Source organism: Papio anubis, chromosome 9 (assembly GCF_008728515.1).
Source record: "Papio anubis isolate 15944 chromosome 9, Panubis1.0, whole genome shotgun sequence".
Taxonomy (NCBI): domain Eukaryota; kingdom Metazoa; phylum Chordata; class Mammalia; order Primates; family Cercopithecidae; genus Papio; species Papio anubis.
The window spans coordinates 10725991-10798079 of record NC_044984.1 but is presented as its reverse complement, the minus strand read 5'-3'; the positions used below and the strand labels follow the sequence as shown (position 1 = coordinate 10798079).

The following is a 72089-nucleotide window of genomic DNA, read 5'->3' as shown; positions in this document are numbered from 1 at the left end:
GGTTGGAAAATTTCCCTCACAACTGACATTGCTGAACAGAAATGATGGAGAGGTAAATCAAGGAAATATATTGCAAATTGATGAATAAGAATATGACCTGATTTGCATGCTAGCAAATGAGAATTCAGCTTTCACTTCAACATCAGTATGAAAAATTTTATCTTATAACAAGGACCTAGTATTTGAATAGAAGTTAATTTGAGCTGTTTTGGAAATTATCATATTTTCCATTAAGACAGACTTGAACTCATTCAGTAGCATGCCCTAGTGCTTTCCTGCTTGATATTAGTCAGAGAATTTAAAAGGAACAAGAACATTACTACACAACCAGAAATCAGGTGCACATAGAAATTAAGGGCAGGACCTTAAAGAGAATCTTGCCCATTGACATTAGGCCTGCCTTAAAAAATTTCGGACATGGTATGTTTACCATTAATCATTTTCTTTTTCCAAAACAGTATTGGTCGAATTCGTATTTTCCCATGGGCACCTTCATTATATTTATAGACTATTTTGATATTTTAGCCTATTATTTTCTTTGAATCCTTTTAAGGAGTTGTTAAACAAAGTTGAAATTTGCCTTACAGTATGCTGTTAACTAACCATATTTCTTAAAGTCATTTGACATAATGTTTGATTAAAGGAAATATGTCTAGCATAATTATACCTTTTCATAACAAAAGAGTATTTAAAACTTTAAGAAAAATATTAGAAAAACTATTAAAGGAATATGAATAAATACATGAAATATATAATTCATTATTAATAAATGAATAAATGTGTGTGAAAATCATGGTCATAGAATTTAAAAATAGAAACAATTTTTGAATTAAGGATACATTCTGAATTATAATAGAAAAAGGCTTCAAAAATGTTAGGTTTAATAATGTTTCACATAAATATAAAAGTGTAAAAATTAGCCTGTTGTTACTTATTTTGGAAAGCGTATGAACTAATGGGAATTTTCATACACTGCTCCTAGAATGGTAAATCACAGCAATTACTTTGTATGAGTATGGCTTTATCTGGTTAAGATGATGGATCACATCCGAAGACCCAGTATTTGCACTCTTCTGAGAATACATATACATACACATGCATATCACTGTGTTTTAATAACTAAAGTTGAGAAGTCTGTTGAATGTCCATCAGTGATAAAATGAATAAATAAATTATGGCATACTTTTGCAATATAATACTATACAACAATCAAAATGAACTGTCGGAAACATGTGCTTGGAGTAGCCAAAAGAAATCAGCACTTGGTCAGAAAATTTCTCAGCAAGGCACCTTTACATTGGCGGAGGGGTGCTGCTTGCACCTGTTACAATCCCAAGAGCACACCTGACAAAGGAGGGAAGGAGTTTTTAATCCTAACACAGTTCCTGTTTCTGTGTCCTTCGTCTATTGGTTGGAGTTGGACTGCACAATCTAAGCTGATCCCGAATGGCTTAGACTTAAACTTTTCCAAATAGGGTAAATGCATGATTTTCAAAAAGAAGGAGGGGTGAGAGGTAGGATTCATTTACATTTACAACTTATGGCTGGAAAGCTGAGTCTTTGAAGAGGAACTTAGTTGTCCCAATAGAACTAACTAGAGTGACATATTTACAAAGAATATAAATAAAAGCAAAAATGAATAAATTTGAGCTACATAGATATGAGAGGAATTAAGTTTGAAAAAGGGTTCAGTATAATTCCATTTATATAAAGTTTACAAAAATATATTTTTAATAAATTGCAATTTATTACATTGGTGGCAAAATTCTAAAGTGAGACATATGAGTGATTATCATAACATTGGGATAGTAGGGATGGAGGAAACAAAAGGGAAATGATATCAACAAGAAGGCATATGTGAGGAGTGCCTGGATTGCTGGTGAATTCTGCTGTATTGCCAAGATGCTGTAACATGACTCTTAATGCTATATATTTTTTCTTTACTGTACCTTTAAGCCTTATTACTTTATATATGTATGTTATGTTTCACAATAATGAAAATGTTTAAAAAGTAGAAACATATACTAAATAAATGAATATAAAATAGACTGAAAAAAACATATTCTTATAGACATCATTGCAATTAGAGTTTTTTTCTGAATAAAGAAGCATAGAGCATTATGATAGTAAGAAATCCAAGATAAAGTTTTTAACTTTTCTTTAAATTAATTTTATAAAGAAGAGATAGGCAGGAAAATTATCTCCACATTCTCAATGTTATTCTTACTTTGAAACATCAGATTTTGAGCGTGTTTTACTAGACACCTTTTTTCCTTATTTACAATTTAATTATTTATGATAACAACATTGCAATGTGGCAGAAATTAGTGAATTTCCAATAAATTATAGTAGTATAAATATTAAATATATACAACAATTTAAAAAAAATTTATCCCTAAATGAAATAATTATACACATATTTTTGAAATTCAAAGATTATAATACTGTGCATGTATGTGCATGTGTACACATGTGTGAGGAAAAATATTTTGATGCTACAAATTTTTTTAATATTAGAGAAAAATTAGTTGAAAGATAATTTTATTAAGGCATAAAACATATTTAGTGTAACTACTTTGACTGCTATAATAAAATCACCCAGATTTTGTGACAGAAGCTAAGAATGTAAATAAGCAGTCGAGAGAATTTAATTTGTTAATGATGCTATTAAAAGATGAAGCTTGTACACTCTATAATTGCACAGAGTATTTGTGTAAGTTCATATGAAAATGGAACAAAACTAAACAGCCAAAAAGAGAGTATTCTTTGCTGGAGGTTATTTTTGCCATAATTTTTAGAATGTGCTGAGAGAAAAAAATAGCAAGTAAATCATTGAAATATGTTGGCTTTATGTTATTCTTGATGAAATACTATGTGAGGGTATTTGTCTAGGCTTGATTCTGAGAATAATATAAGAATGATGCCAAGCACAGTGGCTCATGCATAAAATCACAGCAATCTAGGAGGCCAAGGCAGTGGATCACCTGAGGTCAAGAGTTCCAGATTAGCCTGGCCAACATAGTGAAACCTTGTCTCTACTAAAAACACAAAAATTAACTGGGTGAGGTGGGGGGCACCTGTAAACCCAGCTACCTGGGAGGTTGAGGCAGGATAATTGATTGAACCAGGGAGGCAGAGGTTGCAGTGAGCCGAGACTGCACCCTTGCACTACAGCCTGGGTAACAAGAGAGAAATTCCGTCTCGGGGAAAAAAAAAAAATCATAAATCCAAGAGGAAGAATAAGAGTGTTCTCCCAGCACCCTTAACTCCAGTACTTTGAAAAGATGACCCTAATCACATTTATTAAATAACATTCTCTCTTCTAGCTGACATCATCATCATTATTATCATCATCTACATTTACATCTGTCTTATTAAATGATTTATTTCTGAAATGTTTACATACATAATTTGGGTAACGTCTGTGTAATTTCTGAGAGATATTCTGGGAAAGTTATATTAGTAAACAGCAAAGTTCTTGTCAAGCTGAATACATTTAGATTTAGAAAGTTAAGTGTAGTGTAGTTTAAAGTACACTGCTTAACAAACAATTATAGATGGTATTAAACTAATCCAAGGAACACTATAAAAAGATTTTGATTTTAGTATAAATAGAATTGCTTAATAACAAAAATAAATAAACCATTTCATGATCAAGCTCTTATTTATAAAGAAAGGATTTTAGGGTTAAATAAATCAGAGAGAAGTAATCCCTCCCCAAAATCTTCTCTATTTCATTTAGGTAATGATGGAGTTCAAAGGCACAGAGCCCCATTTCTACAACACAAGCAAAGTGAAAATTAATTCGTGGAATACAACAATGTGGCTGTGGTTGATGAACTATATTTTACCTATTGCAAATATTTATCATTATTTGATATACATATGGGCAGCTTATTTTTTGAGCTACTATGAATAATGCTTCAATGAGCTTTCTTTCACATCATTTGCTACATATACCTCAGTGTAGAATTACAGGGTCCTTGATTATGATGTTCAAATTCTCCTCACAGACATAAAAAAGCCCAATACATAGTTTGACTAAATTTATTCCTGTCACCTTTATCTCCAGTCTCTTTATTGCTATTTGCATATATCTTATCAATTATAAATTTAATCCAATAAGACAATATTGTTTTACATAGTCAGCATTTATTTAGAATTACACACTTATTTTTCATTGTCATTAATTTTTATTTCTCCTTGCATGTTCAACCTTGTATTTTCAGTCATTTTTATTTTATCTGAAAAATATCATTTTCAGTTTCTGTTTATGAAGGTCTATTACTCTTTGGAAATGCACTGAAGACATGATTCCATTGAATTCCTGCTGCCATATTTTCTGTTAGAATCAGGTGGTATTTAGAATGCAGTTCTTTTCAACATACTCTATCTTCTACCTCTAGCTACTTTTCATATTTGCTATTGGTCTTTGGTGTCCTGCATTATTTTATGTTTATTTGGTTTAAGTTATCATGCTTGAAGTTTGAGATTACTAAAAATATATGGAGGGATACATTTTATCACTTTTGGAAAAATCCTTGTAACATTTCCCTTGCTCTATTTTCTCTCTTCTAATCTTACAGAACTCCAGAAGTATGTTAGGTGTTCTTACTGTAGCATCAATGTGTTACCCTCTAGCTTTGTATATTTCCATTTGTTTCACACTATGCTTCATTCTGTGAGCTATATTCCATTTCACTAATTCTCTATTCTACTGCATCTAACTGGCTAACTCTGTCTGTTGGATTCTCAATACTGATAATTCATTTTTTCAGTCTTATTGTTTTAGTGTTCAGAATAATCTTTTATTCTCTTTCCATAAATCATTTTCTACAGGGAAACTGAACAAACTACTCTTAACTCCATGATCTTTTTTTTTTTTTTAGACGGAGTCTCGTTCTGTCACCCATGATGGAGTGCAATGGCGCAGTCCCCGCTCACTGCCAGCTCCACCTCTTGGGTTCATGCCATTCTCCTTCCTCAGTCTCCCGAGTAGCTGAGACTACAGGTGCCCGCCACCATGCCCTGGTAATTTTTTTGTATTTTTAGTAGAGACGGGATTTCATTGTGTTAGCCAGGATGATCTCGATCTCTTGACCTCATGTTCCACCTATGTTGGCCTCCCAAAGTGCTGAGATTACAGGCATGAGTCACCATGCCTGGCCAACATCATGTTCTTTTTAAAAATGTTTTTGATGTTTTTGACTTTTTGTTTTTTGTTTTAGTATGTTAGAAATGTAATCATAAAATGGAAAAATCTAGAGAAGTGAAAAGAAATGAATCACATGTACATGCAACTATGGGATTAAATTTCAGATACACAATGTTGATCCAGGAAGCCATGAATAAGTACATATAGGATTGCACCAATACACAGTTCAAAGCAGGCCAAATCAAGCTATTGAGTTTAGGGTCACATACCTAGTTGGTAAAGTATAAAGAAAATTTAAAAAAAGATAATCATAAATTATGGGTGTTGCCTATCACAAGAGGTGTGAAGAAAGGTGTAGGGGATTGGAAATTGGCATTGAGGTAAACCTAGGCTCTTAGCAATGCTCCATGTCTTGCCTCACATGATGGTTACATGAGTGTTTATGACACATTGCTGCGTTATTCATTTTTGTTTTGGCCTATTTCTAAGTGTGCTGTGTAGTTATAATATAAAAATTATTAATTAGAAGAAATGTTTTTTCTTCTAATAGGTATTAATAGAGGTAATAACTACAAACTGATTAGATCCACCTGGGGATGGACAAGAACCGAAGCTCTAGGTAGCATCTGACCTTCAAGCATTCCCACTGCAGGCTGGATGTGACGGCTCATGCCTGTAGTCCTAGTACTTTGGGAGGCCAAGGTAGGAGGCCAATTGGGAGGATCCGTTGAGAGCAGGAGTTCTCTTTAAAACATAGGGAAACTCCGTCACTACAAAAATTAAAAAATTAGCTGATGTGGTGGTGCATGCCTATAGTTCCAAATACTTGGGAAGCTGAGGCAGAAGGATTGCTTCAGCCCAGGCATTCAAGGCTGCAGTGGGCTATGATCCTGTCACTATAATCCAGCTTGGGTAAAAGAAGGAGCCTCTGTCTGTGAAGAAATAAAAAGAAGAAGTGAAAGTTCTTACTTGTGTCTTAAATATCAAGTAAAACAGGTTCAAATCAATAATTAACAATCTTTGATTCCTGCCTATAGCAAACAGGTATAATTGAAAGTAGTTACACAATAGTATATTAACTCCTAAGAAAACTAGCCAAAGACAGTTTTATTATCATCTCCTTTTTTTGTTGTTTATTTGAGACGGAGTCTAGCTCTGTCTCTCAGGCTGGAGTGCAGTGGTCTCGACTAATTACAACTTCCACCTCCTGGGTTCACATGATTCTCTTGCTGCAGCCACCTGAGTAGCTGGGATTATAGGTGTACACCACCACACCTGGCTAATTTTTGCATTTTTAGTGGATACAGTGTTTCACCATGTTGGCCATGCTGATCTTGAACTCCTAACCTCAGGTGATCCACCTGCCTCAGTCTCCCAAATTGCTGGGATAACAGGTGTGAGTCACTGTAGCTGGCCGATCATCTGCTTTTTATAGGTGATTATACTGAGATAGGGAGTAGTTGGAAAATGGAGTCTCACATCATAGCTATACCAAGCTGGGAATCTGGTTGCCTGTCCTGGCAGTCTGACTCCAAGATCCCCTCTTAGAAACCATTATACTATAAAACTGTAAAGAAATAAAATCCAACATTGGAGACTGATTTTAACATCTATTCATCTAAGCCATTAAGTAAATAAAAATGAATTAAATAGAGGAAAATAAAACTGAATATTCTTACACAAAGAAGTGTAGATTCTTCAATGGAAAACATGTTTTTTATGTGTCCAAGAAATAGTACCACGTTTTCTTTATCCAGTCTATTATCGATGAACATTTGGGTTGGTTGCAAGTCTTTGCTATTGTGAATAGTGCTGCAATAAACATACGTGTGCATGTGTCTTTATAGTAGCATGATTTATAATCCTTTGCATATGTAGCCAGTATTGGAATCACTGGGTTAAATGGTATTTCTGGTTCTAGATCCTTGAGGAATCACCACACTGTCTTCCACAATGGTTGAACTAATTTACACTCCCACCAACAGTATAAAAGAGTTCCTATGTCTCCACATCCTCTCCAGCATCTGTTGTTTCCTGACTTTTTAATGATTGCCATTCTAACTGGCATGAGATGGTATCTCATCATGGTTTTCATTTGCATTTCTCTGATCACCAGTGATGATAGCATTTTTTCATGTGTCTATTGGCTGCATAAACGTCTTCTTTTGAGAAGTATCTGTTCATATCCTTTGCCCACTTTTTGATGGGGTTGTCTGTTTTTTTCTTGTAAATTTGTTTAAGTTCTTTGTAGATTCTGGACATTAGCCCTTTGTCAGATGTGTAGATTACAAAAATTTTCTCCCGTTCTGTAGGTTGCCTGTTCACTCTGATGGTAGTTTCTTATGCCGTGCAGAAGTTCTTTAGTTTAATTAGACCCAATTCATCAATTTTGGCTTTTGCTGCCATTGCTTTTGGTGTTTTAGTCATGAAGGCCTTGCCTATGCCTATGTCTTGAACTTTCATATCACTGAGTTTTTATAGCTACAGGTGAGCAGTCTCTCAAATTTCCATAAGTGATAAAATGTATAAATCAATTATGGCATACGTGCACAATAGAATACTATACAGCAATCAAAATGAACCAACTAGAGAGACATGTTTACAAAGAATATAAATAAATAGGAAAATGAACATATTTGAACAACATGGATACGAGAGGAATTATGAAAATTGAAAAAAGATTCAGTATAATTCCATTCATATAAAGTTTACAAAAATATATTTTTAATAAGTAGCAATTTATTACATTGGTGGCAAAATTCTAAAGTGAGACATAAGAGTGATTATCATAGCAATTGGGATAGTAGGGACAGAGGAAACAAAAGGGAAATGATATCAATAGGAAGGCATATATGAGGAGTGTCTGGATTGTTAGCAAATTCCACTTTAGGACTAAGATGTGGTAACATGACTCTTAATGCTATAATTTTTTTATTTACTATACATTTAGGTATTATTACTTTATAAATATGTTTCACAATCATGAAAATACTTATAAAGCAAAAACAATAATGAATATAAAATAGGCTGAAAAAACCTCATACATATCATGATAATTAGAGTTTTGCTGAAGAAAGAATAGAGCATTATGATAGTAAGAAATACAAGATAAAATTTTAAACTTTTCTTTCATTTAAAAAGGAAAGGGATAAGCAGGAAGTCTACCTCCACATTCTTAATGTTATTCTTACTATGAAACATCAGATTTTGAGCATCTGTATTATACTAGACACCATTTTTTCTTATTTCCAATTTAATTATTTATGATAACAACATTTCAAAGTGGCAGAAATTAGTGAATTTCCAATAAATTATAGTAATATAGATATTAAATATACAGGACAATTTTTCTAAATTTATCTCTAAATGAAATAATTATCCACATATTTTTACCAAAGATTATACCACACATGTGTACATATGTGTGAGGAAAAACATTTTGATACTACAAATTTTTTGAATATTAGAGAAGAATTAGTAGAAAGATAATTTTGTTAAGGCATAAAGCATATTTAGTGTAAGTACTTTGACTGCTATAATAAAATCACCCAGATTTTGTGACATTAGCTGAGAATGAAAGTAAGCAGTAGGCCGGGCGCGGTGGCTCAAGCCTGTTATCCCAGCACTTTGGGAGGCCGAGATGGGTGGATCACGAGGTCAGGAGATCGAGACCATCCTGGCTAACACAGTGAAACCCCATCTCTACTAAAAAAAATACAAAAAAACTAGCCGGGCGACGTGGCGGGCGCCTGTAGTCCCAGCTACTCGGGAGGCTGAGGCAGGAGAATGGTGTAAACCCGGGAGGCAGAGCTTGCAGTGAGCTGAGATCCGGCCACTGCACTCCAGCCTGGGGGACAGAGCCAGACTCCGTCTCAAAAAAAAAAAGAAAAAAAAAAAAAGAAAGTAAGCAGTAGACAGAATTTCACTTGTTAATAATGCTATTAAAAGATAAAATGAAGCTTTTACACTCTATCTTTGCACAGAGTATTTGTATAAGTTCATATGAAAGTGGAACAAAATTAGACAGCCAAAAAGAGAGTATGTTTTGCTAGAGGTCACTTTTGGTACAATTTTTAGAATGTGGTAAAAGAAAAAAGTATCTCATAAATCATTAGAAATATGTTGGTTTTATGTTACTCTTGATGAAATACTATGTGAGGGTATTTGTCTAGGCCTGATTCTGAGAATAATACAAGAATCATGCTGGGCACAGTGGCTCATGCCTATAATCCCAGCACTTTGGAAGTTGAGGCTGGTGGATCACCTGAGGTCAGGAGTTCCAGACCAGCCTGGCCAACATAGTGAAACCTACCGTCTACTAAAAATACAAAAATTAGCCAGGCATGGTGGTCGACACCTGTAATCCCAGCTACTTGGGAGGCTGAGGTAGGTGGATCATGAGATCAGGAGATTGAGATCATCCTGGCTAACGTGGTGAAACCCTGTCTCTACTAAAAATACAAAAAATTAGCCAGGCATGGTGGCAGGAGCCTGTAGTCCCAGCTACTTGGGAGGCTGAGGCAGGAGAATGGCATGAACCCAGGAGGCAGAGTTTGCAGTGAGCCGAGATTGTGCCACTGCACTCCAGCCTGGGTGATACAGCGAGACTCCATCCAAAAAAAGAAAGAAAGAAAGAAAAGAAAAGAAAATATAATTTTGGCCTTTTATTTCTCTTATCTTAGTTGTAGCAGAAGGATATCATGCTTTTCTGAGACTTCTGTCTTCTACTCAAAAATGGAAGTTCTCAGTCAGGTGCTGTTGTTCATGCCTGTATCCAAGCACACTGGGAGATCAAGATGAGGAGACCACATGAGAACAGGAGTTGAAGGCCAGACTGGGCAACATAGGGAGACTCTGTCTCTACAAAAAAATTTTAAAAATTATCTGGGTGTTGTGGTGCATGCCTGTAGACCCAGCTACTCCAGAAGCTAAGGTGTGAGGACCCCTTGAGCCCAAAAGTTTGAGGCTGCAGTGAGCTGTGGTCAAGCCACTGCACTCCAGCCAGGGTGTCAGAGCAAGACCTTGTCTTCCTTGCCCTCATCCATAAAAGAGGAAGTTCTCGCTGGTATCTTTTATGTATCAAGTAACACATGATCGTATGAAAAACTAATAATTCTTGGTTCCTGCTAGTACTAGACAGGTCAAATTGAAAGCAGTTATACAAATAGTATACTAACTCCTCATAAAGACTACCAAAAGAGAATATTATTATCATCTGAGTTTTACAGATAATTATACTGAGGCAGAGAGTAGTTGTGAAATGAAGTCTCTGAGCATAACTATATGAAGCAGAAAATCTGGTTTCCTGTCTTGGCAGTCTGACTCCAAAATCCTCCCTTAGAACAATTATACTAAAAAATGGAAAAGAAATAAAATCCAAGATTGGAGACTGAGTTTAACATCTATTCCTCTTAAACCATTAAATAATCAAAAATAAATTAGAGAAAAATAAAACCAAATATTCATATGCAAAGAAATACAGACTGTTCAATGAAAAACATGTGTTTTAAAAGTACCCCACAATATTTATACAATTGTTGAGAATTTTAACTAAAAAATTAACATTTAAAAATTAACTAAAGAGAAAAACTTAGTCAAAGCCCTCAGCATGAGAGATAAGTTTGATAAATATTGAAAATGGGTTGAACAGCCCAAATGGGAAAATTGGGCTACTTCTATCTGGATGATCTCCCTGAAATTAATTTTCCATTTTAGAAATTATAGGACAACAATTCCTTCCATCCATGAGGGCATGAGTATGTGTGTATGTGTGTATGTTTGCATTAATGAGCTTGTTAACAATAAGTTATACAAAAGTATTAGTAGCAACCAAGTTTTAAGAATTATTGTCCTTTCTGAGGTTCCCAAGAAAACCTTGAATCCTTTTGGTAGGAAAAGTTGGGATTCACTCTACATGTTACTGGTGTTGAAAAATTAAGTCTACTTTGGTGATGATCCTAGTTATGCCCAAGCTCCCTTTACCGGGTTATGCAACCAATGTTTCACCTATGTACTGGGTTGTAAAATTTCTCTAGCAACTGAAGTTGCTGAACACAAATTATGGAGAGGTTAAACAAGGAAAAAATTGCAGAACAACATGCCAATCCTTGGCATGCTAGTAGATGAGAATTCACCTTTCACTTTAACACCAATATGGAAAATTTTAATTTACAGCAAGGACATTCTGTTTGAATAGGAGTTAATTTGAGCTGTCTTGGAAATTATCATGTTTTCCATAAAGGCAGCATTGATTTCATCCATTAACATATTGAGATGCTTTCCTGTTTGACATCGGTCACAGAATTTAAAAGGAACAAGAACGTTACTGCACATTCAGGAATCAGGTACACATAGAAGTTAAGGTCAGGACCTTAAAGAGAATCTTGACCAATGATATCTGTCCTGCCTTTAAAAAAATTCAGATATAATAAATTTACTACCAATCATTTTTTAACTAACAATAATAATATATTTATATTTTACTATAGATGCCTACTTTAAACTTGTAGACTATTTTTGTATTTCAACATTTTTTTCTTTGAGTCCTTTTAAGAGTTGTTAAACAATCCTGAAATTTCCCTGACAGTATGCTATTAACTAATTATATTTTTTCAAAGTCATTTGACATAATGATTGATTAAAGGAAGCATCTCCAGTATAATTACACTTGCTTATAACAAAAGAGTATTTGAAACTAGAAGAAAAAAGGTTAGACAAATTTATAATGAAATATAAATAAATATGTATAATATATAAGGCATTATTAATAAGTATATATGAAATAACAGTCATAGAATGAAAAAATATTAATGTAATTTTTTGAAGTAAAAATACATTCTGAATAAGAATAGAAAAGGACTTGGAAACTATTGGTTAATAATATTTTATACAAATATGAAAGTGTAAATATTAGCCTGACATTACTTATTTTGGAAAGGATATGAAAAAATGGGAATTTTCATACGCTAATCCTAGAATTATAAATCTGTGCCATCATTTCGACCGAGTATGGCATTATCTGATTAAGATTAAGGATAACATCCTAAGACCCAGTATTTACACTCTTATCAGAATTCATATCCATACACATACATATCACTGAGTTTCAATAGCTAAAGTTGAGAAGTCCTTGGAATGTCTATCATTCCTCCAAATGGATAAACCAATTGCATCATACTTATACAATGGAATACTATACAGTGATCAAAATTAACAAACAAGACTCACAGTTTACAACAGAATAATACAACAAAGGAAATGAACAAATTTGAGCTACATAGATAATAATACAGATGTGAGAGGAATTATCAAGATGGAAAAATACATTTAGTATAATCTAATTTACATAAAGATTGAAAAACATTAATTTTAATAATTGTAATTTATTACATTGGTGATAAAACTCCACAGTGAAACATATGAGTGATCATCATAACAATTGGAATAGTCAGGAGGGAGGAAATTATCAGCAAGAAGACATATATTAGGATTATCTAGATTGCTGGCAAATTCTATTTTCTGACAAAGGTGTGGTAACATCGATGTTAACGTTACAATTTTTTCTCTTTCTGTTTATTGGGTAGTATTACTCTCCATATGTATGTTATGCTCCACAATAAAAAATGTTAAAAAAGCAGAAACCTAAAGTACATTTCTAAATGTAAAATTAGGGTGATACAGCATATTCTCATAGATACCATTGTAATTAGATTTTTTGCTGAATAAAGGAGAATAGAGCATTATGGTACTAAGAAATCCAAGGTAAAATTTAAAACTTTTCATTTTTTATTTTGAGACAGGGTCTCACTCTGTTGCCCAGGCTGGAGTGCACAAGCAAAATCTTGGCTCAATGCAACCTTCGCCACCTGGGCTCAAGTGATTCTCCCACCTCAGCCTCCAGAGTAGCAAGGACAACAGGTGTGCACTACCACACCCTGTAGGGAGACCCCTGAAACTATTGCTGTGGAATAAAAGATGAAATGCTCCTGATTATTGTAAATACAAACTTCATGCAGGATTGTGTAAAGGCAATGCCAGGTTGGACTGCCAGAAGGAGCTAACGGCATGTGATGTGCGTCCCCCTGCAGAGAGCCTACGAATGGGCGTACAGTCAGGGAGGTTTCACATCACCAAGATTCCTATCCCAGAAAAGCAGATGCTCATAGCTCTGGGAATGGAATGCAACCCTTGTGGAAAGCTTATAAACGGATGCATGGGGGGCGCCTGTCCATTTGAATAAGATATGGCTATAAACTCTTTCATCTTGCGCGGCTCTTCCAGGTCTCTTTGGGGTTAAGGCATTCTCCCTTCTGAGAATTTCTGGTCTAACCAGTTGTCTGACTTCACATCCTATTTCTATGAATTGTTTCTCACCAGCTTTTGCTGCAACTGTTACCGCTGATTAATATCTTGCTAATCATAGGTTATGGAAAGATTGTGTTCCTGTTTTAAGACTCTGTTAGAAATTAAACTTCACGTCCTGCTTCTATGAATTGTTTGTAACCAACTTTTGCTGTAACTGTTATTGCTGTTCCTGTTTTAAGGCTCTGTTAGAAATTACTGATGCACACACTATATTGTAAATTCTTATCACTGTATACTGTACTTCTGCATATAGATGTTATGTTAAAGAATTACTTCATCCCCATGTGACCTTCTCACCTCATAATCAAATGACACTGAATCCCTCACTAACCTACCCCCACCCTCACTAAACTTATTAATAAATGCTGGCATATCCAGAGCATTGTTGGCACTGCGGGACCAGAAGGCGGTGACCCCTCTGGACCCAGCTTTCACTATCTTGTGTGTGTCTATTATTTCTCGACTTGACGATCCACCTGGGAACAGAGAGAGAGCCCTGTTGCATTGCGGGCTGCTGGCCAGATCCCTCAATAACACCCTGCTAATTTTTTCTATTTTTTCTAGAGACAGGGTTTTGCCATGTTGCCCATGCTGGGCTTGAACTCTTGTACTCAGGCAATCCTCCTGCCTCAGCCTCCCAAACTGCTGGGATTACAGATGTAAGCCACCACACCTGGCCCAAAACTTTCCTTAAGTTAATTTTAAAAAAAGGAGACATAAGCAAGAACTGTAAATCCACCTTCTTAAGGCTAATATGAATTTGAAACATCAAAATTTGAATATTTATTATTGATAGACACTTTTTTCTTATTTACAATTAAATTACTTATGATACACATTTGAAAGTGTCAGAAATTCATAAATTTCCAATTAATTATTGTAAGATGGATATTAAATATATTAAATTAAATATATCCAAAATGTGTCTCTAAATGAAATATTTATATTCATATTGTTAGCATTCTAATTTCACAATACTATTCATGTGTACACCTGCATGTTGGGTAAAATATCTTGTTACTATAAATTTTTTGGCTCTATGTTGAGAAAAAAATCATAGAAAGGCAAATTTGTTAAGGAATCAAACATATTAGCATGATCTTTGAGTATGTTTGTGCATGTATAATGCTACTTTGACTGCTATAGTAAAATAATCCAAATGTAGTCACCATAGCTAAGAATCTGAAAAAGCATTTGCAAGAATTTGGGTTGCTAATGATGCTATTGAAAGATTTTAATACCATGCATGTGTACACATGTGTGAAAAAATATTTTGATACTACACATTTTTTGAATATTAGAGAAAAATTCATAGAAAGATAATTTTGTTAAGGCTTCAAACATATGTAGTGTAACTACTTAGACTGCTTTAATAAAATCACCCAGATATTGTGACCATAACTGACAATGTAAATAAGCAGTTTTGAGAATTTAACTTGTTAGTGATGCTATTAAAAGGTGAAATGAAGCTTATACACTCTATAATTGCACAGAGTATTTGTGTCAGTTCATATGAAAGTAGAACAAAATTAAACAGCCAAAAAGAGAGTATTCTTTACTAGAGGTCACTTTTGGCATAATTTTTAGAATGTGGTAAAAGAAAAGAAATAGCAAGTAAATCATTGGAAATATGTTGTTTCTATGTTATTCCTGATGAAATGCTATGTGAGGGTATTTGTCTAGGCCTGATTCTGGGAATAATATATGAATCATGCCAGGCAAAGTGGCTCATGCCTGTAATCCCAGCACTCTAGGAGGCCAAGGCTGGTGGATCATCTGAGGTCAGGAGTTCCAGACCAGCCTTGCCAACATAGTGAAATTCCATCTCTACAGAAAATTTAAAAAAAATTGCTGGGTGTGGTGGCAGCCACCTGTAATCCCAGCTACTTGGAGGCTGAGGCAGGAGAATTGTTTGAACTAGGGAGGCAGAGGTTGCAGTGGGCCGAGATTGTGCCATTGCACTCCAACCTGGGTGACAAGAGAGAAATTCTGTCTTAAAAAAAAAAATGTGAATCTATGAGGAAGAATAATAGTGTTCTCCCACCACCATTAACTGTAGTGCTTTGAAAAGAAGACCAAAATCACATTTATTATATAACATTCTACCTTTTAGCTGACATCATCATTATTATCATCATCTACATTTACATCTATCTTATTAAATGATTTATTTCTGAAATATTTACACACATAATTTGGGTAAAGTCTATGTAATTTCTAAGAGATATCATTGTAAGAAAGTTATATTAGTAAACAACAAAGTTCAAGTCAGGCCGAATACATTTAGATTTAGAAAGTTAAGTGTAGTGTAGTTTAAAATACATTGCTTAAGGAAACAATTACCGATTATATTAAACTAATCCAAGTAACATTACAAAAAGATTTTTATTTTAGTATAAATAAAATTGCTTAATATGAAAAATAAATAAACCATTTCACAATCAAGCTCTTATTTATAAAGAAAGGATTTTAGGGCTAAATAAATCAAAGAGAAGTAATCCCTCCCCCACATCTTCTCTATTTCATTAGGTAATGATGGAGTTCAAAGGCAGAGAGCCCCATTTCTACAACATAAGCAAAGTGAAAATTAATTCACTGACTGCAACAATGTAGCTGTGGTTGGTGAAATATATTTTATCTATTGCAATGATATTTTGAGATTGAGTGCTGCTCATTGAGTTTGCCTGTGAGCAGAATTTGTGGTGAGGACCCAGCAACAGACAAGCTAGTATCCAAAAAAAGCTACTTACGTCAACTTAATTTCCAATTTCTTTCAAATTGAAGGTAAATTCCAGAACAACATTTCTATTCTATTCTCTGACCAAAGTGTTGGGAAACAAAGAAAATTGTTACCATTTTCATTTCTAACATACTAAAACAAAACACAAAAAACCCCAAAAGTCAAAAGCACTTTTAAAAAGAACATGCTGTTAACAGTAGTTTGTTCAGTTTCCCCATAGAAAATGATTTATGGAAGGAGAAGAAAAGATTATTCCGAACACTAAAAGAATAAGACTGAAAAAAATGAATTATCAATATTGAGAATCCAATAGACAGAGTTAACCAGTTAGATGCAGTAGAAGAGATAATAAGTGAATTGGAAGATAGCTACAAAGAATGAAGCACAGAGAGTGAGATGGCAATATACAAAGCTAGAGGGTAACACATTGATGCTACAGTCAGAACACCTAACATACTTCTGGAGTTCTGTAAGATAAGAGGAGAGAAAATAGAGCAAGAGAAATGTTGCAAGGATTTTTCTAAAAGTGATAAAATGTATGCCTCCAATTATTTTTTGTAATCTCAAATGTCAGGCTTGATAACTAAAATCAAGTTAACATAAAATAATACAGGACAGCAAAGATCAATAGAAAATCTGAAAAGTAGCTAGAGGTAGAAGATAATGTTGAAAAGAACTGCATTCTAAATACAACCTGATTTTAACAGAAAATATGGAAGCAGGAATTCAATGGAATCATGGGAATCATGTCTTCAGTGTATTTCCAAAGAATAGTAGACCTTCAAAAACAGAGTTTGAAAGTAATATTTGTCAGATAAAATAAAATTACTGAAAATACAAAGTTAAACAGGCAAGGAGCAATAAAAATTAATGACAATGAAAAATGTGTAATTCTAAATAAATATTGACTGAGTAAAACAATACTGTCTTCTTGGATTGAATGTATAATTGATAAGATATATGCAAATAGGAATAAGGAGACTGGAGATAAAAGTGACAGGAATAAATTTAGTCAAACTATGTTTTGGGCTTTTTTATGTCTGTAAGGAGAATGTGAACATCATAATCAAGGACCCTGTAATTGCACACCCAGGTATATTATATGCAAAAGAATTGTAGCAAATGATATGTGAAAGAATGCTCACTGTAGCATTATTCATAATAGCTCAGAAATAAGCTGCCCAAATATATATCAAATAAGGATGGATAAATAATTACAGTAAAATCATAAAATGAAAAATTATACAGAAGCAAAAAGAAATGGATCACATGTACATGCAACTATGGAGTTAAATTTTAGATACATAATATTGATTCCAGGAAGCCATGAATAAGAACATATAGGATAGCACCTACACACAGTTCAAAGCAGGACAAACCGAGCTATTGAGTTTAGGGTCATATTCCTTGTTAGTAAAGTATAAAGAAAATTTTTAAAAGATCATCATAAATTATGGATGTTGCTTATCACAGGAGATGTGAAGAAAGGTGTAGGGACTTGGAAAGTGGCATTGAGGTAAACTTAGGCTCTTAGCAATGTTCCATGTTTAGCCCTACATGATGGTTACATGAGTGTTTATGACACATTGCTATGTTTTCCTTTTGGCTAATTTCTAAATGTGCAGTCTAGTTATAATATAAATATTAATTAGAAGAAATGTTCCATTAAAATTATTATTACTCTGCTCATTATACACTGAAGGAAAAAATTCACTATTTGTATACATTTATGTATAACTCTAAGAAATTTTAAGTAGAAACTTTCTGATTTTAGTTACAACTTTCTAAAAGTTGACATGATGTTACCTGCCAACCGCAGATTTTTCAATAGGCTTTTCTTTTAGGCTTAATTATCCACTTCATGTGACAAAACTTTGACATTCTCAGTCTGTTTTTCCCTTGAATTCCGAATTCCTGACACAACAAGTGTGGATATGTTTCCCACACTCTTGGTTTAGCAGAATGCCTATATCAGTTACGTTTTTCTGCAAGAGAAAATCCTCCAAAACTGCTTTAGATGTTTGTACCTCACACATCTTCGGATTTCATTTTTCTAAGCTAGGTTTGGTGGATGGCTCTGGTTACTGGAGATGGGTCATGTACTGCATCTTGAAGCTAGTTCAGCTGATTTAGGCTAGAAAAGGCAGTGGCATTCTGACTCCATTAGTTTCTCATTCTTCTTCTGGGAACAGTGTACTAGCCAAATGATGTCCTCATGGTAAACGGAAAAGAGTGAGAAACTCCAGTATGGAAGCCGTCTTAAATCTCTGTGTAAAGTCTACTAATTTCCTGATGACTAAAGCAAATTACAGGAGGGAATGCGGAGTCCAAGGTCAAGGTAGTCACCCTGCCTGTGGTGGGAGGGTAGTGCAAGGTTATATGACAAAGTGTAGGGTACTTTGAAATATTTACAAAATTACTGAACATTTTAATTAAATAATTAATATTTAAACAAAACAGAGTTGAGTGTAATTATACCAAAGACCTAAGCATGAGAAACACGCTTGATAAATATTATTCATTGTCTGACAGCCGTGAGTGGGAAAATAGGACTAATTCCACCTGGGTGACCTCCTGGAAACTCGTTTTCCGTTTGGGGAATTATAAGAAAATAATTCTTTCCATCCCCTAAGGGTGTGAGTGTATGTGCGTCTATATGTTTATGAGTTTATTAATAATGGTGTCATATAAATTTATTGGTTATCAGAAACCAGATTTTAAGTTGTATTGGCCTCCCAGGGCTTTCCAAGATAACCTTAGATGATTTTGATAAAAGGTTTAGAATCTGGTATTTAAGTCTGGCATAAAAATAAATCCATATTGGTATGATCCTAGTTATGACCAAGCTCCTTTAATGATTTAGACATTTACTGTATGATATATGTATGTGGTTTTAAAATTTCCCTATGAAACGACTGAAGATGCTGTATACAAATTATGGAGAGGTTAAACAAGGCAAAAAATTGCAAAACAATGAAAAAGAATATGCCTTTATTTGCATACTGACACATGAAAATTCACTTTCCACTTCAACATCAGTATAAAAAATTCAGCATGTAGCAGGGACACATAGTATATTAAGAGGAGTGAATTTGAGCTGTTTTGAGAATAACAATATTTTCTATTTCTATAAAGACAGCTTTGAACTCATCCATTAGTATAAGCTGGTGCTTTCCTGTTGACATTAGTCACAGAATTTAAAGGCCCAATGTTATTGCACAGTTAGTAATCAAGTATTTATTGAAGTTAAAGTCTGGATATTAAAGGAATCAGAACCAGTGTTATTAAGCCTGCAATTTTTTTGGTCTAACATCTAACATTATGTATTTTCTGTTCATCATTTTATCAATTCTGTTAGTGTTTGCATTTGTTCTTGGAAATTTTGCCAATGGCTTCATAGCTCTAGTAAATGTCATTGACTGGGTTAAGACGTGAAAGATTTCCTTAGCTGACCAAATTCTCACTGCTCTCGTGATCTACAGAATTGGTTTACTCTGGGCCATATTATTATATTGGTATGCAACTCTGTTTAATTCGGCTTTATGTAGTTCAGAAGTAAGAATTTTTGCTTCTAATATCTCGGCAATAATCAACCATTTCAGCATCTGGCTTGCTGCTAGCCTCCGCATATTTTATTTGCTCAAGATTGCCAATTTCTCCAACCTTATTTTTCTCCACCTACAGAAGAGAATTAAGAGTGTTGTTCAGGTGATGCTGTTGGGGCCCTTGGTATTTTTGATTTGTAATCTTGCTGTGGTAACCACGGATGAGGGTGTGTGGACAAAAGAATATGAAGGAAATGTGACTTGGAAGATCAAATTGAAGAATGCAATACACCTTTCAAACTTGACTATAAGCACGCTAGCAAACCTCATACCCTTCACTCTGACCCTAATATGTTTTCTGCTGTTAATCTGTTCTCTGTGTAAACATCTCAAGAAGATGCAGCTCCATGGCAAAGAATCTCAAGATCTCAGCACCAAGGTCCCCATAAAATCTCTGCAAACTGTGATCTCCTTCCTCATGTTGTTCGCCATTTACTTTCTTTGTCTAATCACTTTAACCTGGAGTCCTTGGAAACAGCAGAGCAAACTTGTATTCCTGCTTTGCCAAACTCTTGCAATCATGTATCCTTCATTCCACTCATTCATCCTGATTATGGGAAATAGGAAACTAAAACAGATCTTTCTTTCAGTTTTGTGGCAGGTGACATGCTGAGTGAAAGGACAGAAACCCTCAACTCCATAGATTCACAAGGGGAGCATCATGTGTCTTCTAGCAGTAAACAAACCGACGGTGTGTGGAACATTTTATATTTCTATTGATTGTTCCATAGTGTATGTGTTTGAGCAATTTCAAAAAAAAAATACCTAGAAAAGTCTTACATATGTATATGGGTGTATATGTGTGCGTGTATAAATAACAACATTGACCATAAATTATGAAGCTGAGTATATTTCACATATATATTGTATGTATATTTTATTATAGCTCATTGTATAATATTTTCTTTGAAGAAATTATTATCTCTATTTATAATTAGGAACTTACAGCTTTTATGAGGAAATTAATGCTGTTTTCCATTGTAATTTGTACCACATGTATGTACTTAACTATCATTGGTGAACCCCTAATTTTTTGGATGGTAAAGACATGCAATTCTAAATCAATGATGAGAATGTATCTTTGGGGTAGGTTTTATTTCATTAGGAAATCTTATTTTATGTTTAGTAGAAAGCAAATTGTTAGCTAATGATGCACACAACAAAATTTGAGTGAGAAACATATGTAGAGTAAGTTTTGTACATGTATACCAAAAACAGTACGGAGGAATACTAGATTTAATACCAGTATGTGAAGAGCCTAGAATAAAAATCATTTTTGTAATAGGAGTGAAGAAACATGATGATGATCATTTCAGTGCTGTTATAATTTTTTTATGTGTAGTTAGAAAAGTCATTTCTTCCACTTTTTGAATTAAAGGATACCTTTTTTGAAGTTGACATCTGATGTAAAGTATTTCCATTTATTCTTCTTAGCCACCTCTGAGCCCCTGAATTTCCGATTTTCTCCTTTGTCCTCCATTCCTAATATTCCTCAAAAAAACTCAAATATTCTCTGTCTTATAAAGGCCCAACCAAAAGAGAGTATAGAAACTATACATGATAATTGAATGAAACTTTCTTCAAATGTTAAATGTTAAACTTTCTTTAAATGTTAAAAATATATGAAATCTATATATTGATTATAGGAAATGTATTAATGATTTGTTTTATTATAATTATTTAAATGGTGAAATAACACAAAGTGTGTTGACGTATCTATTGATACCAAGTATTATCATAAGAAGGAAATATACAGCCTTGTTGAACAACTAAATTCTGTGTGACTGTTAATTCTTGGTGTCATGACATTTTAACATTATTATGTAAAACTTAAAATAAGTCAACTCCACACCTGAGATATATATCTATATATCTATATACACACACATACACACACACACACATTTTGTTTATCATACATCTTCCCTAGTACAATGTAATCACCATAAAAAGAGAGGTCATATCTGTCTTGCTTTCTCTTGACTCCCAGGACCAAAAAGCCAGCACAAATCAGATCCACATATATATGTATCAGATCCACATCTGATATGTGTGTGTATGTGTGTATATATATATATTGTGTATATCTATCTATCTATATATACACACACACATTTTGTTTATCATACATCTTTCCCTCAGGAGACATTCAAGGAAATCTGAGAAAGCACGTTTGTGTATAATACAGTTCCCTCCTTGTGCCACTCAGATGTGCTGATGCCCTCCAATTGTGTCTGGATTTACAAGCATATGACTTGTGCAGTTGCATGGAATCTTGTGTTTGAGGGGCTTTTTGGTTGGATTAATGCTCTGCACTTGTATTTTTGCTTTTCAGACAGCGGATACTCCTCTGCTGAAGAGGGAATAGTTCTGCACTGATTCCCTAGGTATTTGCTTTCTCTTCTACAGGCTTGATGGAGACATGCACAGAATCTGTAATGCCCACAATGCACGCCTCTAGCAGCTTTGAATTCTGCTGGATCATCTGACACAATGGGCAGAGCAGGTTGGGCCAGAGCCTATATCTGCTGTAGAGATATCTCATGTTCTGGATTTCACTTGAAACCACTAGTCTTTGCATTCATTCTGTAACCCATCTCGTTTTGTCAGAGGCTAGGTAGGTTAAGTGAATAGGGACATAAAAAGACTTTATTAACATGTCGGAGCAATATCCTCTACTGTGGTGTTCGTGGACACCAAAACCCCAAGAGGCTCGATAAACACTGTGCTTCTCTTTTAGTCGCAGGAAGTACATATAAGGCAACAGGCCACTTACTTTAAAAAGGATGTTTCTGTTGGTCATAGTGGCTCATGCCTGTAATCCCAGCACTTTGGGAGACCAAGGTGGGCAGATCACTTGGGGCTGTGAGTTTGAGATCAGTCTGGGCAACATGGTGAAACCCCATCTTTACTTAAATTAAAAAAAAAAAAATTGCCAGGCATGGTAGCAAAAGCCTGTAAACACAGCTACTCAGGAAGTTGAAGGATTTGAACGGATTGAACCCAGGAGGCGAAGGTTGCAGTGAGCCAAGATCACTCCCGTGCATTCCAGCCTGGGTAACAGAGGGAGACTCTGTCTCAAAAATAAATAAGTAAATAAATAAATAAATAAATAAATGGATTTTTTTGGCATGTGGACCAGGAGTATGGGACTCCTAAAACAAAATCTGTGTTTCAGGTCTCTAAATATTGTCAGGTGTATCTCTCTCTTCTGGTGTTTTATTTCTATTTAATGTTCAAGTATTTTACTATAGGGAACGTTCCATTTCCTGGTTATTGCACCAATTACCATAACTTTATTAATAGAATAACATGATGTTTTGCAAAATGTAAATTAAAGTGAGAGCGGAAGTGACATTGCCTTGACATAAAACAGTGAAGCAGCGCTTTTATTCTTAACACACAGAGGCCAATTGTTATAATCTCCTGACCCACCCATGGGTGTAAAATAAGAAATATTCGCTAAATCAAGAGCCACATGCAAACTGCCAGCTCTGCTCTGCTCAGGGAAGATACCACATCCTAGAGAGCATTTGTAAATAGTGATTTAAATTTACGGAACTCTGACCTCATTTTATAATGTGTCTGATTTTGGTAGAGGTCAGTTAGGTTAGGCGGATAGGGATATAAAAAGACTACCGTCCCCTGTGACAAAACTTTCAAGTGTTTTGTCACGGTAGTGATCAATTCCATACCTTGGAGAATGTGATTATTACTTTTCAATCATTGTTGCAGTGGAGAATTTCACAGGTTTCCCCTTGGTCTTGCTCTAATAATGTCCCTTACTGTACAGGTCAGGAAGAAAGTGAGAATCCTGCCAGCTGCCATGTGTGTCCATTTCAATTACACCTTCAGGAAGAGGTAATAATGGAAAACTGATTAGATGCCCCTTGGGATGGACATGAGCCAAAACTCTAAGTAGCATCTGACCTTCAAAAACTCCCAGTGCAGGGTGGGTATGATGACTCATGCCTGCAATTCCCACACTTTGGGAGGCACAGTTGGGAATATCTCTTGACGCCAGGAGTTCCAGACCACCCTGGGCTACATGGTGAGAGCCTGTCTCTATAAAAACTGAAAAAAAAAAAAAAAAGAAAGAAAGAAAAGAAAAAGAAAAAACAACAACAAAACTTATTTTGGCATGGTGGTGCTCACCTGTAGTCCCAGTTACCCAGGAGGCTGAGGCAGGAGACTCCCTTGAACTTATAACCAATATGCAAGTCAGTTGCTGGCTGCATCCAGAGTCCAGTTAACAAGAGTGAGGCCTGGTACAAAAGTAATAAATTTATTCCAAACCTAGCTTGGGGAAGGGGCACGAGGAGTCCTGCCTTTAAGTGTACCACTTCACCTTTGGAGCAGAAAGCAGACACTTTTATAAGGTAAGGGGGGATACTGAGCAAGGGTAGAGGGTCCTCCTGCAAGCTTGGTGCCTTATCTACCATGCGGGGGGTCTGTCCTGCAGACCCTGACTCAATGACAGAGGAATAACATACACTGACACATATATTTGGCTTGTCAGCCCGGCCCAGCCTCCTGGCCACTTACAGACTCTCAGGAGAGTGCTGTCAGTCTTGGCCCAGACTTGCTGGCCTTTCTTGGCATTTGTTTAGCACACATTAAATGACAAAAGCTTTGAGTCAACACAATTAGAGGGTAATCACCCTGGTCACCTTTTCGCAGGAGAGCAATATTGCCTGTGAGTGATGAAAGGTTAGTTTTAGGACTGTCTCAGTAAACAAGCTCTTTAGATAAACTACTCTACATTCCTTTGTATCTGTGCCCTAAGTTCTCTGGCTCCTGCAAAGAGACTCTGGCTGCCTTCAGCCAAGCTATCTGAAGCTATGCAACAACTTCTTGGTCTTCCAAGAAGGTTTTTGTTTTATTTTATAATTTTCCCTACCATTCTGACTGAACCCCTACACTACCAGGTAGTTGAATTGGTGCCTTCTTTTGCAGAAATACATTACAAAAGTGGCCAAGTGGGTATGGTTTTCATATGCCCTCCTGTTGGATGAAAGTCCTCAGGCAATTCCTGGAGTGGAGCAGAGCCTGGAATTTCCAGCTCCACTTCCTGGAGGTAAAAGTTCTGTGGTGGGTGTGCTTTGGTTTGCAAATTGACTGTCAATTCTCAGGGGAGATCTGTCTTGCAGCACATAGTTAGAGAAATGTGCCCTGCAGGGAATGTCCAGTGAGTGGGGGTGAAAGGTTACATTGGCATTTATGAAGGGCTAAGCAGGATATAGAGAACAAAGGGAAGAAGGAGAGAAGAGAAGATAAAATAATAATAAAAAATAGTAACTCATACTCTTTTTCTTAGAAAAAAATGGGGCAATCTGTTACAAACCCGGGCTTTACTGAGTAAAATCATTACTCAAGGCTGTATTGAGTAATGATCATGCCACTGTACTACATACAGCCTGGGTGACGGATTGAGACTGAGTCTCTGAAAAAACCCAGATGCAAATAACACAAAAAACAAAAAAAAATTAAAAAGAATATCTCCCACTCTATCTCATAGACCACAGTGTCTTTTGGGTACAAAGACATTAGTGTTAGTTCAGGCTCTGCTGGGAGGGCCAATATCTGGTTTACTGGTGGCAATTTCATATGAGTCTGCAGCAACCTCAAGTCTTGCCTCCTCAGAAGAAGGAATTCAACTGAGGGGCGTAAGTCAGAAGAGACTGAAGGAAGTTTCTGAGGAGGAATGGAAGTTTATTAAAAAGAGAGCAGGAAAGAAAGGAAATCACACTTGGAGGAGACCACAGCGGGCACTTTCGAGGTCAAGTGCAGTGTTAGGCCTTTCGACTTGGGGTTTTATACGTTGGTATACCTCTGGGGTCTTGTGTTCCTTTTCCCACGATTCTTCCCTTAGGGTCTTGTGTTCCTTTTTCCATGAGTCAACCTCTTAGAGTGGGCTGCTCACATGCGTGGTGGCCTGCTAACACTGGAGAGGTGAGCATGCACAGTGTGTTTACCGGAGTTGTACACATGCTTGCCTGAGGCATTCTTCCCGCTTTTGGTGGAATGCCCACAGAAGGTCATATTCCACCATTTTCTCTCTCAACATGCATGCCTCAGCCTACTCACCCTGTTCCTGAGCTGCTGACTACCAATTTTAAGCACTTTTATTTATTGTGAAATTGTCTCTCCCTGGTGCCTGTGACCAATTATTATTTTTAGAGAGGCAGTGTGACAACTGCCAGGCCATCACCTGATGGCCACCTGACATTCCTGGTGGGTGGTGAGAACCGTCTTCTGCCCCGCTCATGCCTGACTATCTACCTACTGTAAGAGCCCTATACCTAAAAGTCTCAGATGGTGTGGGTGTGCGTCCTTTCCCTGGGTACTGTTATCTGGGAAATGGCTACAGGTCTTTGAGGAAGCACCATATGAATACACCCTGAATATCCTTGTAGTGAATTTTCAGCATCCTTTATCTAGGGGACTTAAGCTTCCCTTCAATTATTGAATTCTTGTTCTCGGAATTGGCTGTGTCCTGACAACTGGTTGAGGTTCTTTGATTTTCCACTTCAAAGGCTGACCTTAGGTATGAGCTTTTCAGCTCCGTTTTGCTCTTGGTTTATAAGTATTTATCAATTATGAAACCTCATCAACTACTGGCTTATGAACTCATTCCAATGAAGCTGGGTTTAAAATAATCCTTGTTTCACTATGATCACGATAGAAACACAATTTATGAGTAAACTTTTATTTCTAAAGAGAGTATTTTAGGACCAAATTTTCAAACAGAGGTAATATCTCAGATCTTCTGTCACATTTGAGTGAGTGATGATGGAGTTTGGAGGTTATATTTCTATAATGAAAACTATATTTACGGGTGGGGAATAAATGGTGGAATTCCTTAGAAGCACCAGTTCAGTTTTGTTTCCATGGAACTTAAAGTCCTTCAATCTTTGATACACTTGTAAGTACTGTTTTAATTTTTGATATTTTAAAGATTATTTTAAACGAAGAAGTCTTGATTTCTGCTAATAGAAATAGAGTAAAATTTAAATCACAGAATAGAATGGTGGAGCTGCGGTTGAGATACTATATTTTATTAATTGTAATGACATTTTCAGATCAAGTACTGCTCATTAAATTTCCCTGGGAGGAGAGTTTGTGGTGATGACCCAGCAACAGACAAGCTACTATCCAAAACAAAAAACAAAAAAAACAAAAAAACAAAAAACTACTAACATGAAATCAATTTCGAGTTTCTTCCAAGTTGCAGGAGAATGCCTAGACCATGATTTTAATCTCTTCTGTGAGCTAAGTATTACAAAAAGTAGAAAATCGTTGCCATTTTCATGTCCGGTGTACTAAAAATTTATAAAACTATTTTTTTTGAGAATTTGTGTTAGGAATACTTTGTTTAGTTTCTCCATTAAAAAATGATTTATACAAGGAGAACAAAAGTTTATTTCTACCGCTAAAAGAATGATAAAAAAAAGAGTAATCAATATTGGGAGTCCAATTCTCAATTGTTAAATATTGATATTTAACAACCAGTTAAATGTAAGAGAAGAAATAATGAGTGAATTGGAAGAAAGCTTCCTAGAATGAAGCACAAAGAGACCAAGAGATACAAAATATAAGGCTAGAGGGTCAGAGACATTGAGCTCAGTCAGAACGTGTAACATACTTCTGCAGTTCTGGAAGATTAGAAGAGAGAAAATGGGGCAGAAGCAATGTGGAGATTTTTTAAAAAGTGACAAAAAGTATCAGTTCATATATTTTAAGAACCATCAAGCTTCAGACAAGGTAACTAAAACCAAATTAACATAAAATGATAGGACATCAAATACCAATAGAAAATCTGAAAAGTAACTAGAGGAAGAGATAGATTACATTAAAGGAAATAACTGTCTAAATGACAGTCTGATTTTCAACAGACCAAAATCAAGCTAGAGTTCAATGGAATCATGTTTTCAGTGTTTTTCAAAAGTACAATAGACCTTGATAAACAGAAACTTAAAATGATTTTTTTCAGATAATAGAAAAATTGTTATTTTTAATATTATTGTATGTAGAATTGGAGTCTCACTCTGTTGTCCAGGCTGGAGTTCAGTGGTAGGATCATGGCTTACTGCAATCTGGAACTGCTCGGCTCAAACCATCCTCCCACCTCAGCCTTGTGAGTAGCTTCACGATGCCTGGCTAACTTTTTCATTCATTATAGAGGGAGTTTCGCTGTGTTGCACAGACTGGTCTTGAACTCCTGGGTGCTCCTGCCCCAGCCTTACAAAATATTGGGATTATGGGTGTGAGCGACCCCGCCTGGCCAGTAAAGGGACTTATTGAAAATATTAAGTTGAACATACAAGAAGGAATGCAAATTAATGAAAGTGGTAAATATATGCATAATTCTAAATGAATGTTTACTGTAAAAAATAATAATGTCTTGTTGGGGTAATTATGTAATTGACAAGGTATATGCAAATAGCAAAAAATAGACTGGAGGTCGAGGTGACAGGAATAACTTTACTTAAAATCTTTTTTGAGCTTTTCTATGTCTATGAGGAGATTTTGAACAATGACCCTGTAATTCTACCCAAAGGTATATATACAAAGAAATTGTATCAAATGATATATGAGAGAATGCTCTAGTAGAATTATTCATAACTGTTCAAAAAAAAGCTGGCCAAATATATACTAAGGATAGATCAATCATTACAGTAAATCCATACAACAGAACAACATAGAGAAGTGAAAAAAAATCACACATACATGCAACTATGTGACTAAATTTCAGAAACACAATGTTGAGTCCAAGAAGCCACAAACAAGAAGAGCATGAGGATTGCACCTACAGACAGTTCAAAGCAGGCCAGACCAAGCTATGCAGTTTAGGGTTGCACAACTAATTGGTAAAGTATAACGAAAATCAAGAAAACGATCATAATAAATTATGGATATTGCTTATCTCCAGAGATGTGAACAAGGGGTTACGGGCCTGGAAAGTGGCATGGAGGTGGACCTAGGCTGTTTTCGGTGTTCCTTGTTTTGCCCTGTATCATGGTTACTTGAGTGCTTATGATACACTGCAGTATTTCCCATTTTTGTTTTGGTCCATTTCTAAGTGTGTATTATAATTTTAATATAAAAATTTTTAATTAGGAGAAATATCTCATAGAAATTTACTATTACTCATCTCATTACATACTGAGGGAAAAAATAAACTATTTGTATACATTCTTAGACAACTCTAAGAGAGTTGAAGTAAGAACTTTCTTATTTAGTTGCAACATGAGGAAATTTGAGATGATGTTATCTGTCACCTCCAGATTTTTCCAAAGGATTTCTTCTAGCCTTAATTATCCACCTCACAGGAATAAACCTTTGCTATTCACCATCGATTTTTTCGTTTGGCTCCCGAATTCCTGACACAACAAGGTTGTTCATATTTCCCACACTCTTGGTTTAACAGAGTTCTTTTATCAGTTAATGTTTTACTGCAAGAGGAAAACCTCCAAAACTACATTAGATATTTATATGTCACAAGTTTTGGATTTCATTTTTCTTAGCTGGGTTTCGTGAATGTCTCTGGTGATTTGTGGTGGGCCAAATTCTGCATCTTGGAGGTCGTTAGAGTTTGGCCAATTTCATCTGGATCAGGTGGGGACAATCTGCCTTCATTAACTTCTCATTCTCCTTCCGGGAACAGTGTACTAGCCAGGTGATAGTCTCATGGTAAATGGAAAAAGGAATAATCTCTAGTATGGAAGCCATCTCAAATCTTTATGCAACGTGTAGTAATTTTCTGTTCATCAAAGTAAGTTAAATGATTGAACTCCAAGTTCAGGGGAAAGGTAGTCAGTCTTCCTGTGATGGGAGGATGCTGAAAGATTATATATCAAAGAGTCTGGTAGTCAGGAATATTTATAAAATTGCTGAATATTTTAATTAAATAATAAATATTTAAACATTAGACTTGAAAGAAACTTTACCAAAGGTCTAAGAATTAGAGATATGTTTGATAAATAAATATTGTTCATGGGCTGAAAACCCTGAGTGAGAAAATAGGACTAATTTCAGCTGGACAACCTCCTGGAAATGCATTTTTTATTTTGGAAATTACAAGAAAATAATTCATTCCATTCATAAGTGGTGTGCACATGTGTGTGTTTGTGCGTGTATTTATGAGCTTGTGAATAATGAAGTTACAGAAAAGTTTTAGCAGCAACCAGATCTTATGGAGTACTGGCCTGCCTGTGGTTCTCAAGTAAATCTTAGATACTTTTGATAAGAGAAGTTTGGATTCTGTGTATTTATATCTAGCATTTAAAAAAGACTGTATAGATGATGATCTTAGTTGTGACCAAGCTCCCTTTAAGAATTTAGGCATTTGCTATATGATCTCTGTATTGGGTTGTAAAACTTTCCTAACAGCTGAAGTTGCTAAAGACAAATGATGGAGAGGTTACACAAGAAAAAATTGCAAACACTGAAAGTGAATATGTCCTTGTTTGCATACTAGCAAATGAGAATTCAGGTTTCATGTCAACTTCAGTATGAATAATTCCAGTGTATAACAAGAACAGACAGTGAATGAATGAGTTAATTTGAGTCGTTTTGAAAATAAGAATGTTTTCCATAAAGAGAGCATTGAACTCATCCGTTAGCATGTCATGGTGATTTCTGGCTTTACACTGGTCACAACAGTTAAAAGTAAAGAGAATGTCACAGGAGATACACAAATCAGGTGCATATAGAATTTAAGGTCAGGATATTCAAGCAATCACATCCAGTGATATTACACTGGCATTTAAAAAATTTCTTTTTATCTGTTTAGACATGATAACTTTTCTGCCCATCACTTTTTCCATTCTAATAGTGGTTATATTTTTTATTGGAAATTTTGCTAATGGCTTCATAGCATTGATAAATTCTATTGAGTGGGTCAAGAGACAAAAGATCTCCTTTGCTGGCCAAATTCTCACTGCTCTGGCGGTCTCCAGAGTTGGTTTGCTCTGGGTATTATCACTACATTGGTATGCAACTGAGTTTAATCTAGCTTTTCATAGTGTAGAAGTAAGAAGTACTGCTTATAATGTCTGGGTAGTGACCAACCATTTCAGCAACTGGCTTTCTACTAGCCTCAGCATGTTTTATTTGCTCAGAATTGCCACTTTCTCCAACCTGATTTTTCTTCACTTAAATAGGAGAGTAAAGAGTGTCATTCTGGTGACACTGTTAGGGCCTTTGCTGTTTTTGGTTTGTCAACTTTTTGTGATGAACATGAATCAGATTGTACGGACAAAAGAATATGAAGGAAACATGACTTGGAAGATCAAATTGAAGAGTGCAATGTACCTTTCAAATACAACTGTAGCCATGCTAGCAAACTTTGTACCCCTCACTCTGACCCTGATATCTTTTCTGCTGTTAATCTGTTCTCTGTGTAAACATCTCAAGAAGATGCGGGTCCATGGCAAAGGATCTCAAGATCCCAGCACCAAGGTCCACACAAAAGCTTTGCAAATTGTGACCTCCTTTCTCCTGGTATGTGCCATTTACTTTCTGTCCATAATCCTATCAGTTTGGAATTCTGGGAGGCTGGAAAACAAACCTTTCTTCATGTTCTGCCAAGCTATTAAATTCAGCTATCCTTCCACCCACCCATTCATCCTGATTTGGGGAAACAAGACACTAAAGCAGACTTTTCTTTCAGTTTTAAGGAATGTGAGGTACTGGGTGAAAGGACAGAAGCCTTCATCTCCATAGATTCACAAGAGGGGCATTGTGTGTCTTCTAGCAGAAAACTAAATGGGGGTGTATGAAACATTTTATATTTGCTACTGGGTTTTCTGTAATATATGTATGTAAATAATTTCCAAATATATACCTAGAAAAATCTTTTACCTAATGTTAGTCTGGAAAAGTATATATGTGTGTGTGTGTATTTATGTGTGTATGAAAAACTGAAGAATATTGACAATAACATGCTTTTTATTGTTTTTTCACAAAAAATGCCAAACTATAGAAAATAATTCCTCAGAATTATGAATCCATGTTTATTTTATGCATGTAGTTTTTATTTCATTTGAAGAATTTATGTCTATTTATAATTATTAAGAACTAACAGCTTATCTCCGGGAAAATATTGCTCTCTTTGTTGTTATTTGAACCACACAAATATACCACAGTGTGCTTAGAATTTGTTGTTTTAACCTATAACTTTTTGGATAAATAATGTCATTCAATTCTAAATCAATAATGAGGATGTATCTTTAGGGTTTTATTCCAATATGAATTCCTATTTTATGTTTAGTAAAATGCAAACAGAATTGTTGTTAGAAAACAATGCACACAATAAAATTTGAGTGAGAAGCATATGTAGAGTAAATTTCATCTATGTCTACCATAAACAGTACTGAAGAATATAAGATTTAATACAAGTATGTGAATAGCTTAGAAAAAAATGTCTTCTATAAGAGGGATGAAAAATCATGATCATGATCTTGATTGCGATTATCGGCTTTCATATGCAGTTAAAAAGTCATTTCTTCCAGCTTTTGAATTATAGAAAAGCTTTTTTTGGAATTGAGCTCTGATGTAAATTATTTTAGCATTTTTTTCTAAGGCGCTTCTAAGCCCCTGAATCGCTAATGATATCCTTATCTTCCATTTATCAAATTCCTTCTAAACTTCAGATAAGAGAACTCCAATCTTCCCTTTTCTAAAAAATACTGTCAATGTGAAAATAGTATAGAAATTATGGAAAATAATTCAGTGAAACTTTTTGTAAGTGCTAAAATAGCATCTATGAAATCTATGTGTTAATTATAGGATGTGCCCTAACGTTGTAAGCTTGTTGTCAGTGATGAAATGGAAGTGTGTTGACATATTCACATTCATAAAGCATTATTAATAGGTGTATATGAAATAACAGTCATAGAATGGAAAAAGATTAATGTAATTTATTGAAGTAAAAATATATTTTGAATAAGAATAGAAAAGGGCTTGGAAAATATTGTTTAATAATATTTTATATAAATATAAAAATGTATATATTAGCCTGACATTACTTATTTTGGAAAGTATATGACACAATGGGAATTTTCATACACTACTCCTGAAATTATAAGTCTGTGCCATCATTTCAGCCGAGTATGATATTTTCTGATTAAGATGAAGGATTACATCCTAAGATCCAGTATTTTCACTCTTATCAGAATACATGTACATACACATGCATATCACTGAGTTTCAATAGCTAAAGTTGAGAAGTCCTCCAAATGTCTATAAATCCTCCCAATGGATAAACAAATTGTGGCATACTTATACAATGGAATACTATACAGCAATCAAAATTAACAAATGAGACTGACATGTTTACAACAGAATAATACAACAAAGAAAATGAACAAATTGGAGCTACATAGATAATAATACTCGCAGATGTGAGAGAAATTATCAAGATGGAAAATACATTTAGTATAATCTCATTTACATAATGTTGAAAAACATTATTTTTAATACGTTGTAATTTTTTACCTTGGTGATAAATCTCTACAGTGAAACATATGAGTGATCATTAAAACAATTGGGATAGTCAGGAGGGAGGAAAATATCAACAAGAAGACTTATATTGGGAGTATCTGGATTGCTGGAAATTCTATTTTTTTTTCACCCTTTTATTTGGATCTTATCTGTGTGAAGTATCTTTGACTGTGTTGGTCATCATTGAATCAAATATCTAAATAAACTGAATCTGGAACATCCTAGTGCCCACATCAAAAGCACTGAATAAAGTTGGAATGGGGACTGGTGGTGGTGGTGGTGGTACAGCAATAGGGTAGCCTAGTTAGGTTGCACAAGCCCATCAAAACACGTGTGATTATATGATTAGAACCAGGAAACTGGTTACTAGAAAAAGTAATTTAGTGGACTGTGGAGAGAAAATATTACATATTCAAGCACCTCACAACAGCTTACCACCAATTTTGTTTGAGGAATTTCTTTAGGCATTAAAATACAATAAACAACCACAGTTGCCCACTTTTTGATGTGGTTGTTTGATTTTTTTCTTGTAAATTTGCTTAAGTTCTTTGTAGATTCTGGATATCAGCCCTTTGTCAGATGGGTAGATTGCAAAAATTTTCTCCCATTCTGTAGGTTGACTGTTCACTCTGATATTAGTTTCTTTTGCTGTGCAGAAGCTCTTTAGTTTAATTAGATCCCATTTGTCAATTTTGGCTTTTGTTGCCATTGCTTTTGGTGTTTTAGTCATGAAGTCCTTGCACATGCCTAGGTCCTGAATGGTATTTCCTAGGTTTACCTCTAGGGTTTCTATGGTTTTAGGTCTAACATTTAAGTCTTTAATCCATTTGAATTAATTTTTGTATAAGGTGTAAGCTTTCTACATATGACTAGTCAGTTTTCCCAGCACCATTTATTAAATAGGGAATCCTTTCCCCATTTCTAGTTTTTGCCAGGGTTGTCAAAGATCAGATGGTTGTAGATGTGTGTTATTATTTCTGAGGGCTCTGTTCTGTTCCACTGGTATATTTCTGTTTTGGTACAAGTACCATGCTGTTTTGGTTACTATAGCCTTGTAGTATAGCTTGAAGTAAGGTAGCATGACACCTCCAGCTTTGTTCTTTTTGCTTAGGTTTGTCTTTGCAATGCGGGCTCTTTTTTGGTTCCATCTGAACTTTAAAGTAGTTTTTTCCAATTCTGTGAAGAAAGTCATTGGTAGCTTGATGGGGATGACATTGAATCTATGAATTACCTTGAGCAGTATGGCCATTTTCACGATATTGATTCTTCCTAACCATGAGCATGGAATGTTTTTCCATTTGTTTGTGTCCTCTTTTATTTCATTGAGCAGTGGTTTGTAGTTCTCCTTGAAGAGGTCCTTCACATCCCTTGAAAGTTGGATTCCTAGGTATTTTATTCTCTTTTTAGCAATTGTGAATGGGAGTGCACTAATGATTTGGCTCTGTGCTTGTCTGTTATTGGTGTGTAGAAGTGCTTGTGATTTTTGCACATTGATTTTGTATGCTCACACTTTGCTGATGTTGTTTATCAGCTAAGGAGATTTTGGGCTGACACAATGGGGTTTTCTAAATATACAATGGCAAATTCTATTTCCTTACCAAGGTGTGGTAACATAGATGTTAACCTTATAATTTTTTCTTACTTTTTATTAGATATTATTACTCTGTATATGTATGTTATACTCCACAATAAAAAATGTTAAAAACTTCATGTCTAAAACACCAAAAGCAATGGCAACAAAAGCCGTAATTGACAAATGGGATATAATTAAACTAAAGAACTTTTGCACAGCAAAAGAAACTACCATCAGAGTGAACAGTCAACCTACAGAATGGGAGAAAAATTTTGCAATCTACTCATCTGACAAAGGGCTAATATCCAGAACCTACAAAGAACTCAAACAAATTTACAAGAAACAAACAAACAACCCCATCAAAAAGTGGGCAAAGGATATGAACAGACATTTCTCAAAAGAAGACATTCATACAGCCAACAAACGCATGAAAAAGTGCTCATCATCACTCACCATCAGAGAAATGCAATTCAAACTACAATGAGATACCATCTCACTCCAGTTAGAATGGCAATCATGAAAAAATCAGGAAACAACAGGTGATGGAGAGGTTGTGGAGAAATAGGAACACTTTTACACTGTTGGTGGGACTGTAAACTAGTTCAACCATTGTGGAAAACAGTGTGGTGATTCCTCAAGGATCTAGAGCTAGAAATACCATTTGACCCAGCCATCCCATTACTGGGTATATATCCAAAGGATTATAAATCATGCTGCTATAAAGGCACATGAACACGTATGTTTATTGCAGCACTATTCACAATAGCAAAGACTTGGAATCAACTCAAATGTCCATCAGTGACAGACTGGATTAAGAAAATGTGACACATATACACCATGGAATACTCTGCAGCCATAAAAAATGATGAGTTCGTGTCCTTTGCAGGGACATGGATGCAGCTGGAAGCCATCATTCTCAGCAAACTATCGCAAGAACAGAAAACCAAACACCACATGTTCTCACTCATAGGTGGGAATTGAACAATGAGATCACTTGGACACAGGAAGGGGAGCATCACACACTGGAGCCTATTGTGGGGTGGGGGAAGCGGGAGGGATAGCATTAGGAGATATACCTAATGGAAATGATGAGTTAATGGGTGCAGCACACCAACATGACATATGTATACATATGTAACAAACATGCACGTTGTGCACATGTACCCTAGAACTTAAAGTATATATTAAAAAAAAAGTTAAAAAATGCAGAAACATAAAGTACATTTCTAAGTACAAAATTAGGGTGATACAGCAAATTCTCATAGATACCATTGTAATCAGATATGGTATCTCATAGATACCATAAAGGAGCATAGAGCATTATGGTACTAAGAAATCCAAGTTAAAATTTAAAACTTTTCTTTTTTAATTTTGAGACAGGATCTCGCCGTGTTGTCCAGGCTGGAGTGCAGAAGTACAATCTCAGCTAAATGCAACCTCTGCCACCTTGGCTCAAGTCATTCTGCCATCTCAGCCTCCAGAGTAGCTAGGGCAACTGGCGTTCACCACCACGCCCTGCTAATTTTTTCTAGTTTTTTTTTTTTTGTAGAGACATGGTTTTGCCATGTTGCCTAGGCAGGTCTTGAACTCCTGTGCTCAGGCAGTCCACCTGGCTCAGCCACCCAAAATGCTGGGATTACAGGTGTGAACCACCACACCTGTACCAAAACATTACTTTAATTAATTAAAACAAAAGAAGAGATAAGAAAGAACTATAAATCCACCATCTTAGTGTTAATATGAGTTTGAAACAACAAAATTTGAATATTTATGACTGAGAGACACCTTTTCTCTTATTTCCAATTTAATTATTTGTGATACACATTTGAAAGTGTCAGAAATTCATGAATTTACCATAAATCATAATATGATGATATTAAATAAATATCTTCAAAAATGTGTCTCTAAATGAAATATTTATATTCATATTGTTAGCATTCTAATTTCACAATACTATTGCTGTGTTGGGTAAAATTTTTTGTTACTATACATTTTTTGGCTCTGCGTTAGAGAAAAAATATCATAGAAAGGCAAATTTCTTAAGGTATAAAGATATTTAGCGTGATCTTTGAGTATGTTTGTGCATCTATAATGCTACATTGACTGCTATAGTAAAATAATCCAGATTTAGTCACCATAGCTAAGAATGTGAAAAAGCATTTGCAAGAATTTGACTTGCTAATGATGCCATTAAAAGATGAAATAAACTTGATATACTGTATTATTGCATAGAGTATTCATCCATGTTCATATAGAAAAATGCTCCAGATCCCCAAAATAGAATCCTAATTGTTGGAGGTCACTTTTGTTATCAACTTTTAAAATGTAGTAAAAGAAAAAAAAAGAAGCAAATAAATCTTTGAAAATATGTTGGTTTTACATTATTCTTGATGAAATACCATGTGAGGGTATTTGTCTAGGCCTGATGCTGAGAATTACAGAAGTATCATGAGGCCATGAGGAGGAATAATAGTGTTCTCTCATCACCCTGAACTCCAGTACTTAGAAACAAGACTGAAATCACATTTATCAAATAGCATTCTCCCTTTCACCTGCCATCATCATTCTCATCGTCATCATGTATATCTTCATCTATCTCATGGAATGATTTGTTTTTGAAATATTTAAATACATAATATGGAAAATAAGGAATTTTAAAAAGATCATCATTGTGAGAAAGTTACAATAGTAAACAGCAAAGTTCAAGTCGAACTCAATACATTTAGGTTTAGAAATTAAGTGTAGTTTATTTTAGAATACATTGCCTAAGCAAATAATTATTTATGGACGACCTTAAATGAATCCTCATTTCACTAAGATCACAATAGAAACAATTTAGATTTTAGTGTAAATAGAACTCCCTAATAAGAAAGATAAAGCAAATAACTCATTTTTATGAGCAAGCTTTTATTTCTAAAGAGCGAGTTTTTAGGACCAAATTGTCAAACAGAGGTAAGACCTCAGATCTTCTGTCACACTTGAGTGAGTGATGATGGATTTCAAAGGTTGTAGTTCTATAACCAAAACTATAATCACGGATAGGGATTAAATGGTGGAATTCCATAGAAGCACTAGATTCAGGTTTATTTCCATGGGACTTCAAGTCTACTTGTATCAGACGTCCTTCAGTTTTTCATAAACTTGTAAGTACTGTTTCACTATTTGATCTTTTAAAGATTGTTGTAAACTAAGAAGTCTTGATTTCTGCTAATAAAAACAGCGTAAAATTAAAATCATGGAATAGAATGGTGGAGCTGTTGTTGAGATACTCTGTCTTATTAATCGAAGTGACATTTTGAGATCCAGTACTTCTCACTGAATTTCTCTGTGAGGAGAGTTTGCGATGATGATCCAGAAACAGAAAAGCTACTATCCAAAAATGCTATCACATCAAATCAATTTTCAATTTCTTCCAAGTTGCAGGAGGATGCCTAGACCTTGCTTTTATTCTCTCTTTTGACCAAAGTATTACAAAAAGAGGAAAATCATTACGATTTTCATGTCAGAAAAATGGCATGGAGATGGACCTAGGCTGTTTTCGATGTTCCCTCTCTTGCCCTGTATAAGCGTTACTTGACCGTTTCTGATACATTCCGGTATTTCCAATTTTTGTTTTGGTTCATTTCTAAGTCTGCATTACAATTTTAACATATAATTTTTAGTCAGGAGAAATGTCTTATAGAAATTATTATTACTCATCTCATTATATACTGAAGGGAAAAATCAATTAGCTGTATATACATTCTTATACAACTCTAAGATAGTTGAAATAGGAACTTTCTTATTTAGTTGCATTATAAGGAAATTTGAGATGATGTTATCTGTCAAGCGCAGATGTTTCCAAAGGATTTATTCTAGCCTTAATTGTCCACCTCACAGGAAAAACCTTTGCCATTCCCCATCTATTTTTCCTTTCTGCTCCTGATTCCTGACACAACAAAGATGTACATACTTCTCACACTCTCGGTTTAGCAGAGCTCTTTTATCAGTTATGTTTTCCTGCAGGAGAAAACCCTCTAAAACTACATTAGATATATATATCTCAAATGTCTTTGGATTTCATTTTTGTGTGTGTGTGTGTGTTCTGTTTTTTGAGATGGAGTCTCACTCTCTCGCCCAGGCTGGAGTGCAGTGGCACGATCTTGGCTCACTGCAACCTCTGCCTCCTGGGTTCAAGCGATTCTCCTGCCTCAGCCTCCCAACTAGCTGGGACTACAGGCACATGCCACCAAGCCCGCCTAATTTTTGTATTTTTAGTAGGGACGGGGTTTCACCATGTTGGCCAGGATGGTCTCAATCTCTTGACTTCGTGATCTGCCCTCCTTACCCTCCCCCGCGCCTGGCCTGGATTTCATTTTTCTAAGCTGGGTTTGATGGATGGCTCTGGCGATTTGAGACGGGTCAAATTCGGCATCTTGGAGATAGAGTTTGGCCAATTTAGTGTGATCAGCTGGCGGCAACCTGACTTCATTAGTTTCTCATTCTCCTTCTGGGAACAGTGTACTTTCTAGGTGATGTTCTCATGGTAAATGGAAAGAGGAAGAATCCCCAGTATGGAAGCCATCTCAAATCTCTATGCAAAGTGCAGTAATTTTCTGTTTATGAAAGTAAGTTAAATGGTTGAACTCCAAGTTCAGGCGCAAGGTAGTCAGTCTTCCTGCAATGGGAGTATGCTGCGAGATTATCTATCAAAGAGCCCGGTACTCAGGAATTCTTATAAAATTGCTAAATATTTTATATGATAATAAATATTTAAACATTAGACTTCAGAGAAACTTTACCAAAGTCCTAAGAATTAGATATGTGTTTGATAAATAAATATGATTAATGGGCTGAAAACTCCGAGTGTGAGAATAGGACTAATTTCATCTGGATAACCTCTTGGAAACTCATTTTTTATTTTGGAAATTACAAGAAAATAATTTGTTCCATTCATAAGCGGTATGCCCATGCGTGCATATGTGTGTGTATTTATGAGCTTGTGACTAATGAAGCTATACAAAAGTATTAGCAGCAACCAGATCTTATGGAGTACTGGCCTGCCTGTGGTTCTCAAGAAAATCTTAGATGCTTTTGCTAAAAGCAGTTTGGATTCTGTGTATTTAAACCTGGCATTTCAAACGTCAATATAGGTTATGATCTTAAGTTAAGAATAAGCTCCCTTTAAGAATTTAGACATTTACTACATGAAGTATGTAATGAGTTATAAAACTTCCCTAACAAATGAAGTCGTTAAAGACAAAAGATGGATAGCTTACACAAGGAAAAATTGCAAACACTGAAAGAGAATATGCTCCTATTTGTGTACTAGCAAATGACGATTCAGGTTTCCTGTCAATTTCAGTATGAATAATTCCAGCCTACAAAAAGAACAGGCAATGAATGAATGAGTTAATTTGAGTTGTTTGAAAATAAGAATGTTTTCCATAAAGAGATCATTGAACTCATCAATTAACATGCCATGGTGATTTCTGGCTTGACAGTGGTCACATTTAAGAGTAAAAAGAATGAGCAAGCACATTCACAAATTAGGTGCATATAGAATTTAAGGTCAGGATATTCGAGCAATCATAACCAGTGATATTTCATTGAGAGGTGAAGCCAGCTGGACTTCCTGGGTCCAGTGGGGATTTGGAGAAGTATTCTGTAGCCAGCATGGGGATTGTAAAATGCACCAATCAGTGCTCTGTGGCTAGCCAGAGGATTGTAAAATGCACCAATCAATCCTCTGTAAAAGGCACCAATCAGTGTTCCCTAAAATGCTCCAATCAGTGCTCTGTAAAATGCACCAATCAACAGGATCCAAAAAGTAGCCAATCACAGGGACGACTGAAAAAAGGGCACTCTGATAGGACAAAAACTGAACATGGGAAGGGACAAATAAGAGAATAAAAGCTGGCCATTCCAGCCCGCAGCAACAGCCCACTCAATGCTGTGGAAGTATTGTCCTGTTGTTCTTCACAATAAACCGTGCTACCGCTCAGTCTTTGGGTTCACGCTATTTTTAAGAGCTGAAACCTGGCTACCGCTCAGTCGTTGGGTCTGTGCCATCTTTAAGAACTGTAACACTCACTGCAAAGGTCCGTGGCTTCATTCTGGAAGTCAGTGAGACCACGAACCCACCTGCAGGAACCAACTCCAGACACAACACCAGCATTTAAAAATTTTCTTTTTGTTTGTTCAGACATGATAACTTTTCTACCCATCATTTTTTCCATTCTAGTAGTGGTTACATTTGTTATTGGAAATTTTGCTAATGGCTTCATAGCATTGGTAAATTCCACTGAGTGGGTCAAGAGACAAAAGATCTCCTTTGCTGACCAAATTCTCACTGCTCTGGCGGTTTCCAGAGTTGGTTTGCTCTGGGTATTATTATTAAATTGGTATGCAACTGTGTTGAATCCAGCGTTTTATAGTGTAGAAGTAAGAACTACCACTTATAATGTCTGGGCAGTAACCAACCATTTCAGCAACTGGCTTGCTACTAGTCTCAGCATATTTTATTTGCTCAAGATTGCCAATTTCTCCAACCTTATTTTTCTTCACTTAAAGAGGAGAGTTAAGAATGTCATTCTGGTGATGCTGTTGGGGCCTTTGCTCATTTTGGCTTGTCATCTTTTTATGGTAAACATGAATGAGATTGTACGGACAAAAGAGTATGAAGAAAACATGACTTGGAAGTACATATTGAGGAATGCGATTTACCATCCAGGTATGACTGTAACCACGCTACAGAACTTAGTACCTTTCACTCTGACCCTGATATCCTTTCTGCTGTTAATCTGTTCTCTGTGTAAACATCTCAAGAAGATGCAGCTCCATGGCAAAGGACCTCAAGATCCCAGCACCAAGGTCCACATAAAAGCTTTGCAAATTGTGATCTCCTTCCTCTTGTTATGTGTCATTTACTTTGTGTCTGTAATTATATCAATTTGGAGTTTTGAGAGTCTGGGAAACAAACCTGTCTTCATGTTCTGCCAAGCTATTAGATTCAGCTATCCTTCAGCCCACCCATTCATCGTGATTTGGGGAAACAAGAAGCTAAAGCAGACTTTTCTTTCAGTTTTGTGGAACGTGAGGTACTGGGTGAAAGGACAGAAGCCTTCATCTCTGTAGATTCACGAGCGGGGCATTGTGTGTCTTCTAGCAGAAAACAAACTGGTGGTGTATGAAACATTTTCTATTTCTTACTGTGTTTTCTGTAATGTATGTGTATGAGTAATTTCCAAACATATACCTAGAAAAGTCTTTTACCTAAAATTAGTCAAAAGAAGTATACGTGTGTGTGTGTGTGTAATTTATATGAAAAACTTAAGAACACTGACAATAACATACGCTTTTTTGTTTTTTCACATGAACTGCCAAATTATACAAAATATGACAAAAATTACTCAGAATTCCGAAGCCATGGTTTTCATTCATGTATTTTATATTTAATTTGTAGAATTTACAATGTCTATTTATAATTATTAAGAACTAACAGCTTATCTCAGGAAAAATATTGCTGTTTTCTCTTGTTATGTGATCCACACAAATACACCACAGTGTGCTTAGAATTTGTTGTTAGAACATCTCACTTTTTGGATGGTAAGGTCATTCAATTCTAAATCAATAATGAGAATGCATCTTTGAGGTTTTATTCCATTATGAATTCCTGTTTTATTTAGTAAAAAGCAATCAGAATTATTGATAGAAAACAATGCCCACAAAAAACTTCGAGTGGCAAACATATGTAGAGTAAATTTCGTCTATGTCTACCGTAAACAGTACTGAGGAATATTAGATTTAATAACAAGTATGTGAATAGCTTAGAAAAAAATCTCTTTGGAAATAAAGGGATGAAAATTCATCATCATGATCTTGATTGCTATTATCATTTTCCATATGCAGTTAGAAACGTCATTTCTTCCAGCTTTTGAATTAAAGAAAAACTGTTTTTGAATTGAGATCTGATGCAAATTGTTTTAGTATTTTTTCTAAAGCACCTCTAAGCCCTTGATTTGCTAAATATATCCTTATCTTCCATTTATAAAATTCCTTCTAAACTTCAGATAGGAGAACTCAAATCTCTTCTCTAAAAAAAAAACTATCAGTGTAAAAGTAGTATAACAATGATGGAAAATAATTCAGTGAAATTGTTTGTAAATGTTAAAATAGTATCTATGAAATTATGTATTAATTATGGAGTGTGCCTTAACGTTATAATTTTGTTGTCAGTAATGAAAGTGTTTTGACATATTCACTAATAAAAAGTTCTACTATAAGAAAGAAATGTACAGTCTTGTTCACAGCTAAATTGTATATGAAGGTATTAGTTCTTTGTAATATGAAATTTTAACGATGTTATTTAAACCTCAAGATAAATCATCCCCACAGCTGATTTATGTATTTTTTTAATCATATATCTTCCTCAGTATAATGTAAGAACTGTAAAAAAGCAGATCATGTCTGCCTTGCTTTCTGTTGACTCGCAGGTTCTAGAACCCAGTACTAAGTGTAGATGTTCAAAAATGATGTTTTAATGAACAAATAAATGGGTGGATAAAACGGATAAGTTGATGTGATAAACCAATTAAAAAAGGAAAAGTAAACTCATCGCAAAATCTGCTTGGACCAGAGCCTATATCTTCTGTAGAGCCCTCTTTTATTCCGGGTTCCACTCGAGACCAGTAGCCTTTTGAAACTTCGTTAATGAGTCAGAGCAATATTTTCAAATGTGGAATATGTTGGCTCCAAAATCCCAATAGGCCCCCAAAATATTGTGTCTCTTTTGTAGTGATAGGAAATATATAGAGCAAAACATCGTTTACTGTAATAAAGATTGTTTCGACGTGTGGACTGGGGACACTGAACGCTTTAAAACATCACCTATGTTGTAGGTCCCTGAATCTCCTCAGGTTTATTTCTTTTGTTCTGCTATTTTACTTCCATTCAACATTAGGGTATTTTACTATATTTAAGAAACTTGCCACTTCCTGATTATTGTACCAACGAATATATTATTATTATTAATTATTATTATTATTGCTATTATTTTGAACAGGTTCTCACTGTGTCCCTGAGACTGGAGTGCAGTGGCAGGATCACAGCTCATTACAGCCTCAACCTTCTGGGCTCAAGTGATTCTCCCACCTCGGCATTGCTAGCAGCTGGGACTGCAGGGGAACAATCTCACGCCAGGCTAATTTTTTATTTTCTGTTGGGGTAGGATTTTACCATGTTAGCCAGGCTGATTTCCAACTCCTAGGTTGAAGTGATGTGTCTGTTTTGGCCTCAAAAGTGCTGGGATGACAGTCATGTGCCACAGGGCCCGGTCTGTAATATTATTAATATATTAAATTAGCACGATGTTTTAAAAAATGCAAATTGAACTGAGAACAGAAGTGACATAGTCCTGACATAAAACAGTGAAGCAGTGCTATTATTCTTACAATACGAAGCAAATTGCTTTGATTTTCCCTCTTAATGGGTGTAGATTAAGAAATATTTTTTTTTTTTTTAATTTATTTATTATTATTATACTGTAAGTTGTAGGGTACATGTGCATAACGTGCAGGTTTGTTACATATGATTAAGAAATATTGACCAAATCACGAGCCACATTAAAAGTACCAGAAGCTCTGCTCTGCTCAGTGAAGATAGCAAATCCTGGAAAGAATTTGTGAGTGTTGATTTAAGTTTATGGTAGTCTGCATTCATTCTATAATTCATCTGGTTTTGGTAGAGGCCAGATAGGTTAAATGAATAGAGATCTAAAGAGACTACTGTCCCCTGTAACTTGCAAGTGTTTTGTCATGGCAGTGACCAATTCCATTCCTTAGGGAATGCAGTTATTATATTTTATACATTGCGTTGCCAGTAGAGGAGAATTTGAGAGGCTTCCCCTTGGTCCTGCTATAATAATGACCTTTACTCTACAGGTTTCAATTACACATTCAGGAAGAAGTAATAACTGCAAACTGATTAGATCCACCTCGGGATGGACATGAGCCGAAGCTCTAAGTAGCATCTGACCTTCAAGCACTCCCACTGCAGGCTGGATGTGAGGACTCATGCCTGTAGTCCTAGTACTTTGGGAGAGCAAGGTGGGAGGATCCCTTGAGAGCAGTAATTCCCTGTGCAGCATATGGAGACTCCATCCATACAAAAAATTAAAAAATTAGCTGGCATGGTTGTGCATGCCTAGGGTTCCAAACACTTGGGAAGTTGAGGCAGGAGGATTGCTTGAGCCCAGGCATTCGAGGCTGTAGTGGGCTAGGATCCTGCCACTGTACTCCAACTTGGGTAACAGAGGGAGACTCTGTTTCAGAGGAAGAAGAAAAAAAAAGTGTAAGTTCTCGCTGGTATCTTAAATATCAAGTAAAATGGGATCAAATCAATAATTAAGAATCTTTGGTTCCTGCCTATAGCAAACAGGTAAAATTGAAAGTAGTTATGTAAAGAATAGATTAACTCCTAACAAAATTAACCAAAGACAATTTTATTTTCATCTCCTTTCTTTGTTGTTTTTTTTGAGACAGGGTGTTGTTCTGTCTCCCTGCTGGAGTGCAGTGGCACGATCTTGACCAATTACAACTGCCGTCTCCTGGGTTCAAATGATTCTCCTGCCACAGTCAACTGAGTAGTTGGGATTATAGGTGTGCGTGATCACACCTGGCTAATTTTTGTATTTTTAGTGGGGACAGGGTTTCACCGTGTTGGCCATGCCGGTTTCAAACTCCTGACCTCGGGTGATCCACCTGCCTTGGCCTCCCCAAATGCTGGAATTACAGGCCTGGGCCACCATGCCCAATCTATCATCTGCTTTTTATAGGTAATTATACTGAGGCAGGCAGTAGTTGTAAAATGCAGTCTCACATCATAGCTATACGCTAACCAGCAGAGTATCTGGTTTCCTGTCTTCTGACTAGAAGATTCCCTCTTAGAAACCATTATACTGTAAAAACTGAAAAGAAATAAAATCCAAGATTGGAGACTGATTTGGTAAATATGTGCATAATTATAAACGAATGTTTACTCTCAAAAATAATGTCTTATTGTGGTAATTACATAATTGATAATATATAGGCAAATGGCAAAAAAAATAGACTGGAGGCAGAGGTGACACGGGTAAATTTACTTAAAGTATTTTTTGAGCTGTTCTATATCTATGAGGAGATTTTGAACAATGACCCTGTAATTCTATCTAAAGGTATATATACAAAGGAATTGTATCAAATGATATAAGAGAGAATGCTCTAGTAGAATTATTCATAACTGTTCATAAAAAAAGCTGGCCAAATATATATTAAGGATTGATCAATCATTACAGTAAATCCAAAGAACAGAACAACATAGAGAAGTGAAAAAAAATCATATGTACATGCGACTCTGTGACTAAATTTCAGAAACACAATGTTGAGACCAAGAAACCACAACCAAGAAGAACATGAAGTATTGTACCTACACACAGTTGAAAGCAGGCCAGACCAAGCTATGCAGTTTAGGGTTGCATACCGAATTGGTAAAGTATAAGGAAAATCAAGGAAATGATCATCATAAATTATGGATATTGCTTATCTCCAGAGATGTGAACAAGGGGTTATGGGTCTGGAAAGTGGCATGGAGGTGGACCTAGGCTGTTTTCGGTGTTCCTTGTCTCACCCGGCATCATGGTTACTTGAGTGCTTATGATACATTGCGGTATTTCCCATTTTTGTTTTGGCTCATTTCTAAGTGTGCGTTATAATTTTAACATAAAAATTTTAAATTAGGAGAAATATCTCATAAAAATTTATTATTACTCATTATATACTGCAGGAAAAATAAACTATTTGTATACATTCTTAGACAACTCTAAGAGAGTAGAAGTAAGAACTTTCTTATTTAGTTGCAACATGAGGAAATTTGAGATGATGTTATCTGTCACCTCCAGATTTTTTCAAAGGATTTCTTCTAGCCTTAATTATCCACCTCATAGGAATAAACCTTTGCCATTCCCCATCGATTTTTTCCTTTTGGCTCCTGAATTGCTGACACAACAAGGTTGTACATATTTTACACACTCTTAGTTTAGCAGAGTTCTTTTATCAGTTATGTTTTTCTGCAAGAGAAACCCTCCAAAACTACATCATATATTTATATATTATATCTTTAGATTTCATTTTTCTAAGCCGGGTTTGGTAGATGTCTCTGGGGATTTGTGGTGGGCCAAATTCTGCATCTTGGAGGTCGTTAGAGTTTGACCAATTTAATCTGGATCAGGTGGGGACAATCTGCCTTCATTAGTTTCTCATTCTCCTTCTGGGAACAGTGTAGTAGCTAGGAGATATTCTCATCCTAAATAGAAAGAGGAAGAACCCCAGTATGGAAGCCATCTCAAATCTCTATGCAAAGTGTATTAATTTTCTGTTCATCAAAGCAAGCTAAATTATTGAACTTCAAGTTCAGGGGAAAAGTAGTCAGTCATCCTGTGATGGGAGGTTACTGCAAGATTATATGTCAAAGGGCCTGGTACCCATGAATACTTATAAAATTGTTGAATATTTTAATTAAATAATAAATATTTAAACTTTAGACTTGAAATAAACTTTACCAAAGACCTAATAATTAGAGATGTGTTTGATAAATAACTATTGTTCATGGGCTGAAAACCCTGAGTGGGAAAATAGGACTAATTTCAGCTGGACAACCCCCTGGAAACTCATTTTAAAGTTTGGAAATTACAAGAAAATAATTCATACCATTCATAAGTGGTGTGCACATGTGTGTGTTTGTGCATTTATTTATGAGCTTGTGAATAATGAAGTCACACAAAAGTATTAGCAGCAACCAGATCTTATGGAGTACCAGCCTGCCTGTGGTTCTCAAGTAAATCTTAGATACTTTTGATAAAAGAAGGTTGAATTCTGTGTATTTAAATCTGGCGTTTAAAAAGGACTGTATAGGTCATGATCTTAGTTATGACCAAGCTCCCTTTAAGAATTTAGATATTTACTATGTGATCTCTGTATTGGGTTATAAAACTTCCCTAACAACCAAAGTCGCTAAAGACAGATAATGGAGAGGTTACACAAGGAAAAATTGCAAACACTGAAAGTTAATATGTCCTAGTTTGCATACTAGCAAATGAGAATTCAGGGTTCATGTCAACTTCAGTATGAATAATTCCAGCCTATAACAAGAACAGACATGAGTGAATGAGTTAATTTGAGTTGTTTTGAAAATAAAAATGTTTTACCTAAAGAGAGCATTGAACTCATCCATTAGCATGCTATGGTGATTTCTGGCTTTACACTGGTCACGACAATTAAAAGTAAAAAGAATGGCACAGCAGATACACAAATCAGGTGCATATAGAATTTAAGGTCAGGATATTCAAGCAATCACAACCTGTGATGTTACACCAGCATTTAAAAAATTTCTTTCTGTCTGTTCAGACATGATAACTTTTCTGTCTATCACTTTTTCCATTCTAATAATGGTTATATTTGTTATTGGAAATTTTGCTAATGGCTTCATAGCATTGGTACATTCCATTGAGTGGGTCAAGAGACAAAAGATCTCGTTTGCTGACCAAATTCTCACTGCTCTGGCTGTCTCCAGAGTTGGTTTTCTCTGGGTATTATTACTACATTGGTATGCAACTGAGTTTAATCTAGCTTTTTATAGTGTGGAAGTAAGAAGTACTGCTTATAACGTCTGGGTAGTGACCAACCATTTCAGCAGCTGGCTTGCTACTAGCCTCAGCATATTTTATTTGCTCAAGATTGCCACTTTCTCCAACCTGATTTTTCTTCACTTAAAGAGGAGAGTTAAGAATGTCATTCTGGTGATGCTGTTGGGGTCTTTGCTATTTTTGGCTTGTCATCTTTTTGTCATAAACATGAATCAGATTGTACAGACAAAAGAATATGAAGGAAACATGACATGGAAGATCAAATTGAAGAGTGCAATGTACTTTTCAAATATGACTGTAACCATGCTAGCAAACTTTTTACCCATCACTCTGACCCTGATCTCTTTTCTGCTGTTAATCTGTTCTCTGTGTAAACATCTCAAGAAGATGCAGGTCCATGGCAAAGGATCTCAAGATCCCAGCACCAAGGTCCACATAAAAGCTTTGCAAACTGTGACCTCCTTTCTCCTGTTATGTGCCATTTACTTTCTGGCCATAATGCTATCAGTTTGGAATTTTGAGAGGCTGGAAAACAAACCTGTCTTCATGTTCTGCCAAGCTACTGTAATCAGCTATCCTTCCACCCACCCATTCATCCTGATCTGGGGAAACAAGAAGCTAAAGCAGATTTTTCTTTCAACTTTGTGGAACGTGAGGTACTGGGTGAAAGGACAGAAGCTTCATCTCCATAGATTCACGAGAGGGGCCTTGTGTGTCTTCTAGCAGAAAACAAACTGGTGGTGTATGGAACATTTTCTATTTCTTACTGGGTTTTCTGTAATGCATGTATATGAATAATTTCCAAATGTATACCTAGAAAAGTCTTTTACCTAATGGTAGTCTAGAAAAGCATATATATGTGTGTGTGTGTGTATTTATGTGTGTATGAAAAACTGAAGAACATTGACAATAACATGCTTTTATTGTTTTTTCAAAAGAACTGCCAAATTATAGAAAGTACGACAAAAATTCCTCAGAATTATGAAGCCATGTTTATTTTATGCATGTAGTTTTTATTTCATTTGAATAATTTATGTCTATTTATAATTACTAAGAACTGACAGCTTATCTCGGGAAAAATATTGCTCTTTTTATTGTTATTTGAACCACACAAATATACCACAGTGTGCTTAGAATTCGTTGTTTTAACCTGTAACTTTTTGGATAATAATGTCATTCAATTCTATCTCAATAATGAGGATGTATCTTTGGGGTTTTATTCCATTATGAATTCCTATTTTATGTTTAGTAAAAAGCAAACAGAATTGTTGTTAGAAAACAATGCACACAATAAAATTTGAGTGACAAGCATATGTAGAGTAAATTTCATCTATGTCTACCATAAACAGTACTGAGGAATATAAGATTTCATACAAGTATGTGAATAGCTTAGGAAAAAAAGTCTTCTATAAGAGGGATGAAAAATCATGATCATGATCTTGATTGCTATTATCAGCTTTCATATGCAGTTAGAAAAGTCATTTCTTCCAGCTTTTGAATTAAGGAAAAGCTTCTTTTGAAATTGAGCTCTGATGTAAATTATTTTACTATTTTTTCTAAAGCACTTCTAAGCCCCTGAATTGCTAATGATATCCTTATCTTCCATTTATCAAATTCCTTCTAAACTTCAGATAAGAGAACTGCAATCTTCTCTTTTCTAAAAAAAACTATCAATGTGAAAATAGTATAGAAATTATGGAAAATAATTCAGTGAAACTTTTTGTAAGTGTTAAAATAGCATCCATGAAATCTATGTATTAATTATAGGATGTGCCTTAACATTGTAAGTTTGTTGTCAGTGATGAAATGGAAGTGTGTTGACATATTCGCTAACAGGAAGCTGTGTTATAAGAAGGAAATGTGCAGTCTTGTTCATAGCTAAATTCTACATGACTGTATTAATTCTTGGTATTATAATATTTTAACGATGTTTTTTTAAACCTTAAGATAAATCATCCCCACACCTGATTTATGTATTTTTTAAAATCACGCGTCTTCCTCAGAACAATGTAAGAGCCAAAAAAGAAGAAATTGTTTCTGTCTTGCTTTCTGTTGACTCCCAATACCTAAAACCCAGCACAAAGAATAGGTGGTCAAAAATGATATTTTAATGAGCAAATAAATGGGTGGATAAAGTGGATGAGTTGATGTGGTAAACCAAAGAAAAGGAAACTCATCACAATATCAGCAGTTGCATGAATTCCCCTGTTCTGGTCTCAGGTTGAGGTTGCATGCTTATTCAGCAAAATGATTCCTCAGAGGAAAAGTTTGGCTATTCCATAATTTTAGGAGAAATATCACAATAATATAGTCTTGATGCAGCTGTATCAGGTGTCTGAATTGGAGATAAGGTAGAACATCAAACGTAGATGGCACCTATTACAATATTTTTAAAAAGCATATAAAGTACTTTGGTCTATTTGCATATGTATTTTTTCTATTATGAATTATATATTTGTATTATGATATTTTATAGTTATCATATAAAAATGGCATTTCCTTTCTAAAAATTGAGTTAGTAACCAGCTACTTTACTAAAATGTTTTTAATGTAATACCTGATATTAAAGTGATGATATTTATTTGGAAGGCAAGTTCAAGATAAAAATGGCAAGAACATGTGGAAATTGAGACAGGAACAAACATGAAACAATGTATCGTGATGTCTGGTGTGACTTTGCTGGCAGCCACTTCACAGTCAGGTGATAGAGACAGAATAGTGGTCATTAGATGTGTGCTGTTGGCTCCCAGCACTTTTCCAGAAGGGCTACAAGGGGAAACCACAGCCAGCATTAGTCCATGGAAGAGAAAGAGGAGGGAGAATGTATCTGTTCAGCTGTCATTAGTCTTGTATTTCCCATTGGCCATGGTATCCCTGAGGCCGAACTACCTTCTCTGTTGTTCTGTCTTATATCATCTAGCCCCTAGGTGGAGGTTATGAAAGTCAGACCTCATGCCCACAGTGTGGTGATGCATTCAAGTTCCAAATGGGACGATGATCTGGAGCAGGCAAGGTGCTGGTCTGGGGAATAGGAGATAGTGAAGGGAATCTAAGAAAGCACATGTCTGTGTCCAGTGCAGTCCGATCCTTTTGCCACTCAGATGTGCTCATGCCCTCCAGTCATGGCTGGCTTTAGGAGCATATGACTTGCAGAGTTGCACAGAGTTTTGTGCCTAGAGGGGCTTGTGCTTAGATGAACTCTATGCTTGGATTAATGTTCTGCACTTGCTGTTTTGTTTATCAGACAGAGGATACTCCTCCACTGGAGAGGGAATGGTTTTGCACTAATTCCACAGGGGTTTGCTCTCTCCTCTCCTACAGGCTTGTCAGAGACATGCACAGAGTCCTATAATGTCCACTATGCATGCCTCTAGTAGCTTTGAATTCTGCTGGATCATCTGGCCCAGTGGCCGGAGCAGCTTGGACCAGAGCCTATATCTGTGGTAGAGCCCTCTTTAGTTCTGGCCTCCACCTGAGACCAGTAACCTTTAGAAACTTCGTTCATGAGTCAAAGCAATATTCTCAAATGTAGAATATGTTGACTCCAGAATCCCAATAGGCTCCCAAAACATTGTGCCTCTTTTGTAGTGATAGGAAATATAGAGAGAGCAACATGCCTTTTTCTTTAAAAAAGATTGTTTCAACTTGTGGACTAGGGACGCTGAAAACCTTAAAACATCACCTGTGTTTATGTCCCTGAATCTTCTCCAATTTCTCTCTTTCCTTCTGGTATTTTACTTCCGCTCAGTGTTATAGTATTTTACTATATTTAAGAAACTTACCACTTCCTGATTATTGTACCAACTAATATATTATTATTATTATTGCTATTATTTTGAGACAGGGTCACATTCTGTCCCCAAGGCTGGAGTGCAGTGACAGGATCACAGCTCATTGCAGCCTCAATCTTCTGGGCTCAAGTGATTCTCCTGCTTCGGCATTCCTAGCAACTGGGACTGTAGGGGCACAACACCATGCCTGGCTATTTCTTGTATTTTTTGTTGGGCTGGATGTCACCGTGTTACCTAGGCTTGTCTCAAAATCCTGGGCTCAAGTGATCTGCCCGTTTTGGCCTCCTAAGTTGTTGGGATTAGAGTTATGTGCCACAGGGCCTGGTCTGTTTTATTATTCATATGTTAAATTAGCACGATGTTTTAAAGAAATGTAAATTGGACTGAGAACAGAAGTGACATGGCCCTGACATAAAACAGGGAAGCAGTGCTATTATTCTTACAAGGCAAACTTTTTTTATTTTCCCTCATAATGAGTGTAGATTAAGAAACATTCACCAAATCATGAGCCCCATAAGAAGTACCAGAAGCTCTGTTTTGCTCAGTGAAGACAGCACATCCTGGAAAGCTTTTGTAAGTGCTGATTTAAGTTTATCATAATCTGCATTCATTCTATAACCCACCTTGCTTTGGTAGAGGCCAGACTGCTTAACTGAATAGGAATTTAAAGAGACTACCATCCCCTGTTACTTTCAAGTGTTTTGTCATGGCAGTGACCAATTCCATTCCTTACAGAATGCAGGTATTATACTTTATACACTGTGTTGCCATTAGAGAATTTCTGAGGCTTCCCCTTGGTCCTGCTATAATAATGTCCCTTACTCTATAGTTCAGGAAGAATATGACAGTTCTTCCAGCTGCCATATATATGCATTTCAATTACACATTCAGGAAGAGTTATTGTTACAAACTGATTAGATCCACCTTGGGATGGATGTGAGCCAAATGAAGCTCTAGGTAGCATCTGACCTTCAAAACTCCTACTGCGGCCTGGATGTGATGGCTCATACCTGTAGTCCTAGTACTTTGGGAGGCCAAGGTGGGAGGATCCCTTGAGAGCAGGAATTCCCTGTGCAGCATATGGAAACTCCGTCTCTATAAAAAATTTAAAAATTAGCAGGCATGGAGGTGCATGTCTATAGCTCCAAAAACTTGGGAAACTGAGGCAGGAGGATTGCTTGAGCCCAGGTGTTCAAGGCTACAGTGGGTTATGATCCCGCCACTGTACTCCAGTTTGGGTAGCAGAAGGCGACTCTGTTTCAGAAGAAAAAAAAAAAAGTGTAAATTCTTACTGATATGTTAAATATCAAGAAAAACAGGATCAAATCAATAATTAACAATCTTTGGTTCCTGCCTATAGCAGACAGGTAAAATTGAAAGTACAAATAGTATATTAACTCCAAGGAAAACTAACCAAAGAAAGTTTTATTATCATCTCCTTTTTGTTGTTGTTGTTATTTTGAGATGGAGTCTCACTCTTTCTCTCAGGCTAGAGTGCAGTGGCGTGATTTTGACTAACTATACCCTCTGCCTTCTCGTTTCAAACAATTCTTTTGCTGTAGCCACTGAGTAGCTGGGATTATAGGCGGGTGCCACCACACCTGGCTGATATTTGTATTTTTAGTGGAGACAGGCAGGTTTCACCATGTTGGCCATGCTGGTCTCGAAATCCTGACCTCAGCTAATCCACCTGCCTCGGCATCCCAAAGTGCTTGGATTACAGGCATGAGCCACCGTGCCTGCTTTTTATAAGTGATTATACTGACTCAAGGATTAGTAGGAAAATGGAGTCTCAGATCATAGCTATACCAAGGAGGGAATCTGGTTTCCTGTTCTGGCAGTCAGACTCCAAGATCCCCTCTTAGAAACCTTTATACTATAAACACTGAAAAGAAATAAAATCCAGGATGGGAGACTGATTTTAACATCTATTCATTGTAGACCATTAAGTAATCAAAAATAAATTAAATAGAGAAAAATAAAACTGAATATTCATACATAGGGAAGTGTAGACTCTTCTATGGAAAACATGTTTTTTAAGTGCTCAAGGAATAGTTATAAAATTGTTGAATATTTTAATTAAATAATTAATATGTAAGTATTAGGCTCAAGAGAATAACTTAGTCAGAGGCCTAACTATGAGAGGTTAAGTTTGATAAACATTGAAAATGGGCTGAAAAGCCCAAGTAAGAAAATGAATTTTTCATTTTACAAATTACAGGACAGTAATTTTTCCAAGCCATGAGAGGTATGTATGTGTGTGTGTGAATGTGTTGGTGTTAATGAGCATGTTAACAATAAGTTATCCAATTATTATTAGTTAGCAGCAACTAGATTTTAAGGAATATTGGCCATCTTGGGTTTCCCAAGAACACCTTGCATGCTTTTTGTAGGAAAATTTGGGATTCACTCTCCATAAATCTGGCATTGAAAAAATGGATCAACAGTGGTCATGATTCTAGTTTTGACCAAGGTACATGTAACAGTGTAGGAATCCAATGCATGATTTATGTATTAGTTTGGAAAATTTCCCCAACAATTGACATTACTGAACACAAGTTATGAAAAGATTAAACAAGGAAAAAATTGCAAAATGATGAATAAGTGTATGACTTGATTTGCATGCTGGAAAATGAGAATTCAGCTTTCACATCAACATCAGTATGAAAAATTTTATCATATAACAAGGACATAGTATTTGAGTAGGAGTTAATTTGAGCTGCTTTTGAAATTATCATGTTTTCCATTAAGACAGCCTTGAACTCATTCAACAGCATGCCCTGGTGCTTTCCTGCTTGACATTAGTCAGAGAATTTAAAAGGAACAAGAACATTACTGCACAACCAGAAATCAGGTGCACATAGAGTTTAAGGTCAAGACCTTAAAGGGAATCTTGTCCATTGATATTAGGCCTGCCTTAAAAAATTTGGACATGGTATGTTTACTACTACTCATAACAGTAATGGTTAAATTCATATTTTCCCCTAGGTACCTTCTTTAAGCTTATAGACTATTTTGATATTTCAACATATTATTTTCTTTGAATCCTTTTAAGGAGTTGTTAAGCAATGCTGAAATTTACCTTACAGTATGCTGTTAACTAACCATATTTCTCAAAGTCATTTGACATAATGTTTAGTTAAAGGAAATATGTCTAGTATAATTACACTCATTCATTACAAAAGAGTATTTAAAAATTTAAGAAAAAAATTAGAAAAACTAATAAAGGAATATCAATGAATATGTAAAATATATAACTCATTATTAATAAATGTGCATGAAATCATGGTCATAAAAAGAGTAACAATTTTTAAATTAAGGATCCATTCTCAATTATAATAGAAAAAGGCTTATAAAATGTTAGGTTTAATAATATTTTATATAAATATAAAAGTGTAAAATGCAGTCTGATGTTACTTATTTTGGAAACATATGTAGTAATGGGAATTTTCATACATTACAGTTCTAGCATTGTAATCCTAGAATTGTAAATCAGTGTAATTACTTTGAGTTTGACATTATCTGATTAAGATGGTGGATCACATCTGAATATCCAGTATTGCACTCTTATCAGAATACATATACACACACATGCATATCACTGAGTTCTAATAGTTAAAGTTTAGAAGTCCATCAGTGACAAAATGGATAAATGAATTACAGCATACTTGTACAATAGAATACGATACAGCAATCAAAATGAATCGACTAGAGAGACATTTGCAAAGAATATTAATAAAAAGGAAAATAAACAAACTTGAACTGCATAGATATGAGATATTAAGATGGAAAAAAGATACAGTATAATTCCATTTATATAAAGTTTACAAAGATATATTTTTAATGAACTGCAATTTATTTCATTGTTGTCGAAGTTCTAAAGTGAGGCATATGAGTGATTATCATAACAATTGGGACAATAGGGATGGAGGAAACGAAAGAGAAATGATATCAACAGGAAGCATATATGGGGAGTGTCTGGATTGCTGGTGAATTCTACTTCATGACCAAGATGTGATAACATGACTTTATTTATTACTTTATATATATGTTATGTTTGATAGTAATGAAAATACTTAAAAAGCAGAAACATATAATAAATGAAAGAATATAAAATAGGCTGAGGAAACATATTCTTATAGATACCATAGTAATTAGAATTTTTGCTGAATAAATAAGAATAGAGCATTATGATAGTAATAAATCCAAGATAAAATTTTAAACTTTTCTTTAAATTAATTCAAAAAAGGAAAAGATAAGAAGGAAGTCTACCTCCACATTCTTAATGTTATTCTTACTTTGAAACATTAGATTTTGCACATCTGTATTTTACTAGATATCTTTTTTCTTATTTTCAGTTTAAATATTTATGATAACAACATTTCAAAGTGGCAGAAATTAGTGAATTTCCAATGTATTTTAGTAATATAGATATTAAATATAAAGGAAAATTTTCTAAATTTATCCCTAAATGAAGTAATTATACACATATTTTTACCATTCAAATATTATAATACTATGCATGTGTACACATGTGTAAGGAAAAATATTTTGATGCTACAAATGTTTTGAATATTAGAAAAGGATTAGTAGAAAAATAATTTTGTTAAGGCATAAAACGTATGTAGTATAACTACTTTGACTGCTATAATAAAATCACCCAGATTTGTGACAGTAGCTGAGAATGTAAATAAGCAGTAGAGAGAATGTCACTTGTTAATGATGCTATTAAAAGATGAAATGAAGCTTATTCACTCTCTAATTGCACAGAGTATTTGTGTAAGTTCATATGAAACTGGAACAAAGTTAAACAGCCAAAAAAAAAAATAGTATTATTTGCTGGAGGTTACTTTTACTATAATTTTTAGAATGTGATAAAAGAAAAAATAATAGCAAGAACAACATTGGAAATATGTTGCTTTTATGTTATTTCTGATGAAATACTATGTGAAGATATTTGTCTAGGCCTGATGCTGAGAATAATATAAGAATCGTGCAGGGCATGGTGGCTCATGCCTCTAATCCCAGCACTCTGGGAGGCCGAGGTTGGTGGATCACCTGAGGTCAGGAGTTCCAGACCAGCCTGGCCAATATAGTGCAACTGCGTCTCTACTAAAAACACAAAAATTAGCTGGGCGTGGTGGTGGGCAAATGTAATCCCACCTATATGGGGGCTGAGGAAGGAAAATTGATTGAACCAGGGAGGTAGAGTTTGCAATGAGCCGAGATTGCGCCATTGCACTCCAGCCTGGGTGACATGAGTGAAACTCCATGTTAAAAATAAAATAAAATAAAATAAATCATAAATCCATGAGAAAGAATAATAGTGTTCTCCCACCACCCTTAACTCTAGTACTTTGAAAAGACACATTTATTAAACAACATTCTCCCTTTTAGCTGACATCATCATGATTATTATCATCATCTACAGTTACATCTATCTTATTAAATGATTTATATTGGAAATGTTTACATATATAATTTGGGCAAAGTCTATGTAATTTCTAAGGGATATCACTGTGGGAAAGTTACATTAGTAAACAGCAAGGTTCAAGTCAAGCTGAATACATTTAGATTTAGAAAGTTAAGTGTAGTGTAGTTTAAAACACATTGCTTAAGAAAACAATTATAGATGATATTAAACCAATCACAGGAACAGTATAAAAAGATTTTGATTTTAGTATAAATAAAATTGCTTAATAAGAAAAATAAATAAACAATTTCATGATCAAGCTCTTGTTTCTAAAGATAGGATTTTGGGGCTCAAAAAATAAAAGATGTAAGTCCACATCTTCTCTATTGCCTCTAGGTAATGCTGGAGTTCAAAAGCACAGGGTCCCATTTTTACAACATAAGCAAAGTGAAAATTAATTCCTGGAATACAATGATGTAGCTGTGGTTGATGAACTATAATTTATCTATTGCAGTGATATTTTCAGATCGAGTGCTGCTCATTGAGTTTCCTTGGGAGGAGATTTTGTGGTGTGGACCTAGCAACAGACACCTACATTAAACAACAGACAAGCTACTATCCAAAAAAAACCTACTAACATCAACTTAATTTCCAGTTTCTTTCAAATTGAAGGTAAATTCCAAGATGAAGCTTCTATTCTATTCTCTGAACAAAGTGTTGGGAAAAGAAGAAATTTGTTACTATTTTCATTACTAACATACTAAAACAAAAAAGAAAAAACCCAAAAATCAAAAACACATTTAAAAAGAACACGATGTTAAGATTAGTTTGTTCAGTTTCCCTGTAGAAAATAATTTATGGAAAGAGAATAAAAGATTATTCTGAACACTAAAAGAGTAAGACTAAAATAATGAATTATCCATATTAAGAATCTATAGACAGAGTTAATCAGTTATATGGAGTAGAAGAAATAATTAGTGAATTGGAAGATAGCTACAAAGAACGAAGAATAGAGAGAAAGAGATGGAAAACATAAGACTAGAGGGTAACATTCATGCTACAGTCAGAATATGTAAAATACTTCTGGAGTTCTGTAAGATTAGAGGAGAGAAAATAGAGTAAGAGAAAAATACAAAGTTGTACTGAAAATACAAAGTTGAACATGCAAGAAGCATGTGTTTTTCAAGTAGCCCACAATAGTTACACAATTGCTGAGTATTTTAAATAAAAAATTAGTATTTAAAAATTAAGTAGACTCAAGAGAAAATCTTATTCAAAGGCTTCAACATGAGAAAGAAGTTTGATAAATATTGAAAATGGGTTGAAAAGCCCAAATGGGAAAATAGGGCTATGTCTACCTGGTTGATCTCCCTGAAATTAATTTTCCATTTTAGAAATTATAGGACAACAATTCCTTCAGTCCATGAGGGGTGTATATGTGTGTGAGTGTGTTTGTGTTAACGAGCTTGTTAACAATAAATTATACAGAAGTATTCATAGCAACCAGGCTTTAAGAATTATGGGCCTCTCAGAGGTTCCCAAGAAAATCTTGAATGCTTTTGGTAGGAAAAATTGGGATTCACTCAACATGTTACTGGCATTGAAAAATTAAATCTACTTTGGTGATGATCCTAGTTATTCCCAAGCTCCCTTTACTGGGTTATACAACCAATGTGTCATCTATGTAATGGGCTGTAAAATTTCTCTAACAACTGAAGTTGCTGAACACAAATTATGGAGAAGTTAAACAAGGAAAAAGTTGCAGAACAATTAAAAAACTCTTCCTTGGCATGCGAGTAGATGAGCATTCACCTTTCACTTCAACACCTATATGGAAAATTTTATCTTACAGCAAGGACATTCTGTTTGAATAAGAGTTAATTTGAGCTGTTTTGGAAATTATCATGTTTTCCATAAAGACAGCATTGATTTCAACCATTAGCATATTGAGATGCTTTCCTGTTTGACATTGGTCACAGAATTTAAAAGGAACGAGAATATTACTGCATATTCAGGAATCAGGTACACACAGAAGTTAAGGTCAGGACCTTAAAGGGAATCTTGACCAGTGATATCAGGCCTGACTTAAAAAAAATTCAGATATGATAAATTTATTACCAATCTTTTTTTACTAACAACAATAATATATTTGTATTTTCCCATGGACACCTACATTAAGCTTGTACACTATTTTTATATTTCAACATGTTTTTTTCTTTGAGTCATTTTAACAGTTGTTAAACAATCCTGAAAAATTTCCCTTACAGTATGCTGTTAACTAATTATATTTTTTCAAAGTCATTTGACATAATGATTGATTAATGGAAATATCTCCAGTATAATTACACTTGCTTATAACAAGAGAGTATTTGAAACTTGAAGAAAAAAGGTTAGACAAATTTGTAAGGAAATATAAATAAATATGTGTAATATATAAGGCATTATTAATAAGTGTATATGAAATAACAGTCATAGAATGAAAAAGATTAATGTAATATTTTGAAGTAAAAATACATTCTGAATAAGAATAGAAAAGGGTTTGGAAACTATTGTTTAATAATATTTTATACAAATACAAAAGTGTAAATATTAGCCTGACATTACTGATTTTGGAAAGGATATGAAAAAATGAGAATTTTCATACACTACACCCAGAATTATAAATCTGTGCCTTCATTTCAGCTGAGTATGGCATATCTAATTAAGATAAAGGGTCACATCCTAAGACCCAGTATTTTCACTCTTATCAGAAAACATATACATACACATGCTTGTCACTGAGTTTTAAAAGCTAAAGTTGAGAAGTCCTCCATATGTCTATCAGTCCTACAAATGGATAAAGTAGTAGTGGCATATCTTATACAATTGAATACTATACAGTGAACAAAATTAACAAGCAAGACTGACATGTTTACAACAGAATAATACAAGGAAAATGAACACATTTGAGCTACATAGAAAATAATACAGATGTGAGAGGAATTACCAAGATGGAAAAATGCATTTAGTATAATCTCATTTACATAAAGTTTGGAAAACATTATTTTTAATACATTGTAATTTATTACATTGTTGATAAAACTCTACCGTGAAATATGAGTGATCATCATAACAATTGGGATAGTCAGGAGGGCGGAAAATACCAAATGCCAGCCATTACTACAATGGGACTATCCGGACGGTCAAGCAAAATCCACCCCTCTGGACAAAAGCCGCGTGGTAACATCAATGTTAATGCTGTAATTTTTCTTTCTGTTTATTAGGTGTTCATTACCTCTTGCATGTACATGTTATGCCCACAACAAAAAATGCTAAAAAAAGCAGACAAACCTGAGAGAAACAAGAAATGGGGAAAAAAGGACTCCCTATTTAGCAAATGGTGCTGGAATATAGCTTACTTCAGTAGAAAAGCTGAAACTGGATCCTTTCTCTTACTCCTATAAAAATTAATCTTAAGATGGATTAGAGACTTAAATGTTAGGACTCAATACTCATAAAAATCCTAGAGGAAAACCTAGGTAGTACTCATTCGTGACATAGGCATGGGGCAAAGACTTCCATGTCTAAAACACCAAAAGCAACAGCAGCAAAAGTTCAAACTGACAAAATGGGATCTCATTAAACTAAAGAGCTTCTTGCACAGCAAAAGAAACTACCACTGAGCGCAATAGGCAACTATAGGAATGGGAGAAAATTTTGCAATCACCATCTGACAAAGGGGCTAATATCCAGAACTCTGGCAAAGAACTCAACAAATTTACAAGAAAACAACAAACAACCCCATCAAAAAGTGGGGCAAAGGATATGAACAGACTACTCTCCAAAGAAGATACATTCATACAGCCAATAGACACATGAAAATGCCTACTATCACTGGCCATCATCAGAGAAATGCAATCAAAACCATAATGAGATACCATCTCACACAAAGTTAGAATGCCGATCATTCAAAAGTCAGGAACAACAGGTGCTGAGAGGATGTGGAGAAATAGGAACACTTTTAGCACTGTTGGTGGGATTGTAAACTAGTTCAACCATTATGGAAAAACAGTATGGACATTCTCAAGGATCTGTGAACTAGATGTACCATGGGCGACCCAGCCATCCCATTACTGGGTATATACCCAAAGGATTATAAATCATGCTGCTATAAAGACACATGCACACGTGATGTTTATTAAGTGCACCATTAACAGTAAAGACTGAATCAACCCAAAATGTCCATCAGTGATAGATTGATTAAGAAAATGTGGCACTATATACACCATGGAATACTATGCAGCCATAAAAGGATGAGTTTGTGTCCTTTGTAGGGACATGGATGCAGCTGGAAACCATCATTCCTGGCGCAACCATCACAGGAACAGAAAACCAAAATAACTGCATTGCTCCCTACCTGGCAGGTGGAACTCGAACAATGAGATTCTACTTGATTCCAGGAAGGGGAAACATCAGCACACCAGGGCTTCCATCAAGTGGAGGGAGGGGAGGACCGTACTGGGAGCCATACCCGATGTAAACGATTTATTGATGGTTGCCGCCACAAAAACAGGCTGGCAATGCTTACATTGCTGCGTAATTGCAAAACCCGCACGCTATGCACATGTAATCTCTACAACCCAAAGTATAATAACAATAAATTAAATTAAAAAGCAGAAATATAAAGTACATTTCTAAGTATAAAGTTAGGGTGATATAACATATTCTCATAGATACCGTTGTAATTAGAATTTATGATGAATAAAGGAGAATAGAGCATTATGGTACTAAGAAATGCAAGTTAAAATTTAAAACTTTTCTTTTTTTATTTTGAGACGGGGTCTCACTCTGTTGCCCAGGCTGGAGTGCACAAGCACACTCTCAGCTCAATGCAACCTCTGCCACCTTGGCTCAAGTGATTCTCCCATCTCAGACTCCTGAGTAGCTAGGACAACAGGCGTGAACCACCACACCTTGCTATTTTTTCCTATTATTTTTAGAGACAGTGTTTTGCCATGTTACCCAGGCTGGTCTTGAACTCCTGTGCTCAGGGAATCCTCCTGCCTCAGCCTCCGAAAATGCTGGGATTACAGGTGCAAGCCACCACACCTGGCCCAAAACTTTTATTACATTAGTTAAAACAAAAGAGATAAGCAAGAACTGTAAATCCACCTTCTTAAGGCTAATTTGAATGTGAAACATGGAAATTTGAATATTTATGATTGATAGACACCTTTTTCCTTATTTACAATTAAATAACTTATGATCCACATTTGAAAGTGTCAGAAATTCATGAATTTCCAATAAATTATTGTATGATGGATATTAAATATATTAAATTAAATATATTAAAAATGTGTCTCTAAATGAAATGTTTATATTCATATTGTTAGCATTCTAATTTCACAATACCATTCCTGTGTACACTGGTGTGTTGGGTAAAGTATTTTGTTACTATAAATTTTTTGGCTCTGCATTAGAAAAAAAAAAATCATAGAAAGGCAAATTTGTAAGGGTATGAAACATTTAGCATGATCTTTGAGTATATATCTTTGCTTATATAATGCTACTTTGACTGCTGTAGTAAAATAATCCAGATTGAGTCACCAAAACTAAGAATGGGAAAAAGCATTTGCAAGAATTTGGCTTGCTAATGATGCTATTAAAAGATGAAATAAAGTTGATACACTGTATTATTACATAGAGTATGTGTCCATGTTCGTATTAAAAAATGTGCAAAATCCCCAAAATAGAATCCTAATTGTTAAAGGTCACTTTTCTTATTAATTTTTAAAATGTAGTAAAAGGAGAAAAAGCAAATAAATCATGAAAATATGTTGGTTTTACATTATTCTTAATGAAATGCCATGTGAGGGTATTTGTTTAGGCCTGATGCTGAGAGTAATAGAAAAATCATGAGGCCATGAGGAGGAATAATAGTGTTCTCTCATCACCCTGAACTCCAGTAGGTAGAAGCAAGAGTGAAATCACATTTATCAAATAGCATTCTCCCTTTCACCTGCCGTCATTATCATCATCATCTATGTCTTCATCTATCTCATGAAATTATTTGTTTTTGAAATATTTAATGACATAAATTGGAAAATAAGTAATTTTAAAAATATCATCATTGTGGGAAAGTTACAGTAGTCAACAGCAAAGTTCAAGTCAAGCTCAATACATCCCCAGTATCGAAGTCATCTCAAATCTCTATGGAAAGTCTTGTAATTTTCTGTTTATCAAAGCAAGTTAAATGATTGAACTCAAAGTTCAGGGGCAAGGTAGTCAGTCTTCCTTTGATGGGTGGATACTGGGACATTATATATCAAAGGGTCTGTAGTTTAATTTTACAATACATTGCTTAAGCAATAATTATTTATGGACAACCTTAAATGAATCCTCCTTTCCCTATGATCAGCATAGAAACAACGTAGATTTTAGTGTAAATAAAACTCCTTAATAAGAAAGATAAAGCAAATAACACAACTTATGAGCAAGCTTTTATTTCTAAAGAGCGGGTTTTAGGACCAAATTTTCAAACAGAGGTTAAGACCTCAGATCTTCTGTCACACTTGAGTGAGTGATGATGGAGTTCGAAAGGTATAGTTCTATAACCAAAACTATATTCACGGATAGGGAATAAATGTTGGAATTCCATAGATGCACCAGATTCGGTTTTGTTTCCATGGGACTTCGAGTCTACTTATATCAGATATATTTCATTTTTTGATAAACGTGTAAGTACTCTTTTACTATTTGATCTTTTAAAGATTGTTATAAACTAAGAAGTCTTGATTTCTGCTAATAAAAACAGCGTAAAATTAAAATTATGGGATAGAATGGTGGAGCTGTGGTTGAGATACTTTATCTTATTAATTGAAATGACATTTTGAGATCCAGTATTGCTCATTGAATTTCCCTGTGAGGAGAGTTTGTGATGACCCAGAAAGAGACAAGCTGTTATCCAAAAAGAGCTATTCACATCAAATCAATTTCTAGTTTCTTCCAAGTTGCAAGAAGATGCCTAGACATTTATTTTATTCTCTTCTTTGACAAAAATATTACAAAGAAAAGAAAATCATTATCATTTTCATGTCAGGAAAGTGGCGTGGAGATGGACCTGGGCTGTTTTCTGTGTTCCTTCTCTTGCCCTGTATCAGGGTTACTTGAGTGTTTATGATACATTGTGATATTTCCCATTTTTGTATTGGTTCATTTCTAAGTGTGCATTATAACTTTAATAATACAAATTTGTAATTAGGAGAAATGTCTCCTAGAAATTATTATTACTAGTCTCATTACATACTGAGGGTAAATATTAACTATTTGTATACATTCTTATACAGCTCTAAGATAGTTGAAATAGGAACTTATTTAGTTGCAACATGAGGAAATTTGAGATGACGTTATCTGCCACCCCCAGATCTTTCCAAAGGATTTCTTCTAGCCTTAATTATCCACCTCACAGGACAAACCTTTGCCATTCCCCATCTATTTTTTTCTTTTGGCTCCTGAATTCCTGACACAAGGTTGTACATATTTCCCACACTCTTGGTTTAGCAGAGTTCTTTTATCAGTTGTTTTTCTGCAGTAGAAAACCCTCCGAAACTATATTAGACATATATGTCTCACATGTCTTTGGATTTCATTTTTTTGTTTGTCCATAAAGAGATGATTGAACTCATCAATTAACATGCTATGGTGATTTCTGGCTTAACACTGGTCACAACATTTAAAAGTAAAAAGAATGACCCAGCACATTCACAAATTAGGCGTGTATAGAGTTTAAGGTCAGGATACTCAAACAATCACAACCAGTGATAATACATTGAGAGGTGAAGCCAGCTGGACTTCCTGGGTCGAGTGGGGAATTGGAGAACTATTCTGTAGATAGCAAGGGTATTGTAAAATGCACCAATTAGCACTCTGTAAAAACGCACCAATCAGCACTCTGTAGCTGGCCAGAGGATTGTAATGCACCAATCAGTGCTCTGTAAAATGCACCACTCAGCACTCTGTAAAATGCACCAATCAGTGGGATCCTAAAAGTAGGCAATCGCAGGGAGGATTGACAAAAGGACACTCTGATATGACAAAAGTAGAACATGGGAGGGGACAAATAAGGGAATGCACCTGGCCACCCCAGCCTGCAGCAGCAATTCGCTCAAGTCCCCTCCCACGTTGGCTCCAAAATCTCAATAGGCCCCCAAAACACTGTGTTTCTTTTGTAGTGATAGGAAATATATAGAGAGAGCAAAATGCCCTTTACTTTAAGAAAGATTGTTTGGACATGTGGACTGGGGACACTGAACGCTTTAAAACATCACCTATGTTGTAGGTCCCTGAATCTCCTCAGGTTTATTTCTTTTCTTTTGGTATTTTCCTTCCATTCAACATTAGGGTATTTTACTGTACTTAAGAAACTTGTCATTTCCTGATTATTGTACTAACTAATACATTATAATTATTGTTATTATTTTGAACAGGTTCTCATTCTGTCCCTGAGGCTGGAGTGCAGCGGCAGGATCACAGCTCTTTACAGCCTCAACCTTCTGGCTCACGTGATTCTCCCACCTCCACATTGCTAGCAGCTGGGACTGCAGGGGAATATCACCATGCCTGGCTAATTTTTGTATTTTCTGGATTTCACCATGTTTCCCAGGCTGGTCTCAAACTCCTGGCCTCAAGTGATCTGCACATGTTGGCCTCCAAAAGTGCTGGCATTACAGTCATGTGCCTCAGGGCCCGGGCTGCAATATTATTAATATATTAAATTAGCACGATGTTTAAAAAATGTAAATTGAACTGAGAACAGAAGTGACATAGCTTTGACATAAAACAGTGAAGCAGTGCTATTATTCTTAATACAAGGCAAATTGTTTTGATTTTCCCTCTTAATGGGTGTAGATTAAGAAACATTCACCAAATCACGAGCCCCGTATAAAGTACCAGAAGCTCTGCTCTGCTCCATGAGGATAGCACATCCTGAAAAGCATTTGTGAGTGTTGATTTAAGTTTATGGTAGTCTACATTCATTCTATAATCCATCTGGTTTTGATAGAGGTCAGATAGGTTAAGTGCATTGGGTTATAGAAAGGACTACCATCCCCTGTAATTTTTCAAGTGTTTTGTCATGGCAGTGATCAATTCCCTTCCTTAGGGAATGCGGTTATTATATTTTATACATTGTGTTGCCAGTAGTGGAGAATATCAGAGGCTTCCCCTTGGTCCCGCTATAATAATGTTCCTTACTCTACAGTTCAAGAAGAATGTGACAGTTCTGCTAGCTGCCATATGTATCCATTTCAATTACACATCCAGGAAGAGGTAATAGCTACAAGCTGATTACATCCACCTTGGGATGGGCATGAGCTGAAGCTCTAGGTAGCATCTGACCTTCAAGCACTCCCACTGCAGGCTGGATGTGATGGCTCATGCCTGTAGTGCTAGTACTTTGAGAGGCCAAAGTGGGAGGATCCTTTGAGAGCAGGAGTTCCCTGTGCAGCATATGGAAACTCCATCTCTAGAAAAAATTAAAAAGTTTGCTGGCGTGGTTGTGCATGCCTATAGTTCCAAATACTTGGGAAGCTGAGGCAGGAGGATTGTTTGAGCCCAGGCGTTCGAGGCTGCAGTGGGCTATGATCCTGCCACTGTACTCCAGCTTGAGTAACAGAGGGAGACTCTGTCTCGGGAGAAGAAAAAAAAACGAAGTGTAAGTTCTCACTGGTGTCTTAAATACCAAGATAAACAGGATCAAATCAATAATTAACAATCTTTGGTTCCTGCCTATAGCAAACAGGTAAAATGGAAAGTAGTTATACAAATAGTATATTAACTCCCAAGAAAACTAACCAAAGACAGTTTTATTATCATCTTTTTTTGTTGTTGTTTTTTGAGATGGAGTCTTACTCTGTCTCCCAGGCTGAAGCGCAGTGGTGTGATCTCAACTAACTACAACCTCCACCTCCTGGGTTCAAATTATTCTCCCCGTGCAGCCACCTGAGTGGCTGGGATTATAGACGTGCACCACCGCACCTGGCTAATTTTTGTATTTCTAGTGGATACAGGGTTTCACCGTGTTGGCCATGCTGGTTTCGAACTCCTGACCTCAGGTGATACACCTGCCTTGGCCTCCCAAACTGCTGGGGTAACAGGTGTGAGCCACTGCAACTGGCCTATCATCTGCTTTTTATAGGTGATTATACTGAGGTAGGGAGTAGTTGTAAAATGGAGTCTCAGGTCACAGATGTAGCAAGCAGGGAATCTGGTTTCTTGTCTTGGCAGTGTGACTCCAAGATCCCCGCTTAGAAACCATTATACTATAAAAAATGAAAAGAAATAAAATCCAAGATTGGAGACTGATTTTAACAACTATTCTTCTTAAAACATTAAATAATCAAAAATAAATTAAATATAGGAAAACAAAACTGAATATTTATACACAGAGAAGTGTAGACTCTTCAATGAGAAACATTTTTTTAGGTGCCCAAGGAATAGTTATAAAATTACTGAGTATTTTAATTAAATAACTAGTATTGAAGCTTAAGGCTCAAGAGAATAACTTAGTCAAAGGCCTAAAGATGAGAGATTAAGTTTGATAAATATTGAAAATGCACTGAAAAGCCCGAGTAAGAAAATTAATTTTTCATTTTAGTAATTATAGGACAGTAATTTTTCCCAACCATGAGTGGTGTGTATGTGTGCGCACGTGTGTGTGTGTGTGAATGTGTTTGTGTTCATGAGCATGTTAACATGAGTTATACAAAATTATTAGTTAGCGGCAACTAGATTTTAAGGAACATTGGCCTTACTGGGCTTCTCAGGAAAATTTTGTATGCTTTTGGTAGGAAAAGCTGGGATTCACTAAATCTGGCATTGAAAAAATGAAGATTCAACAGTGGTCATGATTCTAGTTTTGACCTAACTGCATGTAACAGTGTAGGCATCTGATGTATGATTTATGTATTAGGTTAGAAAATTTCCCTAACAACTTCCATTGCTTAACACCAATTATGGAGAGGTTAAAGAAGGAATAAATTGCAAATTATGAATAGGAATATGAACTGATTTACATGCTTGCAAATGAGAATTCATCTTTCAGTTCAACATCAGTATGAAACATTTTATCTTATAACAAGGGCATAGTATTTGAATAGGAGTTAATTAGAGCTGTTTTGGAAATTATCATATTTTCCATTAAGACAACCTTGAACTCATTCAATAGCATGCCCCAATGCTTTCCATTTTGACATTAGAGATTTTTTTTTTTTTTTTTTTTTTTAGAGGGCCTCTGGCCTGGTCGCCCAGGTTGGAGTGCAGTGGCACAATCTCAGCTTACTAGAAGCTCCGCCTCCCAGGTTCAAGCCATTCTCCTGCCTCAGTCTCTCCAGTAGCTGGGACTAAGGAGTCCGCCGCCACACCCGGCTAATTTTTTTTTTTTTTTTTTTTGTATTTTTAGGAGAGAGGGGGTTTCACCGTGTTAAACAGGATGGTCGGATCTCCCGACCTCCTGATCCGCCCGCCTCGGCCTCCCAAAGTGCTGGGATTACAGGCGTGAGCCACTGCGCCCGGCCAGTCAGAGAATTTTAAAGGAACAAAAACATTACTGCACAACCAGAAATCAGGTGCACATAAAAATTAAGGTCAGGACCTTAAAGGGAATCTTGTCCATTGATATTAGGCCTGCCTTAAAAAATTCGGACACGGTATCATTTTTACTAATCATTTTTTTTCCATAACAGTAATGGTAGAATTCGTATTTTCCCATGGGCAACTTCGTTATGCTTATAGACTATTTTTATATTTCAACATTTCTTTTTCTTTGAGTCCTTTTAATGAGTTGTTAAACAATGCTGAAATTTGCCTTTCAGTATGCTGTTAACTAAAAATATTTTCTCAAAGTAATTTGACATAATGTTTAATTAAAAGAAATATGTCTAGTATAATTACACTTGTTCATAACAAAAGAGTATTTAAAACTTTAAGAAAAAATATTAGAAAAACTAATAAGAAATATGAATAAATAAATACATAATTCATTATTAATAAATGTACATGAAATCATAGTTATAGAATTTAAACTGAATAACAATTTTTGAATAAATGATACATTCTAAATTATAATAGAAAAAGGCTTATAAAATGTTAGGTTTAATATTTTCTATATATATAAAGGTATAAAAACTAGTCTGATGTTACTTATTTTGGAAAGCATATGAAGTAATGGGAATTTTCATACGCTGCTCCCAGAATTGTAAATCAGTGCAATTACATTGAGTATGGCATTATCTGATTAAGATGATGGATCACATTCGAAGACCCAGTATTTGCACTCTTATCAGAATACATACGCACACACATGCATATCACTGAGGTTTAATAGCTAAAGTTGAGAAGTCCTTCAAATGTCCATCAGTGCTCCAAATGGATAAACAAATTGTGGCATACTTATATCATGGAATACTACACAGTGATCAAAATTAACAAACAAGACTCACAGTTTAAAACAGAATAATACAACAAAGGAAATGAACAAATTTGAGCTACATAGATAATAATACAGATGTGAGAGGAATTATCAAGATGGAAAACACATTTAGTATAATCTCATTTACATAAAGTTTGAAAAACATTATTTTTAATAATTGTAATTTATTACATTGGTCATAAAACTCTACAGTGAAACATATGAGTGATCGTCATAACAATTGGAATAGCCAGAAGGGAGGAAAATGTCAACAGCAAGACATATACTGGGAGTGTCTGGATTGCTGGCAAATTATATTTTCTTACCAAGGTATGGTAGTATCAATGTTAACCTTATAATTTTTTTCTCTTAGTGTTTATGAGGTGTTATTACTCTATATGTACGCTATGCTCCACCATAAAAAAAATGTTAAAAAAGCAGAAACATAAAGTACATTTCCAAGTATAAAATTAGGGTGATACAGCATATTCTCATAGATACCATTGAAATTAGAACTTTTGCTGAATAAAGGAGAATAGAGCATTATGGTCCTAATAAATCCAAGTTAAATTTTAAAACTTTTCTTGTTTTATTTTGAGACAGGGTCTCGCTCTGTTGCCCAGGTTGGAGTGCACAACCGCAATCTTGGCTCAGTGCAATCTCTGCCACCTGGGCTCAAGTGATTCTCCCATCTTAGCCTCCTGAGTAGCTAGGACCTCAGGTGTGCACCCCCATGCCCTGCTAATTTTTTCTAGTTTTTGTAGAGACAGGGTTTTACCATGTTGCCCTGGCTGGGCTTGAATGCTTGTGCTCAGGCAATCCACCTGCCTCAACCTCCCAAAATGCTGGCACTACAGGTGTGAGCCACCAGACCTGGCCCAAAACTTTTCTTAAATTAATTTAAAAAGGGGAAATATAAGAAAGAACTGTAAATCCGCATTCTTAACGCTAATATGAATTTGAAACATCAAAATTTGAATATTCATTTTTGATTGACACTTTTTATTTCCAATTTAATTATTTATGATACACATTTGAAAATGTTAGAAATTCATGAATTTCCAATAAATTATAGTACAATGCATATTAAATATATTAAATTAAATATACCCAAAAATGGGTCTCTAAAGGAAATATTCATGTTCATATTGTTAGCATTCTAATTTCACAATACTACTCCTGTGTACGTGGGTGTGTTGGGTAAAATATTTTGTTACTATAAATTTTTTGGCTCTACATTAGAGAAAAAAACATAGAAAGGCAAATTTGTTAAGGTATAAAACATATTTAGTGTGATCTTTGAGTATGTGTGTGCATATATAATGTTACTTTGACTGTTATAATAAAATAATCCAGATTTAGTCACCATAGCTAAGAATGTGAAAAAGCATTTGCAAGAATTTGGCTTGCTAATGATGCTATTAAAAGATGAAATGAGGTTGATATGCTGTATTATTACATAGAATATTTGTCCATGATTGTATTCAAAAATGCCAAAGAAAAACAAATCCCAAAATAGAATCCTAATTGTTGGAGGTCACTTATGTTATCAACTTTCAAAATGTAGTTAATGAAAAAAATAAATAAATAAATCATTGAAAATATGTTGGTTTTACATCATTCTTGATGAAATACCATGTGACGGTATTTGTCTAGGCCTGATGCTGAGAATAAGAGAAGAATTATGAAGCCATGAGGAAGAATGATGGTGTTCTCTCATCAACCTGAACTTCAGTACTTAGAAACAAGACTGAAATCACATTTATCAAATAGCATTCTCCCTTTCATCTGCCATCATCATTTCATCATCATCTATATCTTCAGCTATCTCATGGAATGA

At 35.3% G+C, this 72089-nt stretch overlaps 4 protein-coding genes across 4 annotated transcripts; all 4 read left to right on the top strand.

Annotated features, from left to right (window-relative positions):
- Positions 1–15450: 15450 nt before the first annotated feature.
- Positions 15451–21638, top strand: LOC103875627 (taste receptor type 2 member 64-like). The gene is given in 1 exon segment (XM_021922048.2): positions 15451–21638. A coding segment is annotated over 1 exon segment (897 nt). The 5' UTR covers positions 15451–19580; the 3' UTR covers positions 20478–21638.
- Positions 21639–29814: 8176 nt separating this feature from the next.
- Positions 29815–33934, top strand: LOC101020730 (taste receptor type 2 member 46). The gene has a single exon (XM_017945662.3). It carries the CDS (start codon positions 30662–30664, stop codon positions 31589–31591), a length of 930 nt encoding a protein of 309 aa, XP_017801151.2. The 5' UTR covers positions 29815–30661; the 3' UTR covers positions 31592–33934.
- A 5285-nt stretch (positions 33935–39219) lies between these two features.
- On the top strand, positions 39220–43029 carry LOC101019676 (taste receptor type 2 member 31). The gene has a single exon (XM_003906000.5). The coding sequence runs from the start codon at positions 41130–41132 to the stop codon at positions 42057–42059; it is 930 nt and encodes a 309-aa protein (XP_003906049.2). The 5' UTR covers positions 39220–41129; the 3' UTR covers positions 42060–43029.
- A 2609-nt stretch (positions 43030–45638) lies between these two features.
- LOC101018966 (taste receptor type 2 member 46-like) lies at positions 45639–50277 on the top strand. Its single transcript, XM_031650289.1, has one exon. It carries the CDS (start codon positions 48364–48366, stop codon positions 49321–49323), a length of 960 nt encoding a protein of 319 aa, XP_031506149.1. The 5' UTR covers positions 45639–48363; the 3' UTR covers positions 49324–50277.
- Positions 50278–72089: the final 21812 nt, after the last annotated feature.

Coding starts and splice junctions, on each gene's coding strand:
- LOC101020730 (XM_017945662.3), top strand. CDS start 30,662: ATGATAACTTTTCTGCCCATCACTTTTTCCATTCTAATAGTGGTTATA.
- LOC101019676 (XM_003906000.5), top strand. CDS start 41,130: ATGATAACTTTTCTACCCATCATTTTTTCCATTCTAGTAGTGGTTACA.
- LOC101018966 (XM_031650289.1), top strand. CDS start 48,364: ATGATAACTTTTCTGTCTATCACTTTTTCCATTCTAATAATGGTTATA.